Raw genomic sequence first — 72,089 nt, 5'->3', positions numbered from 1 at the left:
ACAGAAGCAGCACTTCAAGTTCCCCGAGCCCATGGAAGGCAGATGCGTTGAGCCGAGACAGCCCATTGGACGAGAGGTCCAGTTGGCGAAGATGAGGGGTGGGGGCGAAGGCGTCCGGTGCCAGATGGGTAATGGCGTTTTGACTGAGGACCAGCGTGGTCAGCCTGTCCAGACACCGGTCTGGCCAGTTCGAAAGCAGAGCAGAGAGGACATTGTGGCTGAGGTCCAATCGGGTGACATAGCCTGGGAGGTCAGGGGGAACGGTTGACAGATTGCGACCACTGCAGGAGACGATGTCGCTGGCACACAGGCAGGGTGGTGGGCAGGCGGCCGTGAACGTCATACGGGACAGACACATGGACAGGAGGAATGCCAAGGTAACCCTAAAGCCATGTAAGTGCCCGTCAATGGGCACACACAGTGGTTGTGGCACAACGGGACACATTCTACAGTTTGAGGGCTGAGTCTCAGCTTGTTGTTGAAGAAGTTGCAAACATCTTATGAGCCACTCTTAAGCGTCCCATTCAAAAAGAGCTGAGAGAGAGAGAGAGCGAGAGAGAGAGAGCGAGAGACACACAGAGAGGGAGAGATGGGTATTGGCATCCGATAATGTCATATGACAGTGATTAACTTGTTTTCTCTGCAAAATAACCTTAATGCTACAGTCCTTAATTAAAACAATAAAAGAGGCCATCCCACCTCTGTTTTGGTAAAAAACTGAGGGATGGACATGGAGAAATGTAACCACTCTCAAATTCATAGACAGAGCTGTGGATGTAAGGACTGATGATCCATTTAATTAGAATTATAGTTTTAACCATGTTTTGAGGCTTTACAGTGTTTGTTTACATTGTTTACAAACATTGGAGTAAAATATGTTTACATTTTGGGTTCTGATGGGGTTAGACAGTTGAACTAAACTCATGAGGGATTAGCTATTAAATTTGATAACCATCTCGTTTATGCTCGTTTAGAAGGCAATTTACAGTAGAATAGTACTAGTGAAACTGTTATTTTACCAGCTGAAAATTAGGCTATAAGGGAATAGATTGAGTCTCATAGAAAATACTCCCAGAGGGCAGCAGAACAAAAGAAAAGGTCCAAGCAATAGAAAGTTTAACATAACCACTTACATTTCCAAACGATGAAGATCCTCATAATAATGCGTCATCCTTTTTTCGTATTGTGACCATTGCCAATTAACGTATTTCGCTCTCCTCTGGAACTGTTTTCATCTCACACAAGATGCCTAGGCTATATTCCGTTATAAGAAAAAAATGGAACCTATACTTCATACAATAAAATACACTTTCTAGTGTATTATCATCTCCAAACAGACTCCAAATGAAAGCTGAGCTTTCAGGACTCAGGAAGCGTGTTGTTCAGTTCACCTTTTGTGGGAGCGGTTGCTCACAAAATAAATATGGCACATCGATAGTAGGCTTAGGCTATTAAACCAATTAGGCGACTTGTTTTCTCGCGTCCCCGACAAATTAAACCGTTGCTTGGATGCCACGGTGTGTCTTAGTAGGTTACGCTATTGCGCAGCATCATTTGGTCTACAACCCTCAATTGATTTTATATATACACAACATGTGTAAACACAGAATTTGCAAATGAACATGTTTCATTTACAAATAAAACAATTGATACTGTAGGCTGATAGATGGACCTATCATTGATAATCTGGCTGCAACAATTGCATAATAATATTGGCATTGGCGTTATTGACTGAAATGTATAAAAATATAAACGCAACATGTAAAGTGTTGGTTACATTTTTCATGAGCTGAAATAAAAGATCCCCAAAATGTTCCATAATGTACAAAAGGCTTATTTCTTTCAAATTTTGCTCACCAATTTGTTTACATCTCTGAAAGTGAGCCTTTCTCATTTGCCAAGTTAATCCATCCACCTGACAGGTGTGGCATATCAAGAAGCTGATTAAACAGCATGGTCATTAAACAGGTGCACCTTGTGCTGGGGACAGTAAAAGGCCACTAAAATGTTTTGCCACACAACACAATGCCACAGATATCTCAAGTTGAGGGAGCATGCAATTGGCATGCTCACTGTAGTAATGTCCAACAGAGCTGTTGCCAGAGAATTGGATGTTCATTTCTCTACCATAAGACGCCGCCGTCATTTTAGAGAATTTGGCAGTATATCCAACCGGCCTCACAACTGCAGACCACGTATAACCACACCACTTACACATTCAGCTTCTTCATCTGTAGGATTGTCTATGGGGAGGGGGTGGGTGCTGAGGAGTATTTCTGTCTGTAATTATAGCCCTTTTGTGGGGAAAAACTCATTCTGATTGGCTGCGCCTGGCTTTCCTGTGGGTGAACATGGATCCCAAGTGGGTGGGCCTATGACAACCCAGGGCCACCCATGGCTTTGCCCCTGCCCAGTTATGTGAAATCCATAGATTAGGGCCTAATGAATTTATTTCAATTGATTAATTTCATTTCATTCCATGAACTGTAACTCAGTAAAATCTTTGAAATTGCTGCATGTTGCGTTTATATTTTTCGTCAATATAGATAATCTTCTCCCGGGGTAGGTTAGCCTATGACATAGGGTTTCACACAAGTGTGTTAAAATCCATTTAATCAGTTTTATTTAGACACTCTTTAGTAAGTAATACTGAAAAGCTAAGTCTATTTGTCTTATTTGAATGATTTAAATAAAATATGGGGGAGAAATGGTGTTGGACATGTCACCATTAACACCCGCACTATGAGGAGATTTGATGTAAAGTCCTTTTTAACTCACCTGCACATTCATTTTCTTTGTTGCTCCTTTTACATACAATCCATTATGTACCATTACACTAAATATAATTTGAATAATGCAAGATCTTAAATCCCAGCAGTCTTTAAAATGACATTCAGGAGCAAAAGGTTTTCAATAGTTGTTTTTAATTCATTAAAAAAAGATTCATTGGAATGGAATATAAATAATAACATTAAATAACATTGGAATATAACATTTAATAACTAATTAACTCAGTGTAACGATGTGGCAACTCTCTTATGTTCTGATATTGCACAATTCTAATTTGTACATGTAGGTCACAAATAAAGCTATCCCTAGTAAAATTGGAGCACAACTCATGAGCCCACCTCCTGCACTGCTCGCACCTAATCCAGTGCCCACCTGTGACTGAAAACAGGGGGAGAGATGCCAATTGAATATCTCTCTTAAAAATGTAGATAGCTATCTAGCTATATGACATAAAATGCTGTGTAAAATAGCTAAAAGGCAATAAAGTTGCATTAACTGTAAAGTTGCATTATCAGTCACCAGCGGAAACATTTAGAACTGACACTAAGTTGTTCTCTTTTTTTATGTATTTTACCTCAGACGATCTGGTAGTAAGGTTGCTAGCTAGAACTCCTAGTAGCTTATGCTAATTAGCGAGCTGACTAGCATTTAATGCTAGTGAAGTTGCTAGCTAGCAAGTTAGCATAAACTAGCGCTAACTGGGCTAGCCATTGTCTAAATGAGCCCCAGGGGTCGGTTACCCCCTAGTATGGGGGAGAGTTGCCCCAACACACTCATCTTACATACTCAAAAATGATCAACATGCTTCTCTCTAAGCAAGTTGGTTATTTATCTTAAGGCTTTCCTACTTGTATATTTAACAAAAATACACTGCTCAAAAAAATAAAGGGAACACTTAAACAACACAATGTAACTCCAAGTCAATTACACTTCTGTGAAATCAAACTGTCCACTTAGGAAGCAACACTGATTGACAATAAATTTCACATGCTGTTGTGCAAATGGAATAGACAAAAGGTGGAAATTATAGGCAATTAGCAAGACACCCCCCAAAACAGGAGTGATTCTGCAGGTGGTGACCACAGACCACTTCTCAGTTCCTATGCTTCCTGGCTGATGTTTTGGTCACTTTTGAATGCTGGCGGTGCTCTCACTCTAGTGGTAGCATGAGACGGAGTCTACAACCCACACAAGTGGCTCAGGTAGTGCAGTTCATCCAGGATGGCACATCAATGCGAACTGTGGCAAAAAGGTTTGCTGTGTCTGTCAGCGTAGTGTCCAGAGCATGCAGGCGCTACCAGGAGACAGGCCAGTACATCAGGAGACGTGGAGGAGGCCGTAGGAGGGCAACAACCCAGCAGCAGGACCGCTACCTCCGCCTTAGTGCAAGGAGGTGCACTGCCAGCGCCATGCAAAATGACCTCCAGCAGGCCACAAATGTGCATGTGTCTGCTCAAACGGTCAGAAACAGACTCCATGAGCGTGGTATGAGGGCCCGACGTCCACAGTTGGGGGTTGTGCTTACAGCCCAACACCGTGCAGGACGTTTGGCATTTGCCAGAGAACACCAAGATTGGCAAATTCGCCACTGGTGCCCTGTGCTCTTCACAGATGAAAGCAGGTTCACACTGAGCACATGAGCACATGTGACAGACGTGACAGAGTCTGGAGACGCCGTGGAGAACGTTCTGCTGCCTGCAACATCCTCCAGCATGACCGGTTTGGCGATGGGTCAGTCATGGTGTGGGGTGGCATTTCTTTGTGGGACCGCACAGCCCTCCATGTGCTCGCCAGAGGTAGCCTGACTGCCATTAGGTACCGAGATGAGATCCTCAGACCCCTTCTGAGACCATATGCTGACACATGCACATTTGTGGCCTGCTGGAGGTCATTTTGCAGGGCTCTGGCAGTGCACCTCCTTGCACTAAGGCGGAGGTAGCGGTCCTGCTGCTGGGTTGTTGCCCTCCTACGGCCTCCTCCACGTCTCCTGATGTACTGGCCTGTCTTCTGGTAGCGCCTGCATGCTCTGGACACTACGCTGACAGACACAGCAAACCTTTTTGCCACAGTTCGCATTGATGTACCATCCTGGATGAGCTGCACTACCTGAGCTACTTGTGTGGGTTGTAGACTCCGTCTCATGCTACTACTAGAGTGAGAGCACCGCCAGCATTCAAAAGTGACCAAAACATCAGCCAGGAAGCATAGGAACTGAGAAGTGGTCTGTGGTCACCACCTGCAGAATCACTCCTGTTTTGGGGGGTGTCTTGCTAATTGCCTATAATTTCCACCTTTTGTCTATTCCATTTGCACAACAGCATGTGAAATTTATTGTCAATCAGTGTTGCTTCCTAAGTGGACAGTTTGATTTCACAGAAGTGTGATTGACTTGGAGTTACATTGTGTTGTTTAAGTGTTCACTTTATTTTTTTGAGCAGTGTATATAGATCTAACTTCATTGGAATATATCTACAACTTTTTTGAAATGTCCAAAAATGACCACAAAATCGTTTTGTTGAAATATCTCCAAAAGTTGTATTGACATGGAGGACAGTTTTTGCAAGAACAGTGACAGCCAGGGAAAATGTTCGAACAATAATTTGGTGGCATCTTGTGGTCTTTATTAGCCCAGGGGGCTACTACTACCATATTTACAATTATTGTTGCTAAAGGCTAATCAAATGTCATCATACAAGTCTAATCAAGAAATGTAGGCTATGAAATCATTACTGAAATCATTATCATTACAGATATTGATCAAATCCATAATCAGTAAGTGCAATCGAAGGTTTTTACTTGAATTATGTAGGCACATCCCACTGGACAGAGACAGTTCAACATCTAGTTTTGATTTATATTTGGTTGAGTTGTGAATTCAACAACAACAAAAAATTCACCATGTCATTGGATTTAGGTAAAAAGTTGGGCGAAAACACCCCGATATACCCTTATGTTGATGACTTTTGGAAAATCCAATCAGTATTCCACTCAACCAGTTTTTTCCCAGTGGGATGTTTCTTTGGCCAAACATGTTATTCATTGAAAGGATCCTGTGTTGACACAATTAGGTGGCCTATCCCATATCTCTCAAGTCTCCACTTTTTAAACCTTTGTTTAACTAGGCAAGACAGTTAAGAACAAATTCTTATTTACAATGACAGGCTAGGAACAGTGGGTTAACGACCTTGTTCAGGTGCAGAACGACAAATTTTTACCTTGTCAGCTCAGGGATTTGATCTAGCAACCTTTTGGTTACTTGCCCAACGCTCTAACCACTAGGCTACCTGCCACCCCACTTATAAGGCCAATCCGCTGTTGAAACAATAACAAAGCGTCAACCCTGCCTCTGTTTTGGTAAAAAGCTGAGGTTTGAGCCTGGAGAAATGTAACCATTCAAATTCATAGAGAGAGGACTGACCATACGTTACATCAAAGGTGTTGTTTTAATCATTAATGCCATGATTTAACTATGTTTTGAAGCTTTACAGTGTTGAGGCGATACATTTACAATGTTTACAATCATTGTAGTAAAACCAGCTTATATTTTGGGTTCAGATGGGGTGTGACAGTTGAACTAAGCTCATGAGGCATTAAGTTATATTCTTCAAGAATGGGTATATATAATTAATTTATGAGCCCCAAAAAATATGTAGCAACTGCAGTTTGCCCCTCGTTCTACCCCTGAGCAAGGCAGTTAACCCAGTGTTCCCGGGCGACGATGACGTGGATGTCGATTAAGGCAGCCCCCCGGACCTCTCTGATTCAGAGGTTGCGCAAAATGCGGAAGACACATTTCAGTTGAATGCATTCAGTTGTACAACTGACTAGGCATCCCCGTTTCCCTTTAAGTCATACGAAGACAGTGGCCTATTTAAATCGGAATAGAGAGTAGCATACTTATGGAAATCAGCATATGTCTTCTACCACAGTCTTTAGTGGAGAAGAATTTCAACAGACATCCACTGTAACAAACTGGTGCATTGAACTGTATTTAGCACCTGGAAAATGGAACAATAGATTGATTGTATAAGAAGATAATTACAGGCCTACAGTATATATTAATACAAAATAATCAACACTTGTCTACTTTGGATAAAACATAATATATTTCATAATTGAATATGAGGTACTCTTATTGTCACAACAAAGGACATACTATATGCCATGTCTATTGAACAGCAGTGATTAGGCCTATCTGGCAATGTTTCAAGTATTTTGGGACAATCGAAAGACCATGGAGCTTTAAATTCAGCCCATACCCCTGACTCATGTACCTCATTTCCTGTGACTGTGTGCTTCGAAAAGGTCCTTGCTGACATGACCAATGCCTGGTGGTGTTATATTGATGTTATATGCCTCCCTCAGGGTAGTGTTACCCACATATCCTATTAGGAATAACATTATATTAACAAATTCAGTGCATGGTAAAAATCTAACTTTGAAGGGTGTGATCAGCATAACCAATATGAAACACTTCTCACCCACCTAACAGCTTTTAGCATTGAATAAAAAATATCTGCTTCGCTTGAATGATACAACCCATCCTACACAGATTCCCTCCCTAAATAGGACATGCTGTGAACCGTTGTAGGCAGTGGTGTAGTGGTGCCTGGAGAGTAAATATACTCTAACTGTGAAAGAAATAAAAATCCAAATGGCCCACCCGGCAACAGAAAGGCGCCCTGTGTGAAAACTTCTATGAGAAACAGTGACATACACTCTGAATGACCTAAAATGCTAAATACATAAATAAATAATTGGAAGTTCTAAGTCACACTTGTCAAACTCATTCCACGGAGGACCGAGTGTCTGTGGGTTTTCGCTCCACCCTTGTACTTGATTGATGAATTAAGGTTACTAATTACAATAGTAAGGAACTCCCCTCACCTGGTTGTCTAGGTCTTAATTGAAAGGAAAAAAACTAAAACCTGCAGACACTTGGCCCTCCTTGGAATTAGTTTAAACCTACTCTTCTAAGTCCACAACAACAATGCTTAAACCACATCAGGAGACCACTTTCGAGGTCTGGGAAAAATCTAAGAAATTGTTTTTTGATTGTAGTTACCCTTTTATTCAAGTGTGCAAGCACATAGCACTGTTGTTTGGTTAGCGGTGCTTCTATAGCACCTGAGATGGAGGTTCCAAAACAAATGGCCACTGGATTGATGCAAATAATCATGATATCATTCAGCCAGGTAGGCTACTTTGTAGCTGGTTAATATTTAATTGTTCTATTGGTTTTCTTTAAACTTTCTTCCATTGCCTTGCAACCAAAGGCATAATCCTAGTCATATTAGCAACCCATGATGTTGCATCTTTAGATCTCCCCTCTTTTAAAATGTCTAACGGATATTTAGATCTCTGTCCATGAAACTGCTCGCATGTGGCATGTGCGGTGGGCATTTCAGAACAGTGTTTTCCCGCAAATTGCATTTTGGAACATTTGCAAGTAGGCCTACCACCATGTAGCCTCTGCAGACTCCCCAACAACTGGATGTTCAGTTTTGAGGGAAATAGAGCCTGTGATGCAACTTTTGGATGTTAACAAGGTGGTTGGATTGGTTGAACAGTGCAGAAGAGAACCTCCCCCGACAGCTTTTTCCCTTCTCGTCAAGAGCAGTATGTAGGGGATTTAGTTTCAGACGTTAGGTTAAACTCCGTGTGCACATTGGTGCGCTTAAAATGTGAAGAAATAATAGTTTATCAACATTTTAAGATAAAATGGTCTGTTCCATCAGCATTATTATTTTATACAGCATATACTGCACCTCCACTACACTAGGCCTCCTTTGATATGCATCGTGGGGATTCAAAAGTGAGTATACGTAATGCCCACTGAAAAATAAGTGGGTATAGGGGGTATACCTGCGTATACCCTCCACTACACCACTGACTGTGGGTTGATTTTTACCGTAACAGCCAAGACAAAATCTCCCTGTGTGAAGTTATATCATATAGCTTTGTTCAATCCATCACATAGCCTTTAAATGTACAATTAACTTTGTAGCTTTCATTGCCTTCCATAATGATTGTCTTAACTTTTCAGAGGTTTTGGACAATGTTACAAAGAGTTAAGGGTGAACTCCTTGCCCGCTGTAAACTTGAATGCAGCCTACATCCAAATCCCTGCTAGCTTGCCGGGCAATCAGATCAGATATTCATTTAGATCAATAGCCAAACAGGTCTTACTATATAGGTAAACTGGGAAACAGCATTTTTGATAGCAGGCCTCCATTTTGGATAAAGACAAGTTTGGTCACAACACCCATTGCATGTGCACCGGCGCACCTGACACCGTTGTAGCGTCACAAGTGATGCTTTAGGAAGCAGTGACAATAGTACCTGATAAAACTACAGAGCAGCTTGAGTCCATTTAATTCCCGCACCCAAAGTGAAGTCAATTTCATTAGCCATACGGGAATTGAATGGGAGGCCTACAGGGTAATCCAGACTTCCTCTATAATCACTATGCACTTGTAATTATGAGCTTCCCATCCCGGACACCGTGACAGACACACTCTGCCTTAGGGACGGTTGTCATGGAAATCATCATCAAAGGGGATGGTCTCGAGAGCTCTGCAAAATGTCCAACCACCACGACACATCGAGGAGTGAATGACAGAAATGGGATGATTTACCCCAGACACCTGCTGCATTTACAGTCTGGTCACACTGAGGGGCGTCTCACTAATCTGAACCTGTATAACTTATCTTTTGTCAGATATAACAGCTTTTTGGAAGCCTTGTTATTTCAGATGAAGTTTTATCTTTTGTTTTTCAGAACTTCAAAACTTTGGTGATGCTGACTGTACAAATATGATAGAATTTCAGGGAAATCCTCATTTTTGATTGGACAGGACCTGATTCAAGAAATCTGTTTCTCAGTTGCCCAAAGAAAAATTATTTTTGCTGCCAAGAGGCATTCAGCGTTGGTTTCCACCTCACTTACTATCTTGGCAACAATGAGTACTTGGGTTCATATTCTTGTTATTACAAATGTCAACAAACTAAACAAAAGTCTTTGCACATGGAGTCACCAACTCTGATGACTAGACTCTTATGGATGACTCCTCAGGCTGGGTGAGCTCAATGCTCTGGCTGCAGTAGTGGGCCTTTAAAAACAAGTACCAATGCCATATGAAATGTTCTTCCTTCAGCAAATCCACAGAGTACGTACATGTACATGGAAAAGTCAATGAAGTGGAATTAGTTGTGAGGAGTTCCTCCAAAGGAACCGTACTAGCTACAGTAAAACATGGGTTTTCCATCAAGGCTCACATCAACACCATCATCCCAGACACCCTGAACCAACTCCAATTCGCATACCGCCCCAACAGATCTACAGATGACACAATCTTTACTGCACTCCACACTGCCCTTTCCCACCTGGACAAGAGGAACACCTATGTGAGAATGCTGTTCATTGACTACAGCTCATCGTTCAACACCATAGTGCCCTACAAGCTTGTCAATAAGCTAAGGACCCTGGGACTGAACACCCCCTCTGAAACTGGATCCTGGACTTCCTGACGGGCAGCCGCCACGTGGTGAGGGTAGGCAACAACACATTCGCTACGCTGAACCTCAACACGGAGGCCCCTCAGGGCTGTTCTTAGTTCCCTCCTGTACTCTCTGTTCACCAACAACTTTGTGGCCGCACATGACTCCAACACCATCATTAAGTTTGCAGACGACACAACGGTGGAAGGCCTGATCACCGACTTTGATGAGACAGCCTATAGGGAGGAGGTCAGAGACAACCTCTCCCTCAACGTCAGCAAGACAAAGGAGATGATCGTGGACTACAGGAAACGGAGGGCCCAGCACACCCCGTTCACATTGACGGGCTGTAGTGGAGCGGGTCGAGAGCTTCAAATTCCTTGGTGTCCACATCACTAAGGATCGATCATGGTCCACATTCATGAAGAGGGCACGACAACGCCTCTTCCCTCTCAAGAGGCTGAAAAGATTTGGTATGGGTCCGCAGATCCTCAAATTGTTCTACAGCTGCACCTCCAAGCCATAAGACTGCTAAATAGTTAGTTATATAGTTAGCCAAATAGCTATCTATATATTGACCCTTTTTGCAATAACTTTGACTCATTACATAAGCTGCTGCTAATGTTTATTATCTGTCACTTATTCCTAGTTATACTATATGTACATATCTACCTCAAATTACCTCATACCCCTGTACATCGACTTGGTACTGGTGCCCTGTGTATATTGCCCAAGTTATTGTTACTCACTGTGTATTTATTATTAAGTGTTTTACTTTACTTTTATTTCTCAAAATTTCTTTATCTCTGCATTGTTGGGAAGGGCCTGTAAGTAAGCATTTCACTGTTAGTTTACAAAGGATGTGGTGAATAAAAATGTATTTGGTTTATGCTGCTAACCTTTCCGATGCTTATGGTCTCCCAAGTTGTCCCTCTTTAAACACTTGACCAAATACTCCGTCCCTACATCAAAGTGGCCAAATACTCCTTCCCTAAATCAAACTGCCCACCATCTTTACCACCTGGCTCTCTTTCTTCTTCCTCTTCCTGTGTAACACTTTTTATCGTCCATGCCAAAGAAACCAAACGTCAATCAAGCCTGATTGATTGCACCTGCTGCTCATTCCTGGTACAGAGTGATTAAAGTTAGTAAACAGGACTTATTTGTGGAGGAACGTAACTGTTTTTCTGGTGTAAAGGTTTTCTTCCAGGGGTGAAGAAGAGGACCAAAATGCAGCGCGGCTAGTGTTAAACATGTTTAATACAAACACAAGTGAAACACTACAAACAACCTACAAAATAACAAATGTGCAAAACCGATACAGACCTATCTGGTGCAGAACACAAACACAGAGACAGGTAACAATCACCCACAAACAAACAGTGAGAACCTCCTACCTTAATATGACTCTCAATTAGAGGAAAACGCAAAACACCTGCCTCTAATTAAGAGCCATACCAGGCAACCCAAAACCAACATAGAAACGGAAAACATAGACTGCCCACCCAAAACTCACGCCCTGACCATCACACACATACAAAACAACAGAAAACAGGTCAGGAACGTGACAGAACCCCCCCCTCAAGGTGCGAACGCCGGGCGCACCAGCACAAAGTCCAGGGGAGGGTCTGGGTGGGCATCTGACCACGGTGGTGGCTCAGGCTCCGGACGCTGTCCCCACACCACCATAGTCACTCCCCGCTTCTGTATTCCCCTCCCAATGACCACCCTCCAACTAAAACCACCTAAATGAAGGGGCAGCACCGGGATAAGGGGCAGCACCGGGATAAGGGGCGGCAGGTCCTGGCTGAGGGACTCTGGCAGGTCCTGGCTGAGGGACTCTGGCAGGTCCTGGCTGAGGGACTCTGGCAGGTCCTGGCTGAGGGACTCTGGCAGGTCCTGGCTGAGGGACTCTGGCAGGTCCTGGCTGAGGGACTCTGGCAGGTCCTGGCTGAGGGACTCTGGCAGGTCCTGGCTGAGGGACTCTGGCAGGTCCTGGCTGAGGGACTCTGGCAGGTCCTGGCTGAGGGACTCTGGCAGGTCCGGGCTGAGGGACTCTGGCAGGTCCGGGCTGAGGGACTCTGGCAGGTCCGGGCTGAGGGACTCTGGCAGGTCCGGGCTGAGGGACTCTGGCAGGTCCGGGCTGAGGGACAGCTCCTGACTGTGGGGCAGCTCCTGACTGTAGGGCAGCTCATGACTGTAGGGCAGCTCATGACTGTAGGGCAGCTCATGACTGTAGGGCAGCTCATGACTGTAGGGCAGCTCATGACTGTAAGGCAGCTCATGACTGTAGGGCAGCTCATGACTGTAGGGCAGCTCATGACTGTAGGGCAGCTCATGACTGTAGGGTAGCTCATGACTGTAGGGCAGCTCCTGACTGTAGGGCAGCTCCTGACTGTAGGGCAGCTCCTGACTGTAGGGCAGCTCCTGACTGTAGGGCAGCTCTGGCGGCTCCTGACTGGCTGGCGGCTCTGGCGGCTCCTGACTGGCTGGCGGCTCTGGCGGCTCCTGACTGGCTGGCGGCTCTGGCGGCTCCTGACTGGCTGGCGGCTCTGGCGGCTCCTGACTGGCTGGCGGCTCTGGCGGCTCCTGACTGGCTGGCGGCTCTGGCGGCTCCTGACTGGCTGGCGGCTCTGGCGGCTCCTGACTGGCTGGCGGCTCTGGCGGCTCCTGACTGGCTGGCGGCTCTGGCGGCTCCTGACTGGCTGGCGGCTCTGGCGGCTCCTGACTGGCTGGCGGCTCTGGCGGCTCCTGACTGGCTGGCGGCTCTGGCGGCTCCTGACTGGCTGACGGCTCTGGCGGCTCCTGACTGACGGACGGCTCTAATGGCTCGGGACAGACGGGCGGCTCTAATGGCTCGTGGCAGACGGGCGGCTCTAATGGCTCGTGGCAGACGGGCGGCTCAGAAGGCGCTGTGCAGACGGATGGCTCAGAAGGCGCTGTGCAGACGGATGGCTCAGAAGGCGCTGTGCAGACGGATGGCTCAGAAGGCGCTGGGCAGACGGATGGCTCAGAAGGCACTGGGCAGACGGATGGCTCAGACGGCGCTGGGCAGACGGATGGCTCAGACGGCGCTGGGCAGACAGATGGCTCAGACGGCGCTGGGCAGACAGGCAGTGCAGAAGGCGTTGGGCAGACGGCCGACTCTGCCCTGCTGAGGCGCACAGTAGGCCTGGTGCGTGGTGCCGGAACTGGAGGTACCGGGATGACGGCACGCACTTCAAGGCTAGTGCGGGGAGCAGGAACAGGGCACACTGACCTCTCGAAGCGCACTATAGGCCTGGTGCGTGGTACCGGAACTGGAGGTACCGTGCTGAGGGCACGCACCTCAGGGCGAGTGCGGGGAGAAGGAACAGTGCGTACAGGGCTCTGGAGACGCACAGATGGCTTAGTGCGTGGTGCCGGAACTGGAGGCACTGGGCTGGAGACACGCACCATAGGGAGAGTGCCTGGAGGAGGAACAGGGCTCTTAAAACGCACTAAAAGCCTGGTGCGTGGTGTAGGCACTGGTGGTACTGGGCTGGGGCGAGGAGGTAGCGCCGGAAATACCGGACCGTGCAGGCGTATTGGCTCCCTTGAGCACTGAGCCTGCCCAACCTTACCTGGTTGCATGCTCCCCGTAGCCCGTCCAGTGTGGGGAGGTGGAATAACCCGCACTGGGCTGTGTTGGCGAACCGGGGACACCATGCGTAAGGCTGGTGCCATGTAAGCCGGCCCAAGGAGACGTACTGGTGGCCAGATATGTAGGGCCGGCCTCATGACATTTGGCTCAATGCCCAACCTAGCCCTCCCAGTGCGGCAAGGTGGAATAGCCCGCACTGGGCTAAGCACGCGTACAGGAGACACCGTGCGCTCTTCCGCATAACACGGTGTCTGCCCGTACTCCCGCTCTCCACGGTAATCACACGCCTCAGGGCGAGTACCGTGTATGCTACGCCAAACCAACATCTCTCTCTCTTCGCTCTCCCCCAATATCACCAACAACTCATCAAATGTCTCATAATCTCCCATCCTTTCACTTTCCTCCAATCTGTCCAATAACTCCTCCACATTCTCCGACTCGTACCTCAATTTAGCCCACTGCTCCTTCTGGTAAGCACGGGGAACTGGCTCAAATCTCCCACTTGACCCAGCCATACTCCCCGTGTGCCCCCCCCCCCCCCCCCCCCCAAGAAATTTTTGGGGGAGCCTCTCGGGCTTCCAGCCACTCTGCCTTGCTAGCTCCCGCTGCTGCTGCTGCTGCTGCCGCCGTTGCCTGTTGCCACGCTGCTTGATCTGAGTTTGGTGGGTGATTCTGTAAAGGTTTTCTTCCAGGGGTGAAGGAGAGGACCAAAATGCAGCGCGGCTAGTGTTAAACATGTTTAATACAAACACAAGTGAAACACTACAAACAACCTACAAAATAACAAATGTGCAAAACCGATACAGACCTATCTGGTGCAGAACACAAACACAGAGACAGGTAACAATCACCCACAAACAAACAGTGAGAACCTCCTACCTTAATATGACTCTAAATTAGAGGAAAACGCAAAACACCTGCCTCTAATTAAGAGCCATACCAGGCAACCCAAAACCAACATAGAAACGGAAAACATAGACTGCCCACCCAAAACTCACGCCCTGACCATCACACACATACAAAACAGAAAACAGGTCAGGAACGTGACATCTGGTTTATTTGTGATGTTTTATTGGTGCTCCCATGACTGTTTTTTTTGTATTTTAATGTGTGTGTATAATGTGTATATTTATGTTGTATTATACAGGGCACATCTTCCCTGTTAAAATAAAGGTACAAATAACAGTTTAAAAAACATTCAGCGAGAAGGAGATGTATGTTTGGAAAGTAAACAAGTAAATCAACAGGTTAGTTTAGCAGGAGATTGTGAAACCGGTGTAGACAAATACACTGCTCAAAAAAATAAAGGGAACACTTAAACAACACAATGTAACTCCAAGTCAATCACACTTCTGTGAAATCAAACTGTCCACTTAGGAAGCAACACTGATTGACAATAAATTTCACATGCTGTTGTGCAAATGGAATAGACAAAAGGTGGAAATTATAGGCAATTAGTAAGACACCCCCAAAAAAGGAATGGTTCTGCAGGTGGTGACCACAGACCACTTCTCAGTTCCTATGCTTCCTGGCTGATGTTTTGGTCACTTCTGAATGCTGGCGGTGCTTTCACTCTAGTGGTAGTATGAGACGGAGTCTACAACCCACACAAGTAGCTCAGGTAGTGCAGTTCATCCAGGATGGCACATCAATGCGAGCTGTGGCAAAAAGTTTTGCTGTGTCTGTCAGCGTAGTGTCCAGAGCATGGAGGCGCTACCAGGAGACAGGCCAGTACATCAGGAGACGTGGAGGAGGCCGTAGGAGGGCAACAACCCAGCAGCAGGACCGCTACCTCCGCCTTTGTGCAAGGAGGTGCACTGCCAGAGCCCTGCAAAATGACCTCCAGCAGACCACAAATGTGCATGTGTCAGCATATGGTCTCACGAGGGGTCTGAGGATCTCATCTCGGTACCTAATGGCAGTCAGGCTACCTCTGGCGAGCCCATGGAGGGCTGTGCGGCCCCACAAAGAAATGCAACCCCACACCATGACTGACCCACCGCCAAACCGGTCATGCTGGAGGATGTTGCAGGCAGCAGAACGTTCTCCACGGCGTCTCCAGACTCTGTCACGTCTGTCACGTGCTCAGTGTGAACCTGCTTTCATCTGTGAAGAGCACAGGGCGCCAGTGGCGAATTTGCCAATCTTGGTGTTCTCTGGCAAATGCCAAACGTCCTGCACAGTGTTTGGCTGTAAGCACAACCCCCACCTGTGGACGTCGGGCCCTCATACCACCCTCATGGAGTCTGTTTCTGACCGTTTGAGCAGACACATGCACATGTGTGGCCTGCTGGAGGTCATTTTGCAGGGCTCTGGCAGTGCACCTCCTTGCACAAAGGCGGAGGTAGGGGTCCTGCTGCTGGGTTGTTGCCCTCCTATGGCCTCCTCCACGTCTCCTGATGTACTGGCCTGTCTCCTGGTAGCGCCTCCATGCTCTGGACACTACGCTGACAGACACAGCAAACCTTTTTGCCACAGCTCGCATTGATGTGCCATCCTGGATGAACTGCACTACCTGAGCCACTTGTGTGGGTTGTAGACTCCGTCTCATGCTACCACTAGAGTGAAAGCACCGCCAGCATTCAAAAGTGACCAAAACATCAGCCAGGAAGCATAGGAACTGAGAAGTGGTCTGTGGTCACCACCTGCAGAACCATTCCTTTTTTGGGGGTGTCTTACTAATTGCCTATAATTTCCACCTTTTGTCTATTCCATTTGCACAACAGCATGTTACATTTATTGTCAATCAGTGTTGCTTCCTAAGTGAACAGTTTGATTTCACAGAAGTGTGATTGACTTGGAGTTACATTGTGTTGTTTAAGTGTTCCCTTTATTTTTTTGAGCAGTGTACATTAAAGAGTTGTTATGATGGGTCTGCATTAGCAAATTTAGCCAGATCTATAATTTTATATTTATTCACTTAGATTTCTTACATGCCTCCTCTAAAAGCTTTCACGTTTGACATTTGACCATAATCTCTAAATGATATTCAGTTACATGTGCGAGAAAAGGTCAAACATGATTGGCTATGAAACTATTAAGCAGCATTTCAAAATGTCTGACTGAGAGACGCAGCACACACTCAATTATTGTTGATTTACTAAATATGGAACTAATTTCATCATTCGTTTTTTGCATCAATTTATAACAGTACCATGTGTTCTTTCAGAATGAATTAATTTGTACGGTCGGTGGACCTATTAAAGTGAGGGGAATAAGACTCTTGTTGTGACATTATTTCATAGAACAGAACTGGTAAATGGTGCCATAACATTTCATATGAATAGAAATGGGTTCCATGGACAAGTCAATAAATAGAATGTGGTACCTTTGACCCAGTTTCTTGTGTGGGGAAGGTGAAAAGTGGTGCACTGTTGACATAATTGCCACTTTCACAGGGACAAGCGCCAACAGATTTACCCTTAAAAATGATCCCTTTCAACGTATTGATGCACGCAGCAGGTCACGGTTTGGACAGGATGAGAGTAGCTTTCCACATCATCAACCGTGTTATTAGACTACATTATTATCTATCCGCTGTTACAAGGGTTGTAGACGCACCTAAGTGTGTGTGTGTGTGTGTGTGTGTGTGTGTGTGTGTGTGTGTGTGTGTGTGTGTGTGTGTGTGTGTGAGATGGAACAGGCTGCTGTGTCGCTCCAGGCAACCAGTGAGTGGTTCTTTCTCTCCCTGTAGCAGGGACAGAGGAAGACAGTCATACATCTAATCTGTTTGTGCAAACAGCCTGCAAAGAGGGCTCTTTATCAGCAACATTAGGACTGACAGCTAGGACCCTGACATTCAAGGACATGCACCATGGCACTGTCGCCACGGGAGTGCTGAAATCATTTATGATATATGATAAAAATACAAGACCATGCTAGAAACCAACACACATCAGTTGTGTGTTGGTGCTTTCTGTTTCTCAAAGGGCCTATGAATTATTCTGGCAAAGCTCTCACTGGGGTTGGGAAATGCCTGAGGGACCATCACTGTGTGACTCAGGTGTGCTAGAGCTTTTCACCCTCACATTGAAGTTCTGGATCCTGACAAAATAGCTCTTACCCGTGAGCCTTGATCTTGGGGTATACAAATTTGACCATTATCAAACCCAAGTTGTCTGTGGTAGCCCACCAAGCTAGAGCCTTAGAATTAGCTCTAGGAGCTGACATGAGTTTTCAGGTATCAGGCATGGTTGATCGTTAGGCAAGAAAAATTAAAGGAACCACATAAAGCAGGGGGTCTCTTCAATTAAAATCTGAAAGTCTATATTTGAGAACTTCTATTAAATGTTATTGAACACCAATAAGTCTGGGTATAACATTATGAGACATTGTGCTTGATGTCTGAATCGTGGCTGAGACAGACTGGATAGGCAGACTGAGTAGTCCTGCATGCAAAAGTATTAGAAAATGAGTTAGACTGGATTCATTAAAAAGACTAGAGAGGGATACAAATTTGAAGAAAAAAAACCCCCAGGTCTGAACGAAATTGTCACGATCGTCTTCGTGAGAGAGAGAGGACCAAGGCGCAGCGTGTGCAAAATACATCTCTTTATTTTGGAAAAGAGAAAAACACGAAAACGAACACTATACACAAACTAACAAAACAACAAACGACCGTGAAGCTAAATAACGTAAGTGCACAGACAAGCAACAAACGTTCAACATAGACAACACCCCACAAAAGCCTACTGCCTATGACTGCCTTAAATATGGCTCCCAATCAGAGACAATGAATGACAGCTGTCTCTGATTGAGAACCAATCTAGGCAGCCATAGACATAACTAGACATCACTACTCTAACTCTGCCCCATACACATACAACACCCCTAGACATTGCAAAACACATACCTTCCCCATGTCACACCCTGACCTAACTAAAAAACATAAAGAAAACAAAGAATACTAAGGCCAGGGCATGACAGCATCCCCCCCCCCCCCCCCCAAAAGGTGCGGACTCCGACCGCACAACCTGAAATAGAAAGGGGAGGGTACGGGGTGGGCCCCATCATGGCGGCGGCTCGGGTGCGGGACGTGGCCCCCACTCCACCATTGTCAATACCCGCCTTGGTAACCTCCTCCAAATGGCCACCCTCCAAATTAACCCCACCGGACTAAGGGGCAGCACCGGAATGAGGGACAACACCAGAATGAGGGGCAACACCAGAATGAGGGGCAACACCAGAATGAGGGGCAACACCAGAATGAGGGGCAACACCAGAATGAGGGGCAACACCAGAATGAGGGGCAACTCCGAAGTGAAGTGCAGCTCCGGAGTGAAGTGCAGCTCCGGACTGAGGGGCAGCACCGGACTGGATGGCGGATCCTGGCTGGCTGGCGGCTCTGGCGGATCCTGGCTGGCTGGCGGCTCTGGCGGATCCTGGCTGGCTGGCGGCTCTGGCGGATCCTGGCTGGCTGGCGGCTCTGGCGGATCCTGGCTGGCTGGCGGCTCTGGCGGATCCTGGCTGGCTGGCGGCTCTGGCGGATCCTGGCTGGCTGGCGGCTCTGGCGGATCCTGGCTGGCTGGCGGCTCTGGCGGATCCTGGCTGGCTGGCGGCTCTGGCGGATCCTGGCTGGCTGGCGGCTCTGGCGGATCCTGGTTGGCTGGCGGCTCTGGCGGATCCTGGCTGGCTGGCTCTGACGGATCCTGGCTGGCTGGCTCTGACGGATCCTGGCTGGCTGGCTCTGACGGATCCTGGCTGGCTGGCAGCTCTGGCTGGATGACGGCTCTGGCTGGTCATGGCTGGATGACGGCTCTGGCTGGTCATGGCTGGATGACGGCTCTGGCTGGTGTTACGTTCCCCAGTTTCTGTGTTCTGTCTTGTATTTTGAGTGTGTGTTTCAGGAGATGGCTTCCTGAAGTACTCCCCAACCAGCTGATTGGTCAACCCCAGGCTAATTGGTGATTGGAGCTGACCCCGCCCCCTCGTCAAGAAGCAGCTGACTCTAATCACCATTGCCACCTGAAGATAAAAGCCAGTGTTCTGCCCAAGAGAGGAGGGTAGAGAGAGGAGAGAGATGAGATAAGGAGTAGAGATTTGGAGATTGAGAGAGAGAAAAATTAGATTGTGATATAGTGTGGGTTGTGTATCAGAAAGTGTGGTATGTACTGTTGTTGTTGGTAGCAGTTCTGTTGTTGTTGGTAGCAGTTTTTCTATGTCCTGTGAGTGTTTGTGAAATCGTTAATAATTACTCTGTTTCGTTTGTTCCCAGGGGGGAAGGAGAAGGCACTTTGGGAGTGCTTAGGCAAGAGGCCCGAGGGCATACATATACCCGTAGTATATTTACTGTCTAGGCGCACTAGGTAAGACCTGGGCGGACCACCCCCTGTATTTTGGTTAGGGCACCAAGCGGTGTTAAGTTAGGTAAGTTAAGTGGGTAGGCAGGTTAGATAGGAGAGGGGGAACTTTGATATTTACTTTCTTTGCTTTGGTTCCGTCCAGCCCCTTTTCCCCACATTACCGTGTAAGAAAATAAATTCTAGTAAACGGTAAATTCTGCTTTTGTGTCATCCTTACTCGCACCTACAGTCCATACCTCTTGCACTTCAGAGAGTTGAGTTGTAGCAGGGAGTTGCGTTCCCTCTTCTCAGAGGCGTGCGTAACACTGGTCATGGCTGGATGACGGCTCTGGCTGGTCATGGCTGGACGACGGCTCTGGCTGGTCATGGCTGGACGACGGCTCTGGCTGGTCATGGCTGGACGACGGCTCTGGCTGGTCATGGCTGGACGACGGCTCTGGCTGGTCATGGCTGGACGACGGCTCTGGCTGGTCATGGCTGGACGACGGCTCTGGCTGGTCATGGCTCGACGACGGCTCTGGCTGGTCATGGCTCGACGACGGCTCTGGCTGGTCATGGCTCGACGACGGCTCTGGCTGGTCATGGCTCGCTGACGGCTCTGGCTGGTCATGGCTCGCTGACGGCTCTGGCTGGTCATGGCTCGCTGACGGCTCTGGCTGGTCATGGCTCGCTGACGGCTCTGGCTGGTCATGGCTCGCTGACGGCTCTGGCTGATCCTGTCTGGCTGATCCTGTCTGGCTGAAGGCTCTGGCTGATCCTGTCTGGCGGAAGGCTCTGGCTGATCCTGTCTGGCGGAAGGCTCTGGCTGATCCTGTCTGGCGGAAGGATCTGGCTGATCCTGTCTGGCGGAAGGATCTGGCTGATCCTGTCTGGCGGAAGGCTCTGGCTGATCCTGTCTGGCGGAAGGCTCTGGCTGATCCTGTCTGGCGGAAGGCTCTGGCTGATCCTGTCTGGCGGAAGGCTCTGGCTGATCCTGTCTGGCGGAAGGCTCTGGCTGATCCTGTCTGGCGGAAGGCTCTGGCTGATCCTGTCTGGCGGAAGGCTCTAGCGGCTCCTGTCTGGCGGAAGGCTCTAGCGGCTCCTGTCTGGCGGAAGGCTCTAGCGGCTCCTGTCTGGCGGAAGGCTCTAGCGGCTCCTGTCTGGCGGAAGGCTCTAGCGGCTCCTGTCTGGCGGAAGGCTCTAGCGGCTCCTGTCTGGCGGAAGGCTCTAGCGGCTCCTGTCTGGCGGAAGGCTCTAGCGGCTCCTGTCTGGCGGAAGGCTCTAGCGGCTCCTGTCTGGCGGAAGGCTCTAGCGGCTCCTGTCTGGCGGACGGCTCTGAAGGCTCATGGCAGACGGGCGGCTTTGTAGGCTCAGTACAGACGGGCGGCTTTGAAAGCTCAGTACAGACGGGCAGTTCAGGCGCCGTTGGGCAGACGGACAGTTCAGACGGCGTTGGGCAGACGGGCAGTTCAGGCGCCGTTGGGCAGACGGGCAGTTCAGGCGCCGTTGGGCAGACGGGCAGTTCAGGCGCCGTTGGGCAGACGGGCAGTTCAGGCGCCGTTGGGCAGACGGGCAGTTCAGGCGCCGTTGGGCAGACGGGCAGTTCAGGCGCCGTTGGGCAGACGGGCAGTTCAGGCGCCGTTGGGCAGACGGGCAGTTCAGGCGCCGTTGGGCAGACGGCAGACTCTGGCCGGCTGAGACGCACTGTAGGTCTGGTGCGTGGTGCCTGAACTGGAGGTACCGGGCTAAAGATACGCACCTCAAGGCTAGTGCGGGGAGCAGGAACAGTGCACACAGAGTTCTCAAGGCGCACTATAGGACTGGTGCGTGGTACCGGGACTGGTGGTACCGGGCTGAGGGCACGCACCTCAGGACGAGTGCGGGTAGAAAGATCAGTGCGTACAGGGCTCTGGAGACGCACATGAGGCTTAGTGCGTGGTGTCAGCACTGGTGGTACTGGGCTGGGGACACGCACCACAGGGCTAGTGCGAGGAGCAGGACGCACAGGACTCTGGAGACGCACAGGAGGCTTTGTGCGTGCTGTAGGCACTGTCTTAACCAGACAGCTAGCACGCACCTCAGGACGAGTATGGAGAGCTGTTCCCGGTGAGATTAACTCACCAACACGTTCATTCGGACGGATGCCGTGCCTCATGCATCAAACCAGTACATCCCTCATAACTCTCTCCTCCAATTTCTCCATTAACTCCTTTACTGTCTCTGCGTCGCTCACCTCCAAATCCGCCCTCACCGGCTCCCTACGGTAAGCAGGAGGAGTTGGCTCACGTCTCCCGACTGACCCAACTAAACTACCCGAGAGCCCCCCCCCAAGAAATTTTTGGGTTTGACTTACGGGCTTCTGTTTCCGTGCTGCCTCCTCATATCGCCGCCTCTCTGCTTTCGCTGCCTCCAGCTCAGATTTGGGGCGGCGATATTCTCCTGGTTGAGCCCAGGGTCCCTGTCCGTTAAATATTTCCTCCCAAGTCCACGAGTCCTGGTTCCTCTCACGCTGCTTGATCCATGGTTGGTGGGGTGTTCTGTCACGATCGTCTTCGTGAGAGAGAGAGGACCAAGGCGCAGCGTGTGCAAAATACATCTCTTTATTTTGGAAAAGAGAAAAACACGAAAACGAACACTATACACAAACTAACAAAACAACAAACGACCGTGAAGCTAAATAACGTAAGTGCACAGACAAGCAACAAACGTTCAACATAGACAACACCCCACAAAAGCCTACTGCCTATGACTGCCTTAAATATGGCTCCCAATCAGAGACAATGAATGACAGCTGTCTCTGATTGAGAACCAATCTAGGCAGCCATAGACATAACTAGACAACACTACTCTAACTCTGCCCCATACACATACAACACCCCTAGACATTGCAAAACACATACCTTCCCCATGTCACACCCTGACCTAACTAAAAAACATAAAGAAAACAAAGAATACTAAGGCCAGGGCGTGACAGAAATGGATGAAAATTAAAATTAAGTTTTACATCCCCATCAGACAGTAGCCTGGACATAGAAATATAATCTATTCATTCTATTTGACATAGCTGCCAAAATACAGGATACGAGGCCATGGCTGATATGATCGCAGATTCCTAGGATAGCCTTACGCAACTCAAAGCCGGTGTCAGGGATAATCCTCTTAGAGGAGAAAATTTGCCTTAATAGAAAACAAACACGCCATGTTTCCCCTCTCCTGTTTTTAATCATCAAAATGGAAAGTTTACGTGTGGATGGGCACCCTGCGCTAACTCCTCCACCACACCACAGTAATCCACCCTGAAGGACATGGCACAGGACTACACAGAACTTGCAGCCTCCAATTTGTAGTGATGTGCATCAGGTACAAGCAATTTTTTATTTTTTACATCTGCACAGCAGATTACAAGCATTTTGCAAGGGTCAGGAGGATTAAGCATTTTGCATATAGAAAATGGAACAATATGGAAAAGTTATGAAGCTAAAAACAATGTAGAAAGACACCCTTATAGATACGGTGGTTATTAGAGGATTAGTACATCCATGTATTATTATGTAAGCTACATCTCAACGACTCAGATGCTAATGTGATTTCCAACAGCTTCCAGCTCCACATGTAACAGTTCCAGTCAAGGTCAGAGACTAAGAAGGGATACTCTATGTAACCTCAGAATGGCTTTATAATGCTAACACAATATGACCATAGACAACATACTGTAAAAGTGGTTTTCATATAACATACAGAATGGTTTGGAACTTCCCAGTGGCATTACAAAGCCATTTTCTCAGGCTTCCAGGGTCAAGACAGTTGCAAGATGGTTGTGGTTCCGTTGTCAAGACAATCAACTTCCAACCAAAATGCTGTCTCTCTTCAATGACATTCAGCCAAGACATTTCCCCCCAACATCTATTGTGTATTTTGTGCTCAAACAGGAACATCCAATTTCTGCTTGAATCCAGCCCTGTGGTTGCTGCTGAAAAAGCCCTTTCAGTGTGCTCTGTGTGCCAACATGACATTGACTGGCCACTTCAGCCATCTTCTTGTTTTGTCTTATTAGACCCCTGAACCTCAATCATGAATAGGAGCTGTCACAGTTAGAAATGACATCTTATCCTCAATGTAACTGTTACCTATCACACAAAGGGATAACAAGCTAGTTCACCTTGATAGGCTGTTGTAGCGCCAGATGTGTGAAACAAGTCTGACAATTCCTACGGATATGAAAGAAAGCGGTCGATATTGAGGCGGTGCTTGGGGAACCAACTGTTGCCCTTGGCAAAATGTGTATTAATATTATATAGACATGTAGACACTGAGAATTATATAAACGTACAGGAGAAAGCTGCCAAGCTTTAAGTATTTGACAGATATTTTATACCAACAATGGTGTAAACCAAACAAGAATTCCTCCAGGAGCACAAAAACACTCTACAATGTCCCCGCCATCATTGTATTTCCCCTAAAATAAACATAAATGAAGATATTTCTCATCTTAAAAGTATCAGAACATGACTGTGTTTATCTTTGGACACCTGACGAAAAATGTGAGAACTAACTGTACACCTACCTATTCCCTTCTCTCTCTCATTGTTTTGAGGCCTGTGGCTGCATCAGAAGATAGGTGTATTGGCGCCCCTTGGTGGCCAAGTAGGGAAATGCAGAGAGGAATCAGGTGTTACCACACTAGACACTAGAGGCAGACAGTAGCTGCAGTTACAGTTACTTGGTGGGCAGCCTCTAAACGTGCTGGAGGAGACATCAGTGTTTGTGATGTATACTGTGTTCTGACAACCTGACCTACCCGCTAAGGACGTGCTAACCTCCATGTAGATTCTCATAGTGACACATTCTGTCAGATGGAAACATGTTGAGACGGTTTTAAAATGACATCAAAGTGCACATGGGACAATTACAAAACCGGTTTGTAATAAATATGAATTTTTATTAGTCTTGTTATTAGTATCCATTGTAAAGGAAGGCATTGGATGTTTGAGCAGTCTGTGTCCACTAACACAGATCTGATGGAACATCGTTTCAAAATAACATCTTATTGCAGCACACAATGTAAGCAGAGAACATGGCCGAAGGTTCACAACCTTGTGAAAGCAATTGATCATGATTTCTCATGAGTTTTGTCCTCAAAATAAAAAGGCTAGGATTGTAAACAGGGTTTGTCATTCAACTGCACGGATGACAGAATATTTTTTTAAGTTGTGACAATAGAAATGCAAAAGTTTGTTTTTTGTGTTTCTTTGAAATCTACATTCAGGTTTTGAAGAAATGTACAGTTGTGAGTCCAAAGTGGAAGGAGCAATCTGGAAAAAAGTAGTAAACCCATTGTCAAATGTTCCAATGTATGTCCTCTTTTTTCCCCTCACCCACTGGCCTCTCGGATTCAGAATGAGGTACAGTACGTTTGAACACCATGGCGAGGAGCATGCTGACGGTCCTCTTGGGGGCGCTCACCTGGTCCAGTGGGAGACGCAGACAGGCAGGACAGTCCCTGGCGTGCATGCAGCCAGTTTTCTGTCATTCCTTCACACAACGCCACCGAGCAAAAATGGACACCAGCATGACCTGTGGAGTCATAGAGAGAGCGTCAGTAGATGATCACAACAGTAGTGGAACATTACTTATTTCACTTCCTTGCACAGCCTGGTCCCTTGTCGTCCCGTGCTTCAATTGGCAAATCTTACTTCGATAGCTGATGTGTGTTGAGCGTTCAGGCATAAAATGACAGCTGTGCTTCACCCAGATGAGTGGTGCTACACATTGGTCATGCAGGCGCGTTATCCTTCCTATATATAAATCTAATTCCTATGCGCCACACTCTGCAGCCTGCAAACGGTTATAGATTGCCTGTCAGTATTCCGTGCTGGTCCCTTCAGTGCAGTGTAGTTATTTATCACCTGCTTGTGCATTCAGGGCAATGCGTTATGATGGGCCCTGTAATTCTTCTTCTTCTCGTTCTTCTCCTTCTGCAGTCTCTCTAGCTCGGCCTCGTACATCATCTCCTGGATCAGGTACTTCTCCCGCCGCATGCGGTCACGCAGGTCCTTGGGCAGGTCTGGGATCAGGTAGGCGATCAGGTTCTTGCTGGTGAAAACCATGTGCTACAAAAGAACACAACACCAATAGTACAGAAATTACAGACTGTCATCTCGGCTGAATATTGTGTTACGGCTTTGTTGAATGGAATGAATTGTACAAACTAACCTCGAAGACTATGATGAAGGCCAGCCGTGCGGCCAGGACATGCCAGAACTGCAGCGTGTAGGAGTATGGTTCACCGGGCGAGTCCGGGGGCTCTCTGTAGTCACGGTACCTGGGAGGTCAAACACAGGGTCGAAAGGTCAAAGGTTATGACTTTTGTGTTCAAACAAGCACAACCATACCAAGACTGACTTTGGTCACCAAACCTACCTGCAGTACTTCACTGCTTCTCCAAACATATCTGATCCATCTGTCCTGGGCACCGAAGTGTTCTCAAAATCAGACACTCTGAACATCGATAGACTGGCATTTACATATCCCATCATGCACCTGGACAGGAAACAATAAAATGTCAGTGCTTTGACATTGTGATGCAGGACAATGCCGCTGCCCTCTATTACTAGCCATAATAAGGTCAAAGGCAGACACTTTGCCTGTGTGGTCACTGTGGTCGGGCTCGCTCACCTCTCCCCGGCCCGGCCCTGCCCGGCACACGGGCCGTACTTGTATGCATAAACAAGGCGTGGGATGAAGTCAGAGGTGACAGCGATGACAAAGGCGTTGGTGATGACGGACAAGATACCGATGCCCTCCAGAATGCCGTACCAGATCCCTGGAGAGAAAATAAAATGATGTTCTTGCTCCGATGCAAATGATTTATTACAGTTCACCAGCAAACAGCCTGACAGGACTTCTTCAAAGAATACTTATAAAGGGGTATGAAAATGATTCCAAAAGTATAAAGCATAATAGACTGGCCGGCTAAAATCATCTGTCTGTGCTGAAACTAATGAAATAGGGTTCCATTGAGTGAAAATAGCTGAGGCACGGTGTTGGCGTAAAACAATTTAGTCTATATGGCATTTTTTGCATTCCTTTGAAAATGGCCCTACAGTAGGGGATTGTCAGACCGGAAGATGAGCCTAACCTATGTCTTTGGCTTGAGAGGGCAGGGGTCTCCGCCACTGGGTGACAAACTTGTAGGCGTCCAGGCGGATCTCGATGATGTTGTTGAGGAGGGCCAGGAGCGGGGCCAGGGGGAAAGCTGCCACAAATATGGTGGTGAAGCCAAACTGTAAGACTGAAACACACAGACACAGAGAGTAAAGCGTCACCAGTAGTCCTGTTCAAAACCCCATTCAAAAACCCCATTACATTTTGTACAGATGGCCACCCCAAAGCCATATTCACTCAGAAAGGGCAATATGATTTGAGGTTATACCATTCAATGTCACAATTGTTACTGTATGTCAGTGCGTGTGGGCATTGCACAGGACAAAGTTAGCCATTAGATTTTGTGCTTCGTGAAGAGCCTCGCCAAGGATGTCACAGACGGTAGTACATCGAGCGGAATTACAAATCAGCATTCAAAAAGCCTACAGAGACACCACATAATGGATCTATGCAGCATTATGGGTTGAAATAAACAGTGACACATGCATGTAGATATAGCTGCATGCCGTGTGCAACCACAGAATCCTAGCCTAAGCGTTGCACTGATCTGTCATTGTCATAAATGTCACGGTCATCTGGCATTGTCATACATAAATCTGTCTACACAAAACACATGTAGGAGAAATGCTTCAGGTAACCATTGTGTGATTAATACATGGCGTGTGCCTGCTTTATGTACACCTCACATAATCATACTTAAAGGACAACTCCATCCCAAAAACTATCTTTTGGTATTTGTTAAATTAATCCATTGTTGACATAGTTCCAAAATGTTTTGCACATGGCGTGTGCCTGCTTTATGTACACCTCACATAATCATACTTAAAGGACAACTCCATCCCAAAAACTATCTTTTGGTATTTGTTAAATTAATCCATTGTTGACATAGTTCCAAAATGTTTTGCTTGTCAGCACTCAAGTTTTCAAGATATGCAACTTTCAAAACACAGAAATCATCCCCGTATGATGCAAAACGCAGCATCATATAATGCAAAATGCATCAAACAGTGATGATTTCTGTATTTTGAAAGTTACGTATCTTGAAAACTTGAGTGCTGACAAGCAAAACATTTTGGGACTATGTCAACAATGGACTAATTAAATAAACACCAAAAGATAGTTTTGGGGCAGACTTTTCCTTCCATATACATGTGGAAAATCTATGTAGACATTAATGATTCACATTGCTGGTAAATAAATGTAAACATGATATATACAGTACATGGCATGTATATAATGGTTTACATGAGCAAACACAGTACGAATGCTAGTTTATGGTTGACCTCCAGCTCCCCAGGGTGGCAAAGAGGATAAATCAGTCATGTAGATCAACTTATTCTGGAATGCAACAACAGCAGGTTAGAGCCCTTACTGTCCAAACATGTTCCGGTTTTTATTCTACAGTTCCTAAATATTAGACTGTTTTAGAGGATTATAAAATAGTGAAATATTGAAATTGACATTTCAATAATGATCTCTCCTAGTTAGTCAAGTTGGCAGAGGCTGCATGCCGTTTTAGAGGATGTCATTCCTGTAAAGGTGAAGAGCTTACAGATTGATATGGACATTTCACATGGAGAATTGCATAGCATTATACTTCAGTTAACTATGCGATAACTTTTCAATAATGACATCATACACGGGTCATAACCACTCATTCTTACACCAGTGTTTACTTGGTAAATTACATTCCCGGGTCATTTGTAATACTGGTATAAATTGTTAGAAATTCTGTATTCTTATGACAGGTGTTTTTAGCCTTATGTGGGCCTTGTGACATTTAATCTATGAACTGGCCACTTATTTAAGTAGGCTGTATTTCAGTCTCGAATCTCTCAGACTGAAAGGTCATTTCCACCACCCAGTAACTAGCTAGGTTAATCAACATCCTCTGAGGTGATCTATAGTCATCAATAGACTGTAGTCAGGTGTGTTATTGTTTTGGCAGCCTGGAGAAAAAGTTGCCACTAACACCAGCACTTTGCCCACTGCAGAACCACCCGCAGCCCCTCATAGGACACTGTTTTGCCCAGTGGAAATCTTTTTTCTATAGATGTAATTAGGTCATAAGCTAATATTCATGGTCTTTCTCCTCTCCTTGTGCAGTTTGCCTGGCAAAGCAGAATATGATGGCAAGGAGCGCAATAAACATATTTGGCACATGCATTCATGACCTAACTAGTAAACAACATTTTGTTCTACAGTACCTTTCATGTTCACTGCAAGCAATCAGGCAATCAGGGAAAAATGACAACGGAGTTGGTGTCCCACATCTGACCAATAGGTTCTCTCAACTTATTAACAATTTACATTACAGTATTCTTATTACTGTTTAATTATTATTGTAAGCAGTGTAAAAATAATTGTAATTAGTAATTTCTACACTGCACTTACTGTTAGCGTAACTAATGGTTACGTGTAGGGGTGCTGCTAGGGTTAGTTGTGCTGCTCTAAGTTGGAGTGTAACAATGAGTAAATAAAATACTTGTAACACTGTAGCACTGTACTCACAGGAATAATAACACTGTACTCACAGGAATAATTACACTGTACTCACAGGAATAATTACACTGTACTCACAGGAATAATTACACTGTACTCACAGGAATAATTACACTGTACTCACATGAATAATTACACTGTACTCACAGGAATAATTACACAGTAATAAGAACCCTGTGTAAAGTGTTACCCAAATTGTTTAAGGAAATGGTTCCTCCAATTTACACATTGTTTTCCTTACGCTGTAAGAAGTCTAGAGACAAGGTTAGACATCAATCCATCCTTTGGTTTTATATACCTGGCCAGTGGCCACAATTTCCAAATGCTAACATTGTAGTATTTTTGTCCAAAAACCAATGTAACTCAATATCTCCAATATTAACATGTTTAGCATTTCATGTCCAAATCATTCCAAAGTGTCTACAATTGAGCCATTTCTAGTCAAAGCGTGTGAACATAACAAACAGAACAGTATAAGCACCACTGATGGGAATGGGACAAACAGAAAGAACAGGATCTATCGATGACAACATCAACACATTTTTACACCCATCTTACACAGAGGAGTTAGCTATGTTTTCTGCACTTGTGTATTAACTGCATACAAGATGATGACTTGTGTATAACTGTATACAAGATGATGACTTGTGTATAACTGTATACAAGATGATGACGGCAATGATTCTCAGTGCTCTCAATGCAGAGCAGTGGCTTACTTGGTTGCTCACTCAGGTCTCACACAGGTCGATATGGCTCGAGCCACACTGATTTCTTTTGATTGGTCAATTGATTGATAGTGAGAGAAATTATTTGCGGTTTAAAGTAACTGTCCAGTGTTCCAGATTTCTATGGAATATAACCTTTAATTAATTACAATACGAGATAAATATTTTCCTTCCAAAAAAATGGTAATTAAGTATGTTAAAAAGCATCTTTTCTGTATTAGAACGGTGTAGCCCAAAAACAGAAAGGTGTGGGTGTATACTGGTAAAAAAAAAAAATTATATGAGTAAACCACTGATTCGCCAGCTCCTCCTTCTCAAGAGGATGACATCATCCTCTGTGGAAATAGCAAGCATTTTTTAAACAGTCTATTTGAGGTGTTTTTTTAAGTGTTTTTTTTCTCCAATGTATGCTTTGGCCACAAATACGCGTATAGGATGAGTCAGCAACATTATTTGGGTATGAGTTAACAGAATATTAAGTTTTAAAAGTGAGATTTTCATTGGACAGTTGCTTTAAACGTTGGCTCGGGGTCAAAGGGCACATACTCATCTCCAGGTATTCGTCAAACAGTCCGTAGGCATTCATGGGCTGCAGGTTGTAGTCCCTCTCCCACTGCGGGAAGCTGGCCTTGGCGTTGGGGCCGTGCTCCTGCCTCAGCCTTCGCCGCGTCCACCAGTTCTGGATCAGCCTGACAAACAACCAATTATAAAGAGTCACGGGGGGTGACTGGTGGAGAGGACACGCTAGGCGCTAGAGTTGCGTCTAATTGGCTAAGCCAGGCCATACTCACGGGTAGCCCAGCTCCATGAAGTTGTTCCAGGTCTGCTTGAGCACCATGATGATACCCATCTGCATGCAGAGATCTATCAAACAACCACTGGGATGGCACTGCACAGAAAGGGGAAACAGTGCCGACACTTTATTCAATCAACAACTCTTCAACTAACTATCCAGTAACCCTACACCCTAACCCTAATTGTCTGGTTCATAACACAGAGGTTAGAGTGAGAATACAGTGTTCCAAGCTACTTTCCACTTAATCTGGGACACCCAGAATGTTGGGTATTTGCGGCATAAACTCAATTCAGTTCTGGGCGGATACGTGTTAGGAAATATACTAAAGAAACTAGTGAAGTCTCCACCCCTCTAAACTGAAACTCTCAGACAGTTTACGGGACAAAATGTCCCCTCCACTTCCTAAATTTGAAAGATGCGAGCACCTGCGAAATTGTGATGTGATCAGAGATCAGAAAAATCTACGTACTGGAACAAAGTTCTTAATTCATTGTGGCATCCCACAGTCTGTCGACAGATGCTACATCCATTTATGCTACGTGCATCTGTCCACGAGAGTACTTTCCACTAGAAATGTTCAACGTTGAACACATTTGAAAAGCCTCATGAAAGTTCACTCACCTCTTCCAATTTCCAACGGTTAATGAGGCGGATATAGGCTCCTGGCCGACCAGTGAACCTGACAAAGGTGGTTACATCATTTTACTAACTAATCTCTATGAAATATAGTGTGAAATATAGCCGTGTATTACAATTTACACCATGAAGTAGAGATGTTTCCTCACCTGCCCAGGAAAAAAGCTATGTAGAAGGTAGAGCTGTTGAGATTGACAAACTGAAACAGGAACATCTTCAGGGTGAAGCTGTTCTCCCACTCTGACTCAGTCCTTGGCTGCTCTGTGGATACAGAGCCAGAGGGAGAGACAGAGAAACAGAAAGAGAGAGAAAATAGAGAATAAGAGAGAAAGAAGAATAAAGAGAGGGAGACAGAAAGCGAGAGGGTGTGTATAAAATGACAGCCCCTGCATTATATTGACTGTAATTACCTCTGAGGATGGCATGTTACAGCATGATGACAGATGGAGGAACAGTTGTAGCTTACCTAAATTGGTGAGCAGAAGGGCAACTCTTTCATACAACTGAAAAAAACAAGGTGACCAGTTAATAGGGTTTGTTTTCTATGATTCTCTTGATTCTCATGCTGTTGTATCTAAAACACGATACGTCATGGCATTGAAGGGCGTTAGGATTCATTTTTATCAACATTTTGAGTGCAACTGTACTTAACTATATCAAAAAGGGCTACACGACATTAGGGTTTCACCACTGATAGTCATTAATATACACCGAGTGTACAAAACATTAAGAACACCTTCCTAATATTGAGTTGCACCCCCCTTTGCCCAAGGAACAGCCTCAATTCAATTCAAGGCGTTGAAAGCGTTCCACAGGGATGCTGGCCCATGTTGACTCCAATGAATTGCTGGTAGTGGATCTCTACTCCAAATACCTTGTTCCATCTCATCCCACAGATGCTCAATTGGATTGAGATCTGGTGACTGGGCAGGCCACTGCAGTAAGCTGAATTAATTCATGTTCGTGGAACCATTTCTGGACAATCCTAGCCTTGTGTCATGGGGCATTATCCTGCTGTAAAAAAATCTATTCGCAGGCAGATACACTGCTGCCATGAAGGGATGCACCTGATTGGCAATGATGTTCAGATATCCTGTGGCATTCAAATGTTGCTCCACTTTTATCAAGGGGCCTAATGTGTGCCATGAAAACACACCCCACACCATCGCACCACCACCACCAGCCTGCAATGTTGTTACACATCAGTGTGATACAGCAGGAACCAGGATTCATCAGACCAGGCAATGTTTTTCCAATTCTCCAGTGTCTTCGTTGCTTAGCCCACTGCAACCACAGTTTCTTGTTTTTAATGAAAGAAGTGGAACTCTGTAAGGTTGTCGGCTGCCATACCCCATTCGTGTCAAGGTACGACGAGTTGTGCATTCTTTTATGGGTTTTTGGGCACCAATGTTGTTCTGGACTGTCAGTTGACTAACTGTAGCCCATCTGTTGCTCTGCACAATTTGTGTCAGCCTCCTTTGTCCCCTTTCATCAATGACCCGTTTTTAACCACTGGCCTGCTAGTGGCTGGATGTCCTTTGGGTGGAGCAGGTGTTCCTAATGTTGTGTACACTCAGTGTATGTGTATATTTATAGAGTTGAAGTCGGAGGTTTACATACACTTAGGTTGGAGTCATTAAAATTCATTTTTCACCCACTCCACATTTCTTGTTAACAAACTATAGTTTTGGCAAGTCAGTTAGGACATCTACTGTGTGCATGACACAAGTCATTTTTCCAACAATTGTTTACAGACAGATTATTTAACTTATAATTCACTGTATAACAATTCCAGTGGGTCAGAAGTTTACATACACTAAGTTGACTGTGCCTTTAACTTCTTTGTGATAGAGGGCAGCATTTTCACTTTTGGATGAATAGCGTGCCCAAATTGAACGGCCTCCTACTCTGTCCCAGATGCTAATATATGCATATTAGTATTACTATTGGATAGAAAACACTCTGAAGTTTCTAAAACTGTTTGAATGATGTCTGTAAGTATAACAGAACTCATATGGCAGGCAAAAACCTGAGAAAAAAATCCAAACAGGAAGTGAGAATTCTGAGACTGGTCGATGTTCAACTCATCGCCTATTCAATCCCCAGTAAGATATGGATCTGTTTGCACTTCCTACGCCTTCCACTAGATGTCAACAGTCTGTAGAATGAAGCTTATACTGTGTTGTGGGGCCGGATGAGAGGGGAATGAGTCAGTGGTCTGGCAGATTGCCAGATTGCGCATTCCACATGATATCGCGTTCCATTACTTCTACAGACACGAAGGAATTCTCCGGTTGGAACGTTATTGGATACATATGATAACAACATCCTGAAGATTGATTCTCTACTTAGTTTGACCAGTTTATTCAACATGTAATATAACTTTTTGAAGTTTTCGTCCGAGTTCGCCTGCATCTGCGCGAGTGTGCACTAAACGTGCTAGCTACTTGGAGATAAGTAATGGACATTATCGAACAAAACAACGATTTATTGTGGAACTAGGATTCCTGGGAGTGCATTCTGATGAAGATTATCAAAGGTAAGGGAATATTTATGATGTAATTTCGTATTTCTGTTGACTCCAACATGGCGGAGAAATGTTGTTATATCTGAGTGCCGTCTCAGATTATTGCATGATGTGCTTTTTCCATAAAGTTTTTTGGAAATCTGACACTGCGGTTGCATTAAGAACAAGTGTATCTTTAATTCTATGTAAAACATGTATCTTTCATCAAAGTTTATGATGAGTATTTCTGTTATTTGACGTGGCTCTCTGCAATTTCTCCGGATATTTTGGAGGCATTTCTGAACATGGCGCCAATGTAAACCGAGATTTGTGGATATAAATATGCACATTATCGAACAACACATATATGTATTGTGTAACATGATGTCCTATGAGTGTCATCTGATGAAGATCATCAAAGGTTAGTGATTCATTTTAACTCTATTTCTGCTTTTTGTGACTCCTATCTTTGGCTGGGAAAATGGCTGTGTTTTTCTGTGGCTATGTACTGACCTAACATAATCGTTTGGTGTGCTTTCGCCGAAAAGCTAATTTGAAATCAGACATGTTGGCTGGATTCACAACATGTGTAGCTTTAATTTGGTATATTTCATGTGTGATTTAATGAAAGTTTGATTTTTATAGTATTTTATTTGAATTTGGCGCGCTGCATTTTCTCTGGCTTTTGGCCAAGTGAGACAGTAGCGTCCCAACCTAAATTCAGATTTTTGGATATAATATGAACTTTACCGAACAAAACATACATGTATTGTGTAATATGAAGTCCTATGAGTGTCATCTGATGAAGATCATCAAAGGTTAGTGATTCATTTTAACTCTATTTCTGCTTTTTGTTACTCCTCTCTTTAGCTGGAAAAATGGCTGTGTTCTTCTGTGGCTATGTACTGAGCTAACATAATCGCAAGGTGTGCTTTCGCCGTAAATCCTTTTTGAAATCAGACACTTTGGCTGGATTAACGAGAAGTTTATCTTTAAAATGGTGTATTTAAAGGCCTACCTTCACACTCAGTGCCTCTTTGCTTGACATCATGGGAAAATCAAAAGAAATAAGCCAAGACCTCAGAAAGAAAATTGTAGACCTCCACAAGTCTGGTTCATCCTTGGGAGCAATTTCCAAACGCCTGAAGGTACCACGTTCATCTGTACAAACAATAGTACGCAAGTATAAACACCATGGGACTACGCAGCCGTCATACCGCTCAGGAAGGAGACGTGTTCTGTCTCCTAGAGATGAACGTACTTTGGTGCGAAAAGTGCAAATCAATCCCAGAACAACAGCAAAGGACCTTGTGAAGATGCTGGAGGAAACAGGTACAAAAGTATCTGTATCCACAGTAAAACGAGTCCTATATTGACATAACCTGAAAGGCCGCTCAGCAAGGAAGAAGCCACTGCTCCAAAACCGCCATAAAAAGCCAGACTACGGTTTGAAACTGCACATGGGGACAAAGATCGTACTTTTTGGAGAAATGTCCTCTGGTCTGACGAAAGAAAAATGGAACTGTTTAGCTATAATGACAATCATTATGTTAGGATGAAAAGGGGGAGGCTTGCAAGCCGAAGAACACCATCCCAACCATGAAACACAGGGGTGGCAGCATCATATTGTTGGGGTGCATTGCTGCAGGAGGGACTGGTGCACTTCACAAAATAGATGGCATCATAAGGCAAGAAAATTATGTGGATATATTGAAGCAACTTCTCAAGACATCAGTCAGGAAGTTAAAGCTTGGTCGCAAATGGGTCTTCCAAATGGACAATGACCCCAAGCATACTTCCAAAGTTGTGGCAAAATGGCTTAAGGACAACAAAGTCAAGGTATTGGAGTGGCCATCACAAAGCCCTGACCTCAATCCAATAGTAAATTTGTGGGCAGAACTGAAAAAGCGTGTGCGAGCAAGGAGGCCTACAAACCTGACTCAGTTACACCAGCTCTGTCAGGAGGAATGGGCCAAAATTCACCCAACTTATTGTGGGAAGCTTGTGGAAGGCTACCCGAAACGTTTGACCCAAGTTAAACAATTTAAAGGCAATGCTACCAAATACTTATTGAGTGTATGTAAACTTCTGACCCACTGGGAATGTGATGAAAGAAATAAAAGCTGAAATAAATAATCCTCTATAGTATTATTCTAACATTTCACACTCTTAAAATGAAGTGGTGATCCAACCTAACCTAAGACAGGGAAATTTTACTAGGATTAAATGTCATGAATTTTGAAAAACTGAGTTTAAATGTATTTGGCTAAGGCGTATGTAAACTTCCGACTTCAACTGTATATATGCCACTTTTTCATCTCATAATCCTAAATGCAATTCTAAACAAAGCCCTTACCACATTGAGGAGCATGATGATGCAGAAGTTGATGCACACGGCTGTGCCGGTGGTGGCCACCTGAGAGTTATTCCTGATGAGAGCCCAGCCGAAGGCGGCAAAAGTGCTGACTGTGATCACACGGTAAATCACGATGCCAAAGACGGCAGCGATCACCACCAGGATCTGAGTATGTCAATAAAACATTATGGTCAGACACACCGATAGCAACAAGGCAAATCTGATTGATAGCTCACTGGTTTGAGTTGGCTTGCTTGCAACATCACAGTTATGGGTTTGATTCCTGCATGGGCCATTTACTAAAGATTTTAATGAATTCAAACAAAAACCAGTGGGAAACTGGTTTGACAAGCAGCAAGCATGAGTTAATATGCAAACCATTTTAATGAATCTGTCCCTACTCAAATTAATTTATTATTAAATATTCACCCTACCTACTCCAGGGACTTACCATAAAGAAGATTCCAGAAGCTGAGACGATGAGTCTGCTGTACTTGTCTGTAAAGGCCTGGTACGGCTCAGGCTTTCCAGATATGGGGTTCATCCTCTCCTTTTTGGAATATTTGGCCTCAAACTGGGGACGGATTTCCTCCTGCAGCACACAGAAAGCTGGCTGAGCCACAAACGCTCCCAGAATGTTCTGCAAACGTCTGCAAAATGTTCTAGGAAAGTGATCATGACACATCTCCTTGGCTTTCTTCAAACAGCTGTAGAACACATAACTGTGGGTATTTCAAGAACACAGCAAAGTGTTCATAAGCAAGGTTGAATATATTCCTGGCATTTTACAAATGTTCTATCCCGAGAATCAAATCCCTTTTTTCCCTGTAACCCGGTATTTCCTGCCAAAACTGGAAGTGTCATTCTAAAGTGTTAAATTTTTTGAGTGTGGACTGTGTCACTGTATTATATGGACATCGCTCAAACCATGAAGTTGGGAGAGAAACTGTTAAGCTGTGCAGGACATGCGGCCTACAAAGTTACAATTAAAGGCAAGTGAATTAGATTTTTTTAAATGTAGTAAGGCCTATTTTACATGAATTAGTAGACTTACACCTATATATACATACACCTTTCATAATATTTCCCATAATGTTGTGCGACGTGTGTATTAGCGTATCTCCTCGCCTCGGTAAGATTTAGACATGTGCAAAACTGGCAAACACATTTGGAAGGAAAATAAGTGGGCAGAATGTATATATTTTTGTTATTAAATTAAAACCCACATTTTAGAAAGGGGATGTTTATAAAAAAATATTACATCAATGTACCTCAACATTAAAAATACAAAAATACAAAATTCTGTGTTTCATACTGAGACGGGCTGTCTGTCCCCAACGTGAGCGGTGATGATTGATCATGCAGATATGCAATAGCAGAAGGAAGGCTGTAGCCTAGAGAAGATTTAGACATGGCATATCATTTAACAGTTCTATTTCGCATCATGCTGTTCATAGAACTCATTTACCGGTTTCTTGTTGTTATTTATCCTGAGAAAAGGGATTGGCTTTGGGTGGAAAATCTCAGTAACCCAGTTCCTGCTTATCAACCCTAGTCATAACCCGAGTGGGAATCTCAAGACAATGCTCCCTCTTGTAATATTTTGTATATTTCAGCAAAGTGGAATGTCCCTAGGACCTTCATGGCATGATTGTTAAAATCTTATAAGAAATTATTATTTTTTTAAATCTGAAAAGATCTTCTTACAATACAAACACATGTTATGCCTGGGAGATTATTTCTAATTTGATGATGCTGATCATAATGAAAGTATATTTACCTCCTCTTCCTCCCAGTCAATTAGGTCCCAGTCATATGCAAGGACCGCTCGCCGCCTCTTCCAGAACTCGAGAAACACGGTTGCTAAAATACACAACTAGGTTAGTGTTTGAGGGTTGTTAGGGCTTGGTGAGTATGTGTCATATTGAATGTGGGACAAATATGTGCACTTGTGTTCAAGATATAAAACAATGTTGGCAATTACAAACAGAATAATTTAAATTCAACCATCTCTTGCATTGCTGCCAAAAACAGGAACCATTTAAATTCAACCATCGCTTTCTTAGTTGAAGGAAGGTTGTTTTGCATGACTCAAAATTATTCAATTATCACTTCAAGTAGTTCTCCACATTCAGATTGTAACGTTCTGTATTTATTTTCTTAGCCAACCTTGTGTTCTGTTTTTTTGTGTTCTTGAACGTAGCCCTGTCTTTCATTTTTGTTCATTGATTTCACCTGTGTTAGTTACTCACCTGGTCTCATCAGCTCCTTATTTAGTTCAGTTCATTCTGTTTGTGGCTTTGTGAGGTATTGTTTGTTTTGACTCTACTAAGCCTTTTCCTAGCTTTTTTTTGTGAGAACCAGTTATAGCCTTCAGTCCTAGTTTTTATTCACCTGCCTGTTTGCTTTTCATACCTGTGTATGACCATTGCCTGCCTGTGACCACGATTCCTGCCTTCTGTAAAGGTGAAATAAACACCTGCTGCACTCTGCGAGTGAATCTACACCTTTTTCTTCCTGAGTATTCATTACACAGATAATACAATTATTTTGCAGCACAGTTGTTGGGTGCCAGGATTCATACTATTACTTCAGTTCCCTATTTTAGCTATTTAGGACAGACTGTGCAATAGGTAATTTCACCAACAAGCAACTGCTGCCTTTAAAGCACTGGAGAGAGAGGGTAGGTGCTCCTGAACAAAGTCCTTGGCAATGGGTAACCCATCCAAATCTGTTTACCAGTGTGTCACTTGACAATCAGAGCAATCTCTTTGCAGAGGCTGGACTAAGATCTGTTTAACTAGTAGTTCTGAAATGAAAGGCACATGTTTTAGTAGTTCAAGACAGTTTCATGAGGCCGGCCAGTGACTAGCGGTCTCTTTTGGTGGAAAGGCACATGTTTCTGCAGAGATAGCAGCAGGGGAGCACACTTCAGAAGAATGTTAATGAAGCGATTTCAATGGGTATTCTACTGTAGGTGAATGCCAAGAAATAGTCAGTGTTGGACAACAGCAAGGCCCTGCAGCAAGATCCACTGCTCTCCAGACAAACCCAGGTAGGTTGAGTTTTATACTTATTTACAGGCAGTCCAACGATACTGTATGGCAGGGATCATCAACTAGATTCAGCCGCGGGACCATTTTTTTCTTGAGCGGATCGTCAGGGGATCAGAACATAATTTGTAGACTGCAAAAAGACGGTCCAAACAGATAATGTTTGGCTAAAACATAATCATTCAAAACCTTGCATGCATTAGTATATGATCACGTCGTGTCTCTATTACGCGTGGGAATACTTGAACAGATTCCTAAAATAAAAAAAAACCTTATAGTTGATTAACTGTTCTTTTTTTAGTCTTTTCTGTCCAACAATAATAATCCCCCCCAACATTGTTTTTGCTCGGCAAACTTTGGTGGCCAAATAAATCCACCCACACCAGTTGGGGTGCCATGCTGTATTAAGTATCTTAGGACCTATGCAGTTATTTAGCCTCGATTAATCCCAAATGTATTTTAAAATGTTTTGCTTTATTGTCATAATTGTATAGCTGTGGTTCCACTGGTATGCACTTACATGATTATAAGTGTGTCTGGATAGTGTGTCAGATAAAGGACTAAAATGTGAATATAATTGCACTACAGAAAATTCTTGCAATCTACCAGCTGAATGAGCACCGAATGCAGTTAGGTTGTTTATCACTTGTAGATTTGACATCATTTGCTCTAGCAACAACTGTAATGTTTTCAGCTGATCTACTTTATTGTATGCATTTGAGTGAAGCACAGTTCACGCAATAAATGTGACCTTTGAAGTACCGTACTTTGTAGCAAGGAGATAACATTGCCAATTTGTGACTGATTAAAGGCAGGGTTAGATTAAAACAAATATTTTTGGTAGACATTGCACTCAAGAAAATGATGAATTGTGGAGATTTAGTGTAACAATGACCTGCATTTGACCACATTAACCTATACATGAGTCTCGCTAACACATTAGATAACACGTTAGATAACACATTAGGGAAGTGATCCGCGATAGGCGAAACGGCCTCACTGGACACCCCACCCGCATTTGTTGTTGTTATTGTTTTGAGGAAATGAGCATCCAGCATCGTGGTAAAAGTACATCGTTGTACATACTCTGCAGTTCTCTGGCGTGTGCAATGATATCCGAGGGAAAAACTATTCGTTGTTTGAAGTCACGTCTTTCTTGTTGTAATATCGCAAACGGATGTGGCAGTCTCACCGCTGGATTCCAGCTTTAAGTACACATGAAACCCACGTAAAGCCATCACAAACAACATCCACTGATCAACACGTGACCATTCAAAACAGTAAACAGTAGGACAAAATCATGACTCATGAAGTATGCAATCAGTAACCATAGCTACTAACTTACACTGAAGAAACATGCATAGCCCACTGTCACAAACTCTTATGAAATAATTATGACAGCCTCTGTCAAGTCAAATGTTATCTAAAGCAATCTGTGGTTAATGTCTCCGTCTTGTCTAGATAGGCCCTGGTTCTGTGTAAAGGAGGTGATTGATGGGCCATCCCCAGAATGACAGCTTCTCTCTGGACCTTTCCCAGCCAGACGTCTGGGTCTGGGACACAGAACCTAAGGCAATGGCGGGTGAGTGAATCACATACGTTGCGGTGACACACTCATATAAATCAAGTGCTATATTTCCACGTGAAAATGGCCTAGAATGCACCTTGGAGTATTGCTCCATTGTTTGTGTTGGTTAATTGATTCTTCTTGGTTAAACTGAATTTAAATTGTTGACTTACAGTACAGTATTATATGTAGTGTAATGAATACCTGATCCAAAGTATGTTGAAGTTAAATCTCTCTCATAAATTGCTCACCATAAAAGATGAACGACAGGGACATTTCTGAGAGTGGTTTCCATTAGCCCTGAAGACAATGTCTGAATTTGCAGTGCAATCAATAATTGAAAAACTAAGAACTTCAGCTATTTTAATATGAGTCAGTCTGGCAGCGCACTCACCGCCTGAGATTTGGAAGTCACCAAGCTCTCTGAGAAGAATAGAAGATACATTACACAACTTGTATTTCTCATTTGAACTATCTGGAAAATAGAGAGGACTGGTAGTATGGATTAGTGTTTGGGCAGTTTACAGTCCGGTGTCTACAGTGTATTAAAGCCATAGTTCATGCCTATTGTTCAATTGTGTACATTTCTGGAAAACAGATGGAAGAGGACTGGTGTGGAAGAGTAAATTAGATTTTTAATCTTATATGACCTGTTACACAGATCATCCTGTTCCTCGTCTTGTCTTTAAGGTTGTTCTGTTCCCTGATATGTAATATAATCTGTCTGTTTTAGAACTGTTTCTAAACTGCCCTGTTCTAATTTCCTGTCAATCTTTCATGGTTCTTGTTATCCAAGGATGTGTGGGGGAGGGGCGATGTCCTTGATATGATTGGTCTTTCTCAGGGTCTACTATCTGTGGTGATAAGCAGAAGTACCGGACTCATTTGAAGGGCATGTGAAACACCCCATCCATCCTTGGTCTGTATAAAATGTCTGTGGAGAACAAATAGCGAGTCAAATTGGTTTTCCCTTGCATGCATACTCGTAATAAAGCTTTTTTTACATTGAGATTGGACTGCCTTTGAGTGGTTTTTCCACCACACTGGTTACAGTCTACAGCTTCTGTATGGTTACTTGCTATATGTTGCAAAATGCTTGGCCCTGGCCATTAGGAGCTCTTGTCCACATGTGCTAGGCCTAATCTGGGTCCATTTCCCCAGGGACATTTTGGATAAACTGTAGACATGTGATCATCCCTTCCTCCACATCAGTCTACCAGCTTTGCTCTCTTCCTTTATTTCACTCACTCTTTCTCCTCCTAACTCTTTTTCCCCACCTGTCTTCTCACACAGCCGCCGAGGTCTTCATTTGGCTAGCGCTTCTGTTGACCTTTGGCCTGCAGTTCTACCTAGCTGTGTTCTGCCTGCTGAAGTGCTGGAGTTTTGACACGAGGCTAAAGCAGGCTCTTAAAAACCTGCCCTCTACAGGGAAGCTCCTCACAACAGGTAGGCCTATTCCAGGGATGTTGCAGTGATCCATGAACTGACCAAGGCAAATATGTAGTTTGACAAAAACTTTCGTTTTTGTTTTATCAAATCCACTGAACACTTTCGATCTCACTATATTCTGAAATCAAAAGTTAAGCAGGTTGAAATGCGACCTTTCATTTGACTAAACTGGAGGCAATGTTAATAACACATGTATTCTATATGTTTCAATCCCTTCCTCCATCATTCAACTTCCAGAGGACTTGAAGAGTGTGAAACCACCGGCTTACTGTCGTTATGAAGTAGTGGCTGAATCCTCCCTGCCTAGACCCTGCTGCTATGACGATGAGGAGGCTGGGCCCTGCACTAACTCTCCCTATACACCTTTTGCCTGGGATCTTGTGCAATGCTGAGGAGGACCCTGTAACACTTCACTGTAAATACTGTAACTTAAATATAGTGTGCATGGAATGCTGACCCACTAAACTGTTGAGTGAGTTAATTCTTAAACTTTATTTTACAATAAAATGAGATTTGTTTTAAATTGAACCTATAATATTTATACTAAATGATAACTCACCCCACACAGCCATGAATACAGCAAAGAAAACGGTTGCTCCGTTGTCAAAAAGATGGGTGACCTAAAGCCAAGAAACAGAGCAATTGCTTAGAGAAATGATTTCAGAAAACATGAATTCAATACAAACACACACAGTAGTCACATTTGTATGTAAAGATTACAAAGGAGGGCTGTTCGTTAGACATTTTCCAGAGCAAGCTCAAAAAGTAGTCCCGTGTAGCTCAGTTGGTAGAGCATGACGTTTGAAACGTCAGGGTTGTGGGTTCGTTTCCCATGAGGGACCAGTATGAACATTTATGCATTCACTACTGCAAGTCGCTCTGGATAAGAGCGTCTGCTAAATGACAAAAATCTAAAGTAAAAAGATTACCTTGCTAAATGTGTTATACTTATGTTACTGTGGCATAGCTCTGGAGTAAATGTTTGTCAAAAAAATGGCAATATTTTTCTGAAAAGTATAGGACAAAATCCCGGTTCCTGGAGAGCTGCAGTGTACGCAGGCTTTTGTTTCAGCCCAGCTCTAATGCAAAATAGCTACGGTCTAATTTTATGACCATCATTATTTAATCATTTGAATCACACCCAGTGGCTCTCCAGGATCAGAATTAGCCACAACTGCCCTGATGTTTGTCAGCAGTGCTCAGTCTGGGGCAAACGTTTAACATACTCTACATGGTAGTACGGAAGTCACCTTGGCATAGATGCAGCTGTCTGAGAGTCTCAGGTAGGGGCAGTACTCGTCACATATGGGGCACATGATGATGTCAGTGGCCTGGCAGATTTCTTTACTGGAGAATCACAGACAACTTTTAGCCTGGTTCCATTCACTCATCAATTCTTAATGCATTTATCAGCCTGTGTCAGTGCTGCCACACGACTAAGGCATTGATAGCATTGGTAATAGACTTCTACCAGACTAAGGCCAAATTTACACTAGTGTAAAGCATGCGTCTGTTTGGTATTTTTTCTAGTGGAAGAACACAAGACCAAACATAGTGAAGGATAAAATATGTATAAAATACTAAGGTAAAAACAATGAGGTAAAACCTAATTGAAGAAGACCAATGAGTATTAGGTGAGCTCACATTACCTGACCTGGCAGTGGTCTAGGGTGAACCAGCCGTAAAGGAAGACCATGAGCCCAACCAGCGCCGCAGGGAACAGCATCCCAGTGTACCAACCCAGCCAGGCAAAATAGAGACCAATTTTCTCACCGAAGTACCGCCTGACAACACCGCCAGGAGACAAACGCCAAAAACAGGTCATTATGTACCACCATTGCAATGATGTTGTGGCTTCATACGATTTTTAATGATCTAGTAAATTCATTCGTTCATTGATTAATTCATGTGGCTTTAATACATGTGGCTTGTGAAGTTGTATTGCTTGCAGGATCTAGGGACAACCTGCAAGGTGCAGATAATACATTGTATTAGACCTGTGATGTCCATATAGAGCAGGAGTGTTAACACAGTGTTGTACCTTATGAGGTCCAGTGGCTGGTACTTGTACCACACACCCCACCAGGCCCAGCATTCATACAGCAAGTGTCTGTGGTTCTCTGCCCCATGCGTCCGGATGGAGTTCTTACTTCTGTAGCTCCCCTGTTCACACACACACGTAATGTACCATCATAACTACAGATGTAGGATCTTAATTTGATCACTCTTTTGTTGCTCACAGGAAATGCAAACTTGTAGTGTATTTGAGTTTTAAAAATGCTTAAAAATGTGTCATTTCCACTTTGAAATATCAGACTTGATTTGCCCTAACGAAAAATTTATCAACCCCTACAAAAATGTCAATTAATTATAAACCACATAATAATTCACATTCCTGGTTGCCGCAGGATTATTTTCCTGCTGTAGCGAACTGGCTCAAAGGAAGATCCGACAAGTGATATTTCTCTTCCAAGCCAATGTGTGAAGTGTCAGTGCATTACCTCATGAAGGGGAAAAGCTGCCTCGTATGAACTATTGCTCAAAAGACGATTCAGCCCTGGAGCATAAACAAGAACATGAAGACACCGTCAAACCCTCTACACACCAGAGACATGCTGTATCTCAAACGTGGAACACATCTAGCAGTGGACTTGTACTACTTGGAGAGGTGCCAGGTAGCCTAGCGGTTAGTAGCATTGGGCCAGTAACTGAAAGGTTGCTGATTCAAATCCCTGAGCCGATTAGGTGAAAATCTGTCAATGTATCCTTGAGCAAGGCACTTAACCATAATTGCTCCTGCAAGTCTCTCTGGATAAGAGCGTCTGCTAAATGACTACAATGAGGCCATTTGTAACTGTGTTAGATGATGATGACAATCTCACCCATTTTGTCTTTGCCCTCCTCATATTTGACCCTTTGCAAGATATGATGGACGATGCGACTCCTGGTAGCGTTGTTGAAGAACGTGTCTTTGTTGTGAATGGTGAAACTGTAACATAATATAGATACAGAAAAGGATCCTAGATCATATTTCTTCTAGATCGTTCCATTTATTGAGCTTTTGAAAAGCACACCATTTTGGCCTGATGTCATCTAAGTGCATTCTATATCATTTTGCCTCAACGGGTGCTTGTGAGCCCCCCAAAAAAGGCCCTAAAATTGGACCACACCCACAAGGAAATTTTGTTCATTTGTTTACATTGCAAAAATGTGGTACACTAAAACTAAGAATTGTGGTTTAAAGATGGAAGACATTGATTCATCTTCACCTTTGTGTTAGCAAGGAAAAAACATATACCAACCTGGTGGTGGACACACACACACACACACACACACACACACACACACACACACACACACACACACACACACACACACACACACACACACACACACACACACACACACACACACACACACACACACTCACTCACTGATGTATTCTGGAGCGACTGAAGGGGGCGGTAAAGCTTTCATTCTCCTCCAGGTCAGGAAGGGTGTTGTTGTCAAACTTCATGGGTTTGCGAGGCAGCCATCCTCGAAATCTGTTGATTCTCTTCTCCATCCTGGATGGTGACAGAAAGCCCCCCAAAAATCACACATCACACACAGCCAGAGACCATTAACATTAGGGTTGTGCCCCAAAATTCAATCAATAAATCAATTAGCACTCACCTACTCATGAACTTGTACCGTCGATGCATGTAATAGATTTTCCTCCTGAAAACCCCCACAACATGATCAACTATTAAACTACTAAAAATCTCAGTGCATTAATGCATTGCAGTGGCCTGGGCGGTCTAGCAGTCTAGGTCACTTATGCCTCGGGAACACATGTACCGGTGCTCGCATGTGTTAGAATCTGACCCCTATAGAGCCCTCTCACCATTCTATCGTATAAAAGTGCATCGCAAATGACTGTAGATTCATAGTATGAGAGAGAGAGTGAGAGAGACAGAGATTGAGAGAGAGTGAGAGAGCGAGACATAGAGAGAGAGAGAGACAGATTGAGAGAGTCAGTGAGAGAGAGAGCGAGAGAGACAGGCAGTGTGTGTGGTGGGAACCTGTTTGTCGATGTGATTTATGTGTGTGAGTGTCTGGAACTACAGAGGCTGTGTGTTCTCCTCCCCACCTGAACGGCATCCGAATGTTCATAAGCTCTGCGTAGCGACACAGCACCTCCCAGGGAGCATGCAGCTTCAGGAAGATCACATCACTGTTGCACACAGACAACTGTTGGAGGGGAAAAGACCCAGCATTAGAAGTATGATGTCCTGTTGATACTATTTCTTATAAGAGTTTCTTAGCACATAAAAACATTTAAATAATATAAAATCTAATGTTTTAAATTAAAATGTTTCTATTCTAAATCATGTTGCCACACATGTATCCAGCTTCAGTAGAGAGATTTATGGATTTCATAACTGGGCATAAAGAGGAGTTGAAATATTGATTTTCTTTTCTCATTTGCGTCCTGTGACATCAATTTCCTGTGACTGATCTCAGAACAGTTTACAGGCATTCGCTGTCATGGCCGCGGAAAAGTTTTTACTAGGATCTTTAAAAGATACCAAACTATGTGTGTTTGATTTCTTCAAAATCCCAGTAGCACAGTTATATAGTCAGTACTGCATTCTCTGATAATTTCCAGAAGAATTCTACCTTGCATCTTGTTGTCATCAAGCAGTCTGACTAAAAGAAAAAGCTACCCTCGCAGGACCTAAAAATAACAAAGCATCTCCATGCAGGAGAGAAGCAAATGATGATGTTAAAAGAGAGAAGAAGAGGCATAGTCTCTTTGAATGCTCCACATGATGACCTTGATGTTACTGCGTCAGCACACTAGGCGTCAGCCACTCAGACACATGCAAAAGCACACACACTCAGACACACTCAGCACAATTGCTTCCCTGCTCCTTCTAAACAGGATTGAGGGTGAAACTTGCCATCAGCACATTTGCGTTGATTTATGAGTGACAGGCAGAGCTTCAGTGACTACTGTAATACTGTCATACTATAATATACTGTTACTGTAATACTATGTTACTGTAATACTATAATATACTGTAATACTCAGTAGTACTCGCCTCCTTCTCCATCTGCAAGCCCTCGGCCCGGATGTTGCGCTCAAATATTTCCCTCTTCTCCGACTGCGGACCAGACTTCCTGTAAACCAGGATGTAGTCGATGTGGCACTTGCCATCGCTGAAGCACAAGCCACTGGACCTACTTCTCCCTACCTGGGGAGAGAAACAGAGGGAGGGAGTAACCACTATAAGGTTGTTTGGACCCAAAGTGACTTTAATATATTTTACCATTAGCACTGCTTAACATTTATAGAGGCGGTTGAGCTAAAGTGCTTTGCTCATAAGCATAATATCTAAATATGCCCTTCCAAGGGTTATATATCACACTACCGTAGTAAGAAACCAATGAGCTCACCCTAAGACGAAACGTCTTTACAGATCCCCCAAGGAGGATAAGAATTACACTTGACAGCAGCCAGCTTCAACCCACAATGACCATACATGCTTTATGGACACACCTGTAATTGACCTCTCACCTCTGGTGCCGGGTCAGTCCTGGTGTTGTCGTCCAGGATGCTACTGGTCCCGGGGTCAAGCAGGGTCGAGTCGCCATCTTTGGACGGAGTGCTCAGCCCCTCCAAACTCTCCATTAACAACTTCACATCCTTCAAAACTGGACGGAACATCAGCAGAAAACCCAGCGTCAGTTATCAAACCCTCGATATGTTGTTGATTCTGTGAACACCTAGATTACTTCTTAACTCACTTAATCTAACAAAAACATTTACTGAAGTGCATGACTACCACTCAGATTTCAACTTAACGAAAGTTTTTTTGTCTCATAAAAGTTGCTCTTTAAAAAGATGCTGCATAACAGTTACATTATGGTAATGTTATTTGGTTGCGGTACCCCTTTAAGGAGGTGCCAAATGGCTTACTGTGGGGTGGCACGTTGTCCTGTGTGCTGGGGGAATCCGGGGCCCCAGCCAAGGACTCCTCCATTCTGACTGGCGACCTGTTGTGGGGGAAGGAGAAATCCGCAGCCTCAACCCCAGGGGCCGGGGACCGCAGAACTCTGCGTCTGTGGGGGCTCTGCCACTGGAGCTCAGCCCCATGTAGAGAGAAACTCACACCTGGAAGAGAGATACAGAGAGAGAGACAGAGAAAGACCGAGTGAGAAAAAGAGACAGTGAGAGAGAAAGAGACAGTGAGAGAGAAAGAGACAGTGTGAGAGAGACAGTGAGAGCGAGACAGTGAGAGACAGTGAGAGAGACAGAGAGAAAGAGACAGTGTGAGAGAGAGAGACAGTGAGAGAGACAGAGAGAGCAAGACAGTGAGAGAGAAAGAGACAGTGAGAGAGAAAGAGACAGTGAGAGAGAAAGAGACAGTGAGAGAGAGACAGTGAGAGAGAGACAGTGAGAGAGACAGTGAGAGCAAGACAGTGAGAGCAAGACAGTGAGAGCAAGACAGTGAGAGCAAGACAGTGAGAGCAAGACAGTGAGAGCAAGACAGTGAGAGCAAGACAGTGAGAGAGTAAGAGACAGTGTGAGAGAGAGAGAGACAGTGAGAGCGAGATAGTGAGAGACAGTGAGAGCGAGATAGTGAGAGACAGTGAGAGAGACAGAGACAGTGTGAGACAGAGAGACAGTGAGAGAGACAGAGACAGAGACAGTGAGAGAGTCGGAGAAAGACAGTGAGAGACAGAGAGGAGAGGGAGAGAATTCATCATATAATCAACCATCAGTAAAGTCTGAGGCCCCACATTTAGTGGAAAACAGAGATGACAGAAAAGAGGGTGAAAGGTATTATTATCAGAGCTTAGTAAATAAAGTAAAATAAAACCCACATAGTTAAATAAAGGTTCAATAAAATAAAAATAACCTAACAGTAAGGGAGCTGGAACATTTACGTTGTAACGTTTGACACCTTATCAAACCTTCAGGAGACATCCTCTGTTGGTTAGGAAATGGGAGATAGGTGAATCCAGAGCCTTATATAGTAGGGCTGGGAATTGCCAGGGAGTTCACGATACGATGTTATCATCTCGATACTTAGGTGCCGACATGATAATGTATGGCGAATCTCACAATTCTATATGCATTGTGATTCGATACTGTGATTGGATTGTGATTCGATGTTTCAAACATATTGCTCACCATATGTCTGCTGCAGAGAGACGAGCGCCAGCCATGACAAAACTAGTTTTGATCAGTCAGGGAAATAAAAGTGCTGAAACCATGTTGGCTTACTGTTCAAAAAGAAGATGGAGAACAAGATATAGGAGGTAAATACCAGAGTTTTGGCACAGGTTGGCCCACAGCCGATAGCGTTAGCTAACGCTACCTATAGTAGCAATTAAAAAAATAATACTTTGTGTCAAATATTGATATAATATTGTCCCAAAATAATACCCCCCCCCCCCCCCCATCACTATTATACAGACATGCAAATCATGAGTAAGCTTTACAGTGGCCCCAAAGAAGATGTAGAGATATATCTATCTCTATACAGTCGGGTCTGAAATCATTGACACCCTTAATAAAGATGAGCAAAAAAGACTGTGTAAAATAAATACAAACACTCAGCTATATTGTTTGCAAATTTTTGTTGTTGATACTAATGCAATTGATCAGAGAAATAAATTGCGTGCCCTGAAGTGATCCTGTGCGCCCACTGAGAGGAGCCATTATCTAACATGGCCTAGTGAGTAGGCTAACAACAACCCCTCTGAAGAGGTCTGTGACCCACTCTTCCATCTGACGAGCTTGGGCTCTGAGGAAGGTCGTCGCTGCTCTGAATGCTGAATTTCCCTTTGTGACAGCTCCGCGACTCAGCAGAATATTTTGGAATATTTCTGCTGAGCCCCAGACATACAGAGAAGGAGTGCGAGGGAGAACGCTCAAAGCTCACGTCCTTCCTGCAGTGGCTGAGGTATTGAAATAACAGCAGGTAATAAAACCACCATGAATTCTATCTTTCTGGATGAAATCGATGGGCGGGTTCCCTCAATGACTTCAGTTGTAATAAACGTTTCACTCAGCCATCAGCTGCTAGGAGGTATTTTATAGCGTGAGTAGAGGTTACTGCAGCCCCAAAGGAGATGTGAGTGATAAAAGCTAGGGCACTATAGAAATCGAATGATTCCATCACATTTGAAAGAGTTGTCTAACGCAGCTCTGCCGGTCTGAATTGACACATCAAAGCATATCATTTGCACACTTTAAAATTCCATCTGTGCCCATCAAAATCCAAATGACCTGCTACTTCCAAACACGAGGTCGTGTTGCACTATATCGTGCTGTTATCACGACTACCACAGTACCCTCTAAATTCAAGATTAAGCATAAGTCACAACATTGAGAAAACCACTTTACATTTAAGATATATTTTACATGATTTATATTAGCTAGTCAGTAGATTAGACCCTGGGAAATTATAAATATTGAACATGACAAGATGATTGGGCTACTAATAGACCATTAGGTTGATCCATGTTGGATGATAAGATATGATATAAGCATAGAAGCCTAGGTGTCCATAGAGAAACATAAAGCCAATCAATAATTAACAACAGTGGTTTTGTTGCCTCTGAGTGACCACTGGGCAGCAGCACACACACATTTTAGTCATTTAGAAGATGCTCTTATCCAGAAAAACTTACAGTAGTTAGAGCATACATTTTTAATACTTTTCCCATTCTGGTCCCCTATGGGAATCAAACCCACAACCCTGGCGTTGCAAGCGCCAAGCTCTACCAAGTGAGCCACACACACACACACAACTTGTTTAGAGACACTGAAAGCACAAAACCCAAATTGATTTACACAGAGTCAGACAGTCACAGAGCAGAGTCAATGAGCATATCGGCCACAATCCTGACCCAAGGTACACACACAAAATGCCAATTGTCATCTAATCCATGCCATAAGAGTGGAGGCCAAGTTGGTGCTAGCATGTTACTAAACTTACTATGCTAGCTATCTCAGGAGGATGTTCAGGCTAAGCTAGTTGGTTTAAGGTAGTTTTCCACACAGAACCATTGTACAGTCACAAAACACATACTTCTCCTTTTCACTGAATAGTAGTATCAGAAACTTCTGATTGATAATAAGAAGTACATCACATTCAGGTGTGATGCATCACATCAACAGCTAATTACAGGACAAATAGAGTGTCTCATGGGAAAAGTCTAAATGGGATCATTGCGATTTCCCAACTCTGATGATACCCCATTGAAGTTGACATTTTAAACGGTTAATGGTTAGAGTAAGGGCAGGAAAGTTCCAAGGATCCCAGATAGCACCAACAGTGGCTCGTGGCCTGATAGCACCAACAGGAATCAGTCTTACTTGACAAGTTATTAAGTTATTGGCACGTTATTATGAGTGTTATTAAGTTAGTGATCGAGTCTCCCACATGGAGGGGAAAATAGGCTCTATTCCTCCAGGAATGGGGAACATTACCAAGATGCAATGGAGTTAGCAGACAGCAAAACAAAGTATTAAGTTACATTCAGTGGATGTAATGAAATTACACTCAGGAAATGTAACATGGGACTAAAGTGATTCTTAGGTGACATTATTTGCTAATCTGTGAGTAAAGCTGCACCATTTAGCTAACATGATTAAGCTACAGTGGCGACAAGCATGGTCTCTTTTTTGTTTTCTTGAGTGAGGCAGCTCCAAAATGCAGGTGTTTCAGCCTAGCTCAGTGCTTTCTGTGGTGGTGGGGCGAGCCAGCAGAAAATAGGAGCATTTCGCCGTGATTGGCTCAGTGTTCAATCACTCATGGGGACACTACGTCATCGCCAAGTTTAGGTCCTTAGTAAGAGTAGACATCCAAAATTTCAGCCCTTAGGGTCCTGCCATAGAGTTATATTACAAGTCTCAAGATCATTGGCCACAGATAAAATGATGTCAAATCACGTTATATGTACAGTAGCTTTGATTGGACTGATCATGATTGGACTGATCATCATCTTACTTTGAAAGTCTTAGCTAGCAAGTCAGCCCCATGAATCAAGTCAACAATCTCCTGGCAAATCATTTTTAATCGTTGTCATATGAAGAGAAATAATGAAGAGAAATTATAGATAAAACGTATCAGTGCTCATCGGCCATTGGACATAAAGATTACACAACAAGTTGGAAATCGCAAATTCAACAATGAGTGGTTTGTAAGAAATCAGTGGCTGACTGCAACATTGCAAAGCAACCCCTAGCCTGCTATTCAAAGGAGGGGCTGTTTTTTTCCCAGAGTTCCCACCATAAATCCAGAGAATGCCAGACTTTGATGACAAAATTTGCCCACAAAGGACCGCCGCGCCACCTTCACAAGGTGAGTCCAAAAATGTTTTGTATGCTGCTGCATAAATTATGTAATATGCAAGGGAGACATGTATACTGTAGCTAAGAACGTAATACTAAGTGTATGTTGTGTAGTAAGCTGTTAGTAGCCCATGTGCCTCACCCTAATCACTTGGTTAATTTTCACCATTGTAAACACATCGATTGTGGCAGGTGTGTGGTTATTTGCTAACTTTTTTTGTACAGTTTTGACAGTGCTACTAATAGTAGTGGTGGCGCTTGGCTTGCACATGCAAATTCAGCACACACAACATTCTGTAATAAAATTGTGTTATTTGACGTGTCAAATTAAAAGCTTATTTTATGACGTGTATATTTCTTGACACGCAAAGACCCAAACGGCGTTCAATGTGCCTCACCCTAATAATTTGGTCTATTTTCACCTCTTAATTTTGCCTACTGTGCACAGTAGAGAAATGTAAAAATTGAATATTTGTCACGTCCTGACCATAGAGAGCATTTATTTTCTATGGTAGAGTAGGTCAGGGCGTGACTAGGGGTTGTTCTAGTTTATATTTTCTATGTGGGGTTCTAGGTTTATTTTCTATGTTTGTGATTTGTATGATTCCCAATTAGAGGAGGCTGGTAATCGTTGTCTCTAATTGGGGATCATACTTAAGTAGCATTTTTTCCACCTGTGGGCTATGGGATATTGTTTAGTTGCCTGTGAACACTGCATTGTCGTCATGGTTCGTTTATTCTTTATTGTTTTGTTTTTTTCTAAGTTTCACTTTCTCTAATGAAATATGTGGAATTCTACGTACGCTGCGCCTTTGTCCGACCATTATTACGAACAACGTGACAATATTGTAAGAGCTTTCATTGTCTATGTGCCCCCTTTATTTATCCTACAGTTCTGACTTGTTGTACAGGGAGTACACTGTAAGAACGGCCCATGTTCTGACTTCTGTCGCTGTACATTTCAAAAGTGCTGAACAAATAGTTCTATTGACTACGTCTGTCATCGCTCGCTCATTGATGTCTTAATCAAAATTACGGATTGCCTCTTATCCGCTTGTCGTCCTCTTATGCCATAGTTTGTAGATCTCAATTGTCAGTAGCAACCACATTTGTTGAAGCAAGTCATCCATATCAGCTATGTTTTTTTAAATGGCAGAAAATGAGGCTGAGTTAACTTTCTTCGCTGCCAGACAAGGCTCCGCTGAAAGCCAGGTGTAGCAGTGGTAAGGTGTTGGGACCGCTGTTGGGACTCTGCTGTTTGGACAGCTTTATGTAGGCCCTAACAGTTTGTGGGCACCGTTTGTCACCGTTACAGTGCAATTAATGTATTGTTTAGTGTTGTGTTGTGTAGTGGCTTTGCTGGCATGCATCCCACATTTTGTTTTGTTTGCCCCACCAAGATTTACATGCTAAAATCGCCACTGTTTAGCTAACATGATTTAGCCTGGCTCACAATTCACAGCAAATTTTATTGGTCACATACACATATTTAGCAGATGTTATTGTGGGTGTAGCGAAATGCTTGTGATTTGTAACCCTGAATCATAACCACTGATGATTGTCAGTAGAGAAATCTTTTTTTGCAAATAATTATTCCCCAATGAGATCGCTAGCGCCTCCTCAGTTCATATGACATAACCTTGCCTTAGCATGACAGCTCACAGTAGGCTAGCTGGTTGGGTAAGTGAGCGGAAAGGGGGAGGGGTTGCCATGGGGACCAGGTATCAGGAAGACAGAGGAGGGTTCTGGACCATTACACCAGCACAGTCAGGGGACAACAGACCTCCAGCTCCGTCAGGCCCCGGGGCAACACAATTGCTGTTTCACGCCTGCCAGATGGGCAACAGAGCTCTGACCCACTTCTCCTTCCCTGAACCATGCATAATGGAGGAGTGTTACACTTAGGACACACAGCTCATTTACAACCCCCGGAGTGAAACTGTGTGGGAGTGAGGGCAATACGGGAGAGAGAGAGGGAGAAAGAGAGAGAGAAGGGGGGAACGGGAGCTAAGGAGAGATGGGAGAAAGAGGGAGAGAGTGTGTGTGTGTATGCGCGTGTGAAGGTCAAATGCCTGTACGGTTCAGGAACACAACAGTGTGAAAAGAGAACAGAGATGATAGACAGTAAAAGAAGAGTACATGTGGGTCATAGCATATGAGTGAGGGACAGAGAAAGAGAGAGATCGAAACAGAGGGGGGGGGGCGAGAGCGACAGAGAGAGAGAGAGAGAGAGAGAGATCACTGCAGCAAAACCACTACAGAGGGGAAAAAAACACTGCTGTGGGTCTAAAACAAGTTGCCTGCAGCACTCACCATGCGAGGTGGAGAGGGAGAGAGCTTCAACCCCTCAGAGGGCAACAGGAGGAGAGGCCGACCCAGTGGAGGCTCCGCAAGCGCTACAGTAGCTACAACTAGCTAAACTTGGCTCCCGTACGAAAGCCCGCAGGAGGAAAAGGACCTTCTGCAAAGGCAATCAGCTGCATTCCCCATGTTTACCTGCACTCCCGAGCACCGCAGTGCTCTGCTCTAGCTTCTGAGCTCCCTCACACACAGACACAAACACACACATTCTGCTCATCCCCAAAACATCCCTCAGATTATATAAACCTCTGTCCAGCCGGCACGAGGCACAGCTCAGGAAGAAACAGATGCAGACCAGCTTAGATCCTCTCTCAGGGAAAAATACAAGCAGAATGTTTATGCAGAGAGAGGGAGAGAGCGAGAGAGCTGCAAGACAATCAGTATTCTTAATCAGTTATCCCCGTCAGCCAATCCGTGGGAGAGGAGCTTTGAGGGTAGCCAATCGGAGCAGGGCTGGCTCTATCAGTGTGGTTGTTGACCAAAGGAATGACAGTTGCTGCTGCTCTGGGTGTCAATGTGTTTTTTAAAGCCAGCATCTCACACACATGCAAACAAACACATTGGTGCACACACGCACACAAATACATAATTGTTGTGTACAGTGTGTATATTTTAAAGGAGGAATCCCTTAGAAAACTCTACCATTAGTTACCCTACTTGTATGCAACACTCAGAGTGAGTGAAACGCTACTGCAAATTAAACAAACCCTACATATATAATAGCTGGCTGCTTTCCAAAAGTGTGTTTTCAAAAGTCTGTTGTATGCTTTACCATGTTAGTAACACTATTTTAACAATTTGTTCTTAGGCAGGATCCAACTGGAACACAGTTTGGTAACCAGTGGTGTAAAGTACTGAATTAAAAATACTTTAAAGTTCTACTTAAGACTTTTTTGGGGGTATGTGCAATTTACTATTTATTTTTTTGTCAACTTTTACTTTACTACATTCCTAAAGAAAAGAATGTACTTTTTACTCCATACATTTTCCCTGATACCCAAAGTACTCGTTACATTTTGAATGCTTAGCAGGACAGGAAAATGGTCAAATTCACACACTTATCAAAAGAACACGTGGTCATCCCTACTGCCTCTGATCTGGCAGAGTCAATAATCACAAAAAGCATAATTTGTAAATGATGTCTGAGTGTTGGAGTGTGCCCCTGGCTATCCATACACTTTTAAAACAATAAAATGGTGCTGTCTGGTTTGCTTAATATAAGGAATTTGAAGAGATGTATACTTATTTTAGCAATTACATTTACTTGTGAAATTAAGTATTTTTAGAATGAAATACTTTGACTTTTATTCAAGTAGTATTTTACTGGGTGACTAACTTTTACTTGAGTAACTTCCTATTAAGGTATCTATACTTTTACTTAAGTATCACAATTGGGTACTTTTTCCACCACTGGTGCCAACCAGAAATACACTGTGTGTGTATGTGTGTGTGTGTGTTTGGTTAGGTTTTGTGATGTACAGTATGGTATTTCAAATATTAGATTCACAGTCAACCAATAAGGTGGAAAGCATCCACATATTATTTCAAAAGGTCAGTGGTGGGTTGTTCCACCTCAAAAAGCACAAGAAAGAGGATTTACACCCACCATCTCAGATTGTTCTGAAATCGTTTCTGTTGTTAGAAACATAAGATTAGCATTCCTGCAACATTATTTTGTTGAGATATTAAGCTAATTGATTGCACCCAAATTGGCCATTTTAAATGTATAGGATTCATATAATATTCAATAAATATAGTGCCAAACATCCAATTTGGACCAAACTTTTTTCTAACAATGAGTTAGACATGAGGAATCCGGAGAAATTGTCAAAAGCCACTCACGGACCACCAACAGCCCACGCCAATTTATTTGAGTATTATATGAATCCTTTAAATGAAAAATTGCCAATTTGGGTGCAATCAATTAGCTTAATTTCTCAGAGTTCAAATTATATTTCAACAAAGTATATTTCAACAAATTAATGTTGCAGGACATTTGATCTGTTTCTAACTACAGAAATATTTTCAGAACAATCTGAGATAGTGGGTGTCATGGCTTGCTGAAATGACATGGAATGATCCAGGTGTGTTCATACTATAATGTGATTCCAGGATACTCTCTTCTGTGAATCTCAGAACCAACAGAATGACTCGATATAACTCATCACCATTGGCACTGATAAACACTGTCCTGGCCTAACTCCAAAAAGCACACACTACTCGCATTATCACGTGAATCAGCACATCTATCCTGAACAAAAATATAAACACAACATGTAAAGTGTTGATCTTATGTTTCATGAGCTGAAATAAAAGATCCCCGTAATTTTCCATACACACAAAAATATTATTTCTCTCAAATGTTGTGCACAAATGTGTTTACATCCCTATTAGTGAGCATTTCTCCTTTGCCAAGATAATTCATCCACGTGACAGGTGTGGCATATCAAGAAGCTGATTAAACAGCAGGATAATTACACAGGTGCACCTTGTGCTGGGACAATAAAAGGCCACTCTAAAATGTGCAGTTTTGTCACACAACAGAATGCCATAGATGTCTCAAGGTTTGAGGGAGCGTGCAGTTGGCATGCTGACAGCAGGAATGTGCACCAGAGCTGTTCAGTTCTCTACCATAAGCCACCTCCAACGTTGCTGAGAATATGGCAGTACGTCCAACTGGCCTCACAACCGCAGACAATGTGTAACCACACCAGCCCAGGACCTCCACATCTGGCTTCTTGACTTGCGGGATTATCAGACCAGCCACCTGGACAGCTGATGAAACTGAGGAGTATTGCTATCTGTAATATAGCCCTTTTCTGGGGAAAAAACTAATTCTGATTGGCTGGACCTCGCTCCCCAGTGGGTGAGCCTGGCTCCCCTGCGCCCCTGCCCAGTCATGTGAAATCCAGAAATAGAGCCTAATGAATTTATTTCAAATGAATAACTCAGTAAAATCGTTGAAAGTCTTGCGTTTATATTTTTGTTCAGTATACATCTCCTGATGGCTCTCACTACTGCCATCTACACCGATTACAGTCAACGCCAAAGGTTCTGAGTTTGGGCAGGATAAGCCGTTTCTAGACCGGATTTTTTGTGACCAAACCACAGAGCTGAGATTAGAATGAAGTCAGGGTTCAAAGTTGAAAGGTGAAACCTTACTTGTGCTGCTGTCGCTGATGGTCTCCTGGCTGGCGCTGCAGAGGGATGATATAGGGTTGATTGACAGGGAGGCAGGACAGGACACTGGCTCTTGGTACTCAGGGAGTTGCGGGGCTGCGGCAGCGGAGGCCTCGGAGCGAACCCCATCAGGACTGTCACACAGGGGGTGACCTCTGGAAGGGAATGGACTGTTCCAATGAGAGATACCAATGGCCACTTGGCCCCCGAGATCAAACCCTGTAAGGAATATTAATATCTCAGAATGAAAGACTTTCTCAAAACATAGACTCCCTTCCTATAACACATAACCCTGGAAAGCATGTGAATGTGAACACTTGTCCTTGCAACTTGCATACTTAGTCTATTTCTCTTACAGCAATGTCAGGGTTCTTTGAAAATCCTTGATATTGAATAGATCCCAGAAAGGCAGACATTGCAGAAAAATCCCATTACTTGAAAAGGGAAATGAGTGATATTATTCAAATAATTTCCTGTTTCATAACGAAACTAAGGTTGTTGCTCTCTGGAGGATTGAGTTTCCACTTAATATTACATTTCCCATATCTCAGAAATTCAGGGTTCCGCTTCCCTAGTTGAACCAATTTAGCAAAATGCTGACATATTTCGCTCTCCCAGTTCAAAATAAAAAATGGGGGGGGGGGGCTATGTCCATAACAATACTGCTCTCTAGTGGTTGATGTTGCCAACTCCATGACTGTCCTTTCCGTTGTTTGATGAGTCCATCTTCGTTTCTCGTTTGTCAGTGGTCTACTTCCACATACATCTTGGGAAGTATCAGAACTAAGTATGAGGAGGCTACTTATGACAAAAAGTATGTTTTGACGGTTGACAACTAAATCTATATTAAAAGGTATGTTGTGAAACATTTCCACCTACAAGCACCTTTGTGGAAGTCTGTCAATTCTGTAAAATCTGTAGAATTAAATAAGAAAAATATGGTAACATTAATAGCATGCTGCATAGTGTACATTTAACTTGAATTGATTTAACAGAGTTTACTTTATGCATTTGACTTTCCTTTTGAAGCATACCACATGAAAGTTGCTAACAAACCCAACAATCCTCAAGACATTGTATGAACGCAAATGTCTCTGTCCACGCTCAATGGGCATCACACCAAAGAGCAAAGAGAGGAAGGCCTTCTTTAGCTTTTCTGGAAACACAACCCCAGCGCATTATAAGATACACTTCAAATGAGTGGATTTGGCTATTTCAGCCACAACCGTTGCTGACAATCTCCATAGACAAACATTGACAGTAGAATGGCCCATCTGAAGAGCTAGTAGCCTTCTTATTAATGCTGTGTAAAGCATCAGTAGACAGTAATGCATAATTCATTGCATTTTTTATTAGGCTATACATTACACTGAAGCAAGCACTAAAATGGAATTAAGAATGTAGGGAAAAAATGTATCGCCTCTACGGGTGGCAACTATATTACTACTATTTATTCATTAACATAAATCTTTATTCCTATCATTGCAAATGTAGTGGATCCCTGGGAAATTTCAACCTCCATTGCAACTGTATGCTACTTGAAATGCTATAGCATACAAGGTAATCCACACCTGCGTGTGCTTCAGGGTGCCCTCTAAAACCATCCATGTAATGAGCTGTTTGAATGATACAGTGTGTTCTAAGCAACATCTCTGTCGCAGTCATCATAAACATAAATGCCCTGCCTAGCTCTCTGAGGAACGTGAGGCCCAGATCACCACCGCCAGCACTTTCTGCCTCTTAGAGGGACCAAGGTACACTACAATGCAGGTGCCTAGAATTGGGCTAGATTTGTATTATTTTGTATTTATTAAGGATCCCCATTAGGCAGCAGCTACTCTTTCTGGGGTCCAGCAACAATAAATCAAATAAAATGTTATTGGTCTCATACACATATTTAGCAGATGTTATTGCGGGTGTAGCGAAATGCAAGTGTTCCTAGCTCCAACAGTGCAGTAGTATCTAACAATTCACAACAATACACAAATCTAAAAGTAAAAAAATAAGTTGCATTAGGACAACATATTACATGACATTAAATTTCATAACACTTTTCACAACACATTAAGTATGTTACCTCAGGCTCTACTCTACTACCACAAATCTACAATACAAAATCCATGTGTACTTGTGTGTAGAGTGGGTGTATTATCATGTGTAGGCGTGTGTCTGTGCCTGTGTGTGTCTCTTCACAGTCCCAACTGTTCCATAAAGTGTATTATTATCTGTTTTTTAAATCATCAGTTACAGTGCATTCGGAAAGTATTCAGACCCATTCCCTTTTCTACATGTTGTTATTCTAAAATTGATTAAATTTTGATTAAAATTTATTAAAATTAAATGTTTTCCTCGTCAATCTACATATTGTAGCCCATAATGACAAAGCGAAAACTGGTTGACATTTTAGCAAATGTATTAAAAATAAAAAACAGGGGTCCCGAGGAGCGCAGCGGTCTAAGACACTGCATCGCAGCGCTGGAGGCGTCAGTACAGATCCGGGTTCGATTCCGGGCTGTGTTGCAGCCGGCTGCGACCGGGAGTCCCATGAGGCGGCGCACAATTGGTTCAGCGTCGTCCGGGTTAAGGGAGGGTTTGGCCGGCTGGGATGTCCTTGTCCCATCGTGCTCTAGCAACTCCTTGTGGCGGCCGGGCGCCTGCAAGCTGACCTCGGTCGTCAGTTAGAAGGCGTTTCCTCTGACACATTGGTGCGGCTGGCTTCTGAGTTAAGCGATCAGTGTGTCAAGAAGCAGCGCGGCTTGGCGGGGTCGTGTTTCGGAGGACGCATGGCTCTTGACCTTCGCCTCTCCTGAGTCCGTACTGGAGTAGCAGCGATGGGACAAGACTGTAACTACCAATTGGATATCACGAAATTGTGGAGAAAAAGGAGGAAAAAGTAGTAACTTAAAAAAATATATATATTATATATCACCCCAAAAAAATGCAGAAATACTCAGACCCTTTGCTTTGAGACTCAAAATTGAGCTCAGGTGCATCATGTTTCCATTGATCATCCTTGAGATATTTCTACAACTTGATTGGAGTCCACCTGTGGTCAATTCAATTGATTGGACATCATTTGTAAAGGCACACCTGTCTATATAAGGTCCCACAGTTGACATTGCATGTCAGAGCAAAAAGCGAGTTATGAGGTTGAAGGAATTATCCGTAGAGCTCCCAGACAGGATTGTGTTGAGGCACAGATCTGGGGAAGGGTAACAAAACATTGAAGGTCCCCAAGAAAAGAAAAGAAATCCAATTGTATTTGTCACATGCATTGAATACAACCTGACAATGAAATGCTTACTTACAAGTCCTTAACCAACCATGCAGTTTTAAGAAAATACCCCAAAAAGTAAGAGATAAGAATAACAAATGATTAAAGAGCAGCAGTAAATAACAATAGCGGGGCTATATACAGGGGGTACCAGTACAGAGTCAATGTGTCGAGTTAATTGAGGTAATATGCATGTACGTAGAGTTATTAAAATGACTATACATTGATAATAACAGAGAGTAGCAGCATCGTTCCAGAGGGAGGGGGGGGGGGGTATAAATAGTCAGGGAAGCCATTTGATTAGCTTTTCAGGAGTCTTATTGCTTGGGGGTAGGAGCTATTTAGGAGCCTCTTGGACCTAGACTTGGAGCTCCGGTACCACTTGCCGTGCAGTAGCAGAGAAACAGTCTATGACTAGGGTGACTGGAGTCTTTGACAATTTGTAGGGCCTTCCTCTGACACCACCTGTATAGAGTTCCTGGATGGCAGGAAGCTTGGTCTCGGTGATGTACTGGGCCGTACACACTACCCTCTGTAGTGCCTTGCGATCGGAGGCCGAGCAGTTGCCAAACCATACCAGGATGCAACCTGTCAGGATGCTCTCGATGGTGCAGCTATATAACCTTTTTCAGTCTCCTGAGGGGGAATAGGTTGTCATGCCCTCTTCACGACTGTCTTGGTGTGCTTTGACCATGTTAGTTTGTTGGTGATGTGGACGCCAAGGAACTTGAAGCTCTCAACCTGCTCCACTACAGCCCCGTCGATGAGAATGGGGACATGCTCGGTCCTCCTTTTACTGTTGTCCACAATCATCTCCTTTGTCTTGAGGGAGAGGTTGTTGTCCCACGTTGAGGGAGAGGTTGTTGTCCTTGCACCACACGGCCAGGTCTCTGACCTCCTCCCTATAGGCTGTCTCATCGTTGTCGGTGATCAGGCCTACCACTGTCGTGTCATCAGCAAACTTAATGATGGTGTTGGATTCTTTCCTGGCTGTGCAGTCATAAGTGAACACAGAGTACAGGAGGGGACTGAGCATGCACCCCTGAGGGACCCCGTGTTGAGGATCAGCGTGGCGGATGTGTTGTTACCTACCCTTACCACCTGGGGGGCGTATTGAGGCTTTGCCTATTTGATGGTTTGTCGGAGGGCATAGCGGGATTTCTTATGTGCTTCTGGGTTAGAGTCCAGCTCCTTGAAAGCGGCAGCTCTACCCTTTAGCTCAGTGCGAATGTTGCCTGTAATCCTTGGCTTCTGGTTGGGGTATGCATGTACAGTCACTGTGGGGGGGACGTCCTCGATGCACTTATGGATAATGCCAGTGACTGATGTGGTGTACTCCTCAATGCCATCGGAAGAATCCCGGAATCATATTCCAGTCTATGTTTGCAATACAGAACACAGTGGCTTCCATCATTCTTAATTGGAAGAAGTTTGGAACAACTAAGACTATTCCTAGAGCTGGCCGCCCGGCCAAACTGAGCAATTGGGGGAGAAGGGCCTTATTCAGGGAGGTGACCAAGAACCCAATGGTCACTCTGACAGAGCTTCAGAGTTCCTCTGTGGAGATGGGAGAACCTTCCAGAAGGACAACATCTCTGCAGCACACCAATCAGGAATTTATGGTAGAGTGGCCAGACGGAAGCCACTCCTCAGTAATAGGCACGTGACAGTTTGCTTGGAGTTTGCCAAAAGACACCTAAAGGACTCTCAGACCACATGAGAAACAAGATTCTCTGGTCTGATGAAACCAATATTGAACTCTTTGGCCTGACTGCCAAGTGACACGTCTGGAGGAAACCTGGCACCTTCCCTACGGTGAAGCATGGTGGTAGCAGCATCATGTTGTGGGGACGTGTTTCAGCGGCATGGACTAGAAGACTAGTCAGGATCGAGGGAAAGATGAACGGAGCAAAGTACAGAGAGATCCTTGATGGAAACCTGCTCCAGAGCGCTCAGGACCACTGGGGTGAAGGTTCACCTTCCATCAGGACAACGATCCTAAGCACACAGCCAAGACAACGCAGGAGTGGCTTCGGGACACGTCTCTGAATGTCCCTGAGTGGCACAACCACAGCCCGGATTTGAACCCGATCTCTGGAGAAACCTGAAAAAAGCTGTGCAGCAACGCTCCCCATCCAACCTGACAGAGCTTGAGGATCTGCAGGGAAGAATGGGAGAAACTCCCCAAATACAGTTGTGCCAAGCTTGTAACGTCATACCCAAGAAGACTCAAGGCTGTTATCGCTGACAAAGGTGCTTCAACAAAGTACTGAGTAAAGGGTCTGAATACTTATGTAAATGTGACATCAGATTTTTATATTTTATTTGATAAATGTCCCCCCCCCCCAAAAACAGTTTTTCCTTTGTCATTATGGGGTAATTTGTGTAAATTGATAGGGGGAAAAACGATTTAATCCGTTTCAGAATAAGGCTGTAACTTAACAAAATGTGGAAAAAGTCAAGGGATCTGAATACTTTCCGAATGCACTCTACCTGATGTGCAATAGAGTTCCATGTAGCCATGGCTCTACGTAGTACTGTGCACCTCCCATAGTCTCTTCTTGACTTGGGGACTGTGAAGAGACCTCTGGTGGCATGTATTTTGGGCTATGCATGGGTGTCTGAGCTGTGTGCTAGTAGTTTAAAACAGACACCTTGGTGCATTCAGCATGTCATGGATAGTATTAATGTTAGCTCTCTGTGTACATTTAAGGGCCCTGTTCTGAACCAATTGTAATTTTCTGAGGTCCCTCTTTGTGGCAACTGACCACACGACTGAACAGTAGTCCAGGTCGACCAAACTAGAGCCTGTAGGACCTGCCTTGTTGATAGTGTTGTTGAAAAGGCAGAGCAACGCTTTATTATGGACAGACTTCTCCCCATCTTAGCTACTGTTGTATCAACATGTTTTGACCATGACAATTTACAATCCAGGGTTACTCCAAGCAGTTTAGTCACCTCAACTTGATCAATTTCCACATGATTTATTACAAGATTTAGTTGAGGTTTAGGGTTTAGTGAATAATTTTTCCCAAATACAATGCTTTTAGTTTTTGAAATATTTAGGACTAACTTATTCCTTGTCACCCATTCTGAAACTAATTGCAGCTCTTTGTTAAGTGTTGCAGTGATTTCACTCGCTCTAGTAGCTGACGTGTATAGTGCTGAGTCATCCGCATACATACACACTGGCTTTACTCAAAGCCAGTGGCATATCATTAGCAAAGATTGAAAAAGAAGGGGCCAAGACAGCTGCCCTGGGGATTATGTTGGAGAGGAAGCCTCTGTGTTCTGTTAGACAGGTAACTCTTTATCCACAATATAGCAGTGGTGTAAAGCCATAACATATACGTTTTTCCGGCAGCAGACTATGATCGATAATGTCAAATGCAGTACTGAAGTCTAACAAAACAGCTCCCATAATCTTTTTATTATCAATTTCTCTCAGCCAATCGTCAGTCATTTGTGCAAGTGCTTGTTGAACATCTTTCCCTATAAGCAGGCTGAAAGTCTTGTCAATTTGTTTACAGTAAAATAGAATTGTATCTGGATTCCTCATGGGCTGTGATCAGCTGGCCTGGTCAATAAATGAATTCAAACAATGGTGAGTGCAGCAGTCAGTATGCTTGACCAGGCAAATATTCTGCATCAATAAATCAAATCAATAAATTTGATTAGATGTAGCTCATCACTTTAGAACACCCTTTGCTTGTAATCCAGGAATTGTCCATGGTTATAATACACTTATTAATTTCCAATATTCATCAGCACTTACTAGAGCAAAGACTACAACAAACCAATAGAGTTGAATTAGGGGAGACTGATCGTTCATTAGCACTTTAGGGGACCCATAGTGATGCAGAGTATCCTATCCGGGCCAAACAATGGGGAAAGATTTTAAATCAGGCTCATCCAGGCGGTATATTGACTCCTCTGAAGGCAGCTTATTGAGAAAGGCTATTGATTTGTCATTTTCTGAAGACTAGAGGTGGCTCAAGGTAAAGCATGTGGCTACATTTAGAATGATCAATCTGGGAATGACTTGTGCCTGGTCAAAAACTCCTCCATGCATCCATTAAACATGAGCTTTTTATCTAGGCTACTCTATATCAATTTCATTGTCAAGAACTCCACATACAGCACCTGAGGAATTGAAAATGTGCAGGTGTGAAAGATGCATATTGGATATTGGATCTTGTCTACTTCTACCTGATAAAGGATAGACTCATTTTTTAAAAGTCTGATCTCTTGGCGTCGTCAGCGTTTTCACACAGGGTCTATTTTCCAAACATTTCTGAGTTTCAGCGTGACTTTTTCCCACCAAACCAAATATGGCCTCCCGTTGCGGTCTCTTTTGGATATAGAGTAAGACATTCTGTAAAGTACAATTACCGATGGTGATCTGACTGACGCAGCTGTAAAAGGTTCCCGTTCCAGTGGAGACGTTGTAACTGCCACTGCTTGGTTCACGGTCTGGAAAGACAACATCATCATTGGTTGCGCTTGATCAGAGCCACTCCCACATCACACTCAACCTTCAAGAACATGTTTATTCACCCCCAGATAACCTGGATTCATCCCATGCAAAGTCACACACAGTAGTCGATTTACTGCTTTGGAGTTTCTTGGAGGACATTTTTGTGTTTTAGAACAGAAGACAAAAACGCCCCCATTGGTTCGATTAGCTTTTCTGGAGGAGCTAAATCTTGCCAGAGGCTGCTGAAACTTACTAAATAAATAACGTCTGTTTTTGGATGGCATTTTGTGTCTGGGATGGGGCAAGTGCTGCAATATAATCAATACTGTACTCAGAGATACATGATTTCTTTAATTCAGGGGGATGTTTGTTGTCGCCACTGAAAATAGATAGAATTTCTTTTTGTCTAACTATCCAAAGTGTATTTAAAGTAAAGGCACACTAAATAGGTTCTAAATTGCAATACTGTCTCCACGTCCACTACAAGACCTATGTCGAGTCAGACTGCTCAAAAGATGCAATTGTCATTCATTAGCCAAAAAGGCATTAACATTTTGGAAACGTTACTAATTATATTGAGGGGAAAGGGTGCCAACATTTACAAAAAATGACTTAGGCCTACTTCAGATAACATGATGCAAAAGGTTTAAAAAGACTCACATCTTGTATTTCCACACTTGGTGTCATATTGGAATACTGGTGTGCATGCATGTCAATGACTCTCCATAATGGATGAATGTGAATAGGGAGCAGTTTTGCTGGCTACGATTATGAGGGTCACCCAGTCAAATAAAAAATTAACCCTGAAACCTATGGCTGATGAGCTGAGAAATAACCAATTAAATCTGGGTCATCAAGGGAAATGAAAATGTTAACGTTTTATTAACTCTCAGAGTTGGCCTATAGAAAAACAATCACATTTAGGCTTCATCAGGACTATACATGATTTATATTAAGCCTCTGTGTGCTTGCTTATGGCTGCTCTTAAATTGTTAATATAAAGTTAGTGTGGAATGTTAGTGTAAATTGTAGCGCACTGTACATTTTGCTACATTGTATCACCACCCATGCACCAACACTTATCTACAGAATCAGATATAAGCGCTTCTGTGTAAAGGGGTTATTCGTTTGTTTTCATTAATCTCTTGTCACCTACTTTGAAAACCTTACCGAAAAAAATATACAACGCTTTCTTTGGACTTTACCTGCTGTGGAACAGGAGGATAGCCGCGTGTCTGTCGCCAGTGCTGGGCTTCCAGGACACACCCGTCCCGTTTCATCCTGAGATTGCAGACAAACAATAGGTTCATTGACGTCTCCAGTTTTACATCCCCGTTGCTGCTCGGTCCCCCGGTTGCATATCGCTGGTTGAATCCTCATACCCTTGTTGAGCTGACGAACCAACCGAACATCAGTACCAGAACATTCATGATCCACGAGCATCATCACCAGCAAGTTCAATTCAAAGCCTGGGATATGTTAGCCAGCCTAACGTTACATGTCTCGAGCACACGTGTAGGTAATATTTTAATGACTATAAATAAATACAGAACCTAGCCTACAACTACTCAGGATATATAACGGTTTATTATGTATAATTTAGTTTGCCATTCTGGTATCGTCCACCCTGACTTCGTCCTTCCAGAAAGCTTGGAGAATAAGGTCGATGGATTTAGCAGTGGGCGAAGAGTTTGGGACAGGCGTGGTTTTCATGCACGTCGTCCAGGTGGCACCCTGCCACGCTCTCCTGACTGATCATAGGCTGCAGATCAATAGATGGACGTGTTCCTACAGCTAGAGACTTACAAAAGATGCATCTTTATAAGTTAACCGCAAGTGTAGCATATTGCTGTAGCCTAAGCCCATTAAATATATTTGAACCTTGGAGGCATTTTCTGATAAAGCACACAACCTTTTATTGAAAAGTATCCTACATTTGACTGACATCAAATAACAAATGATGTAGCGTATAGCACACTGTGTGTATAATGCTATTATAGAACAATATGGCGGCATTAAGTAGCCTATTTTAATTTAACTAGTTCTAATGCCAGTGTTTGAGTTTTCAACCGAAATGATACGGTTAGGATAGGGATACCATAACCAGTGATACCACTCTGAGGGTGTCTCAGGGGAGTTGGGATATGCACAAAAAAATAGGACAAATAATTATAAGCACCCACCAAATGATTATTGTTTTAGATCTGTGGTTACATGCAATTACGGACTCTCTCAAAGAGGGGATTATCCTGCACAAAATGTCTACATAAAAATGTATGAATGAATCAGCAGTCAAATATAAGTAGATTAATGCATTACACATACTCTACATTGTGGATGGTTTGCATGGTACAATGAGTACAGATGGCTTTTATCATTAACACAGATAAACACCTAGGTGCAGAGCTGGTACACGGCATCTTTCAGCACTGTCAGATTGTGCTATAACCTTGAGACTCAATATTTTAGTCAGGATTTCACATTGGAGGGAGCTGTTTATTATGCAACTGTTCCAAAACACTTATGCAATCAAATTCTCAGATGATTCTACCAATGAGGAATACCAGTGTTTATCGACCTGTGGAGTGGTGTCATCAAAATGGTATAATCCTGGATCACCAGGACTGATCTTTGGTGTTCAACAGGATATCTACAACACACCTGTCGTGATCAAACCAAATCAAAATGTATTGGGCACATACACGTGTTTACCAGATGTTATTGCAGGTGTAGCGAAATGCTTGTAAGTTTGATATGATCCACAACCAATCCATTAAGATCATGGTGCCACACCCTAAAATGTCCATGTGAATTTAATTTGCAGTAAGAGGTTAATGAGAAAATCTACTTATGGCATCTAGGCTAAGGTCAAGGTCTTTTGGGTCAAGAAGACAAATGTTGTTTCCATGTTTTTGCTCCACCATTCAGTTTCATGTAGTACAGAATGACAGTTTGATATGATATAGCAGCTTCTGCCACCCTGTACAGCTTAAAAACACCATGTTGACTCGTGCAAGTTTGTTAAAAAAAAATTGTTGGCCACTTGCACTTAAAAAGTCCTTTAAAAACTAGGCTAAAACTTTTCGGTGCAGCGGATGAAAAGTATGTGCACTATACATTATATGCTTGCTCAGATGCTGTGAAGTGGAATCTCAGCTAAATCGATGTCTAAAACGAACATGGAGGTATCTAAAATAGATTTTCAGCATGGGCATAAAAAACAAATTTATAGGACACAGTCTGCATTGCAACATCTTAAAACAGGAAAAATGTGGAGCATGTTTAATAATTTTTTGTGTCCGTGTTTATCAACTTTGGGTGGAAAAGCTCCTCAGCACAGCACTGTGGAGGAAGGCCCTCTGGCCCAGGGGAAATAGCCCAGTTCCGTCAGGTCATTACTCAAAGGCCGATATCCTCAATGCCATGTTCTACATTTCCAAACATAAGATGAAGGACCTGGGGACTTGAAATTAGGGTTTTGGCTTTGCAGGGAACTTCTGCAAGTATCCCTCGCTTTACCTTCACATTTTTCAGTGTAAAAGGGGAAAAAAGATAGAAAAGTTAGAGCTGGGCTGTTTTAAAGGGCCAGTGCAGTCAAAAAACTGATTTCTCTGTGTTTATATGCTATTTCTACACTATGAGGTTGAAATAATACTGTGAGATTGTGAAAATTATGATAATGCCCTTTTAGTGTAAGAGCTGTTTGAAAAGGCCGGCTGAAATTTCAGCAGGTTTTGCATGGGTGGAGTTTTGGCTTTCCTCCAGGTGGTAAAGTTAATAGATGTCACACCCTGACCTTAGTTCCTTGTTTATGTCTCTATTTTGGTTTGGTCAGGGCGTGAGTTGGGGTGGGCATTCTATGTATTTCTATGTGTTTGGCCTGGTATGGTTCCCAATCAGAGGCAGCTGTCAATCGTTGTCTCTGATTGAGAACCATACTTAGGTAGCCTGTTCCCACCTGTGTTTGTGGGTAGTTGTTTTCTGTTTTGTGTATTGCACCTTGCAGAACTGTTCGTTTGTCTTCATATTTGTTAAAAGTATTATGAATACTTACCACGCTGCACCTTGGTCCTCTTCTCCTTCTCCCGACGACGTTTGTTACAATAGACCAATAACAAACAAAGTTCCAAACCTCTCTGCCAATAACAGCTAGTTTTCAGGTAACATATCCTGCTGTATTGGGCCTTTAAGGGTTGAGGGATGGTCTCCCTGATCCAGATTAACCCTAGTCCTGGACTTAAAGCGTGCTCAATGGAGAATCTCCAAGTAAAGTACTTTTTAAATTCAGGACTAATAGTCTAAATCTTTGGCTGGAAAACCATCCTTTAATGTTTGGCAGATTATGCTGCCATATGCTTTGCTTCTCTTATGCTGAATTCAATCAGTACTTCACATATCAGTGTCTACTGTCACGTTCGTCGTAATGAGCGGACCAAGGCGCAGCATGAGTATAGTTCCACATATTTATAATCTCCGTGAAACAAACAAAACAATAAAGAAACAACGAAACGTGAAGTCATGACATGCACACAGGCAACTAAACACAAACAATATCCCACAAAACACAGGTGTGGAAATGGCTACCTAAATATGATCCCCAATCAGAGGCAACGATAAACAGCTGCCTCTAATTGGGAACCATATTAGCACCAACGTAGAAATAGACATACTAGAACACCCCCTAGTCATGCCTTGACCTACTACATCATAGAGAACCAAGGGCTCTGTATGGTCAGGGCGTGACATCTACGCTCTTAGAATTTTTTTTTCTTCTGCTGTCCCCATAAGAGAACCCTTTGAAGAACCCTTTTTGGTTCCAGGTAGAACCCTTTTGAGTTCCATGTAGAACCCCTTTTCACAGAAGGTTCTACATGGAACACAAAAAAGTTCTGCCTGGAACCAAAAATGGTTCTACTTGGAACCGAAAAGGGTTCCCCTATGGGGACAGCCAAAGAACCCTTTTGGAACCCTTTTTTCTAAGAGTTACATTCTTACATTCAATGTTATTATTCACCACGAAACAGTTATCACTCTTCAAAGTACATTTTGAAGAGACTGTTTGGGGTCACCTGCACTGTCGCACCATCAGACCCATAAAGAGTGGGATAAGTTTACCTCTAATTTCTGTGAAACACAATACATATTTTCTGATGAGCTACAACATTATCATAGTCATTTGATATGAATGAAACAAGACTATGGGTTCCTCTTATATCAAAAAGGGACATCAGTCAGTCACTTTTATCTGGCAACCTGGCTCTTCCCAGGGTACAGCTTCAGTAAAAGGCAACCTGACACGAAATGTGTGTGTATGTGTGTTTGTGTCAAGGTGAGAAACGATCAATGTCAGTCACTTCACACCAAGCAGCTGCATGATAAACAGCAGTGTCTTTTGTTTGCTTGAGTAGTGTTAGGCCTCACTACACAGCTGCACGTCTTCATTTCACTCACCAAGTAGCCTACAGCGCCTCCTTACAGCCAAAGAGTATAGTCTAG

General features: G+C 43.7%; 2 protein-coding genes and 1 non-coding gene across 5 annotated transcripts in view; 1 reads left to right on the top strand and 2 right to left on the bottom strand.

The window, feature by feature from the left end:
• LOC129838694 (amphoterin-induced protein 2-like) overlaps positions 1-1,571 on the bottom strand; it is a 6,148-nt gene extending 4,577 nt beyond the window's left edge. The window contains exons 1-2 of the mRNA XM_055905832.1: positions 1,134-1,571; positions 1-534 (exon numbers count right to left, since the gene is read on the bottom strand). The exon at positions 1-534 is cut by the window's left edge and continues 4,577 nt beyond it. Coding sequence (XP_055761807.1) covers positions 1-445 — 445 coding nt within the window. The 5' untranslated portion in view covers positions 446-534; positions 1,134-1,571. The remainder of the gene's footprint in view (positions 535-1,133) is intronic.
• A 22,568-nt stretch (positions 1,572-24,139) lies between these two features.
• Positions 24,140-68,282, bottom strand: LOC129838935 (anoctamin-4-like). 3 transcript variants are annotated; one of them, XM_055906205.1, is made up of 29 exons: positions 67,799-68,282; positions 66,509-66,589; positions 58,825-59,061; positions 48,913-49,107; positions 48,511-48,647; positions 48,035-48,187; positions 47,080-47,180; positions 46,623-46,667; positions 46,382-46,513; positions 45,830-45,936; positions 45,449-45,504; positions 44,989-45,110; positions 44,597-44,731; positions 44,198-44,294; positions 43,507-43,567; positions 38,659-38,741; positions 37,330-37,470; positions 36,879-37,043; positions 32,483-32,519; positions 32,166-32,277; positions 32,002-32,059; positions 31,376-31,473; positions 31,131-31,273; positions 27,332-27,484; positions 26,869-27,016; positions 26,614-26,733; positions 26,407-26,515; positions 26,100-26,303; positions 24,140-25,767 (listed from the first exon to the last, which is right to left on the bottom strand). In XM_055906205.1, exons 1-28 carry the CDS (start codon positions 68,037-68,039, stop codon positions 26,112-26,114), a joined length of 3,459 nt encoding a protein of 1,152 aa, XP_055762180.1. In that variant the 5' UTR covers positions 68,040-68,282; the 3' UTR covers positions 24,140-25,767; positions 26,100-26,111. The 3 variants fall into 3 exon arrangements, with proteins under 3 accessions (XP_055762180.1, XP_055762181.1, XP_055762182.1); XM_055906206.1 differs by lacking the exon at positions 66,509-66,589 and having other exon boundaries at positions 67,799-68,281; XM_055906207.1 differs by lacking the exons at positions 58,825-59,061; positions 66,509-66,589; positions 67,799-68,282 and adding an exon at positions 55,615-56,042.
• Positions 43,716-43,789, top strand: trnas-uga (transfer RNA serine (anticodon UGA)). The gene has a single exon. It is a non-coding gene; the product is annotated as a tRNA-Ser (tRNA).
• Positions 68,283-72,089: the final 3,807 nt, after the last annotated feature.

This window comes from Salvelinus fontinalis, chromosome 39, assembly GCF_029448725.1.
Source record: "Salvelinus fontinalis isolate EN_2023a chromosome 39, ASM2944872v1, whole genome shotgun sequence".
NCBI lineage: Eukaryota > Metazoa > Chordata > Actinopteri > Salmoniformes > Salmonidae > Salvelinus > Salvelinus fontinalis.
This window is presented reverse-complemented; position numbering and strand designations above follow the sequence as displayed.

Coding starts and splice junctions, on each gene's coding strand:
- LOC129838935 (XM_055906205.1), bottom strand. CDS start 68,039: ATGATGCTCGTGGATCATGAATGTTCTGGTACTGATGTTCGGTTGGTT. Junction 66,590..67,798: donor ATCCTCCTGTTCCACAGCAG/GTAAAGTCCAAA, acceptor TTGTCTTTCCAG/ACCGTGAACCAAGCAGTGGC. Junction 32,278..32,482: donor CCTTCTGCTCACCAATTTAG/GTAAGCTACAAC, acceptor CTGTATCCACAG/AGCAGCCAAGGACTGAGTCA.